The 72,089-nt window shown below is 43.9% G+C and overlaps 1 protein-coding gene across 2 annotated transcripts; it reads right to left on the bottom strand.

Moving 5' to 3' along the window:
- Positions 1-12,136: 12,136 nt before the first annotated feature.
- On the bottom strand, positions 12,137-28,114 carry nat9 (N-acetyltransferase 9 (GCN5-related, putative)). Of its 2 annotated transcripts, none has more exons than XM_060844620.1 (6): positions 27,932-28,114; positions 17,926-18,035; positions 16,695-16,835; positions 15,721-15,780; positions 14,117-14,211; positions 12,137-12,943 (listed from the first exon to the last, which is right to left on the bottom strand). In XM_060844620.1, the coding sequence occupies exons 1-6, from the start codon at positions 28,006-28,008 to the stop codon at positions 12,830-12,832; spliced, it is 597 nt and encodes a 198-aa protein (XP_060700603.1). In that variant the 5' UTR covers positions 28,009-28,114; the 3' UTR covers positions 12,137-12,829. The 2 variants fall into 2 exon arrangements, with proteins under 2 accessions (XP_060700603.1, XP_060700604.1); XM_060844621.1 differs by lacking the exon at positions 27,932-28,114 and adding an exon at positions 27,440-27,486.
- Between the last annotated feature and the right edge of the window lie 43,975 nt (positions 28,115-72,089).

The following is a 72,089-nucleotide window of genomic DNA, read 5'->3' as shown; positions in this document are numbered from 1 at the left end:
GGGTCAGAAGTAACAGCTGTCAGAATTAAGGGATTGTATTAGGAAAAGAAATAAAACATTATGTCGAGAATTGTATTATCTGTGGCCAGGGTAACTCAGACTACCATGCCAATCACAGAGGGCTACAATATACTAGGCCAGTAGCAGGACCTTGTACTGACCTACATCCACCCCTACTGCCCTGTAAGGGGGGATGAGTATATCCTGGTCATTGTGGACATTATTAACAAACGGCTAGAGGCATTCCTCACCCTAATGAATGCTGCTAAATTTGCAGCTGATATCTTAAATCACTCGCCTTCAGCCCAGGTAATGTACACAGTGGTTAATATAGTTGGCGTCAGCCAAAAGTTCCACATCACCCACCATCCTCACTCCAGTGGGATTGTAGAGAGGATGAATCACACCCTCAAAAGGAGGCTGTGAAAGGTCATCCAGCAAAACAACTTGATATGGAATGCAGCTTCACCCTTAGTCCTCATGTTCATAAGGAACTCACCCTCCAGTTCAACTGGATTCATCCACTGACTGGAAACACCATAAGAGATATTGAACCCTTAATAATATGGACTTGACGCAGCCCAAGGTCGAAGTTTTGGGCGGCATGGTGGCACGGTGGTTAGCACTGCTGCCTCACAGCGCCAGGGACCTGGGTTCAATTCCCGCCTCAGGCGACTGACTGTGTGGAGTTTGCACATTCTCCCCGTGTCTGCGTGGGTTTCCTCCGGGTGCTCCGGTTTCCTCCCACAGTCCAAAGATGTGCGGGTCAGGTGAATTGGCCATGCTAAATTGCCCGTAGTGTTAGGTAAGGGGTATATGTAGGGGTATCGGTGGGTTGCGCTTCGGCGGGTCGGTGTGGACTTGTTGGGCCGAAGGGCCTGTTTCCACACTGTAAGTAATCTAATCTAATCTTCTGCCATTATAAAGTATATGGGATGTACACTAAGCAGCAGCCTTCAGAATGGCACAAAGGACAAAGCAGACCTACTGTGGTGGGAAGGTGGTCCTGCAAGAGAGTGAAGTAGGGCAGCAGTCAATGTTACACATTTTCTAGCCAGGAACATCCTGTTCCCCGGATATTCAGGTCCCCACTCAGTGGCAGACAAGGCCAACTCGTCTGTGTACAGAATTTTACTGAATACAGGGAAAGCAAGATGATACCATAAGAATCAGTCAAAGACCTAGAGAGTGCAAGACAACAGCCACCAAGTGAAGATTACCTTATATTACAAAAAAATGTCAATTGGGTGAATGGGCTGAGGAGTGGCAGATGAAGTTTAATTTAGATAAATGCAAGGTATTGAATTTTGGTAAAACAAACAAGGGCAGGGCTAACGCAATTAATGCTAGGGCCATGGGAAGTGTGTTAGACAGAGAGACCGAAGGGTTAAGGTACATAATTCTTTGAAATTTGTGTTCCAGGTAGACAGAGTGGTTAAGAAGGTTCTAATCACACTTAACTTCATTGCTCAGACCATTGAATATAAGTGCTGGGATATCATGCTGAGGTTATACAGGATGTTGGTGAGGCCTCTTTCGGAGTACTGCGTACAGTTCTGGTTGCCTTGTTATTGGAAGGATATTATTAAACTGAAGAGGATTTAGAAAAAAATTACCAGGATATTGCCAGGAATGGAGGGTTTGAGTGATAAGGAGAGGCTGGAACTGTTTTCACTAGAGGTTAAGGAATGACGTTATGGGGGTTTATAAAATCGTGAGGGGCATGGATAGGGTAAATAGCAAAGGCTTTTACCTGAGGTAGAGGAGTTCAAAACTAGGGGGCATATTTTTAAGGTGAGAGGAGAAGAATTAAAAAGGAAATGAGGGGCAACTTTTTCACACATCGAGTGCTTTGTATGTGGAATGAATTGCCAGGTGAAGTGGTAGATGCAGGTGCAGTTACAACGTTTAAAAGACATTTGGACAGCTACATGAATAGAAAAGTTTGGATGGATATGAGTCAAATGCAGGCAAGTGGGACTAGTTTAGTTTGAGAACACAATCGGTGTGGACTAGTTGGACCAAAGGGTCTGTCTCCATGCTGGATGACTCGATAACTCCACATGCTTCGAGGGAATTTAGGGAAGCAAAGCGTAACCTGAATCTTGATCCAGACCCAATCTGAATTCCGGATCTGAATCCAGGCCTGGATTCTGGACCAGCCGTGGGCACTGTCCCTCCTGAGGCCAGAGGAGGAAGACCTTGGCACGCAGCAGTCCTGAAGTGAAGGAGATGCTCAGAAACATTCCACCCAAGAAAATATCCTAGGTAGTGCTATAGCTCAAAGAGAAAGAGAGAACCCCTTTATGAAGGCGCTTATTCCAACACTGATACTGAGATGTGATTGAGGAGCAAGTCCCAGCAGCCAGAACCATCCCAGCACACACACACTTCAATGACACCCAGCCCTGGTGTTCTACAAATCAATCCTGGTCAGAGAAGATCGTCATAGACCTGTGCTCCCATTGTAGCCCAAGTAAGCCAGCCCATCCTGGTCATACAGGGCTACAGCACTATACAGAATGATAGATAGCCACCATCAACAGTTCATCTTTTGGGCCATTGTCATATTTTGGCCATTTCTCGTAATCGCATCGTTGTTTTATACACACACACACACTTCAATAAAGGCATATTTTGTTAAGAGTTTAGCTGAGCGCATGCCGAGACCAAACAGAGTTAGAAAAAAGTTCTCCCCAAGTGGAGATGGATGGGGAGATATCTAAACTTATATGAGGAACAACCGACAAGTTGCGTATAGGGAGACAATTGGAGCTTAGATTGTTACAACCTGAGCATAGACACCCGAGTAAGAAATGGGATGTTTGGCTTCCGGTCCGAGAAAGGGCTAGAATTGGGCAACAATGAGAAGGTCATGGGGTGGTGCTGGTGGTGGGGGGGGGGGGGGGTGGGCGGGGGGGGGGGGGGGGGGGGGGGGGGGGGGGGGGGGTGGGGGAGGTGATGTACTGTAGAAAATTACAAATGGGCTTAAACCAGCCAGAAGTGCACCCATACACATTTATCCAGGGCCACAAAATATGGTGGTTTTAAAACACACGGACAATACCACAGATTGTCACCGGTGCTGTTAGATATCTCTGTAACAATGCTGCCAGAGTGGTGCCCTTCCCAACTTCAGCAATTATACTTTGCATTTGACCCAGCAGCTATTAGAGGGATTGACACGGGAAGCCAGATCCAGGCCAGCAGGGCATAGTAAAAGAGATACATTGCATAAGTTGGTAATAGATTATGGAGGAGGAGAGTCCACAGTCAATCCCCTTGATTTAGCTAATTCAGATATTTAGCTCAGCAAGTGAAACAGACCTTTGATAAACTTAATCTGGAGAGTTGGCAAGATGCTGAGGGGGGTATAAAGAAAATCAGACAGAGCAATACCTGGTAACAGTGCTAGAAGGACAAGCCAAGACCTGCAGATCACCTGCAGAAAAACAGATGATGACAGGAGGCACCAGAATAAGAGCCTGTGCAGCATCTCTGGCCTGTGGATGATCGAACAGTTTAGGAAGAACTTCAAGCAGGCTAAGCCAGGCCAATTCCTGTCTTGGATCAGTGCCGAGCAGATAGAGCACTTGTTCCATTGGAAGAGACACCCCAATATTTCAAACAGTCAATTATGGAAACAGACCAAGGTCTGGTTTAACAACGCAATGGCTGTGGGGATGGTATTGTTATTCCGATCATAGTGCCAAATCAAAATGGGTTATAAGTCTTCAAAAATTGATAATGTCACATTATCCAAGAGGGAAGTGATTTGAATATGACAATACCCTTCCATACACTGTTGAGAAAGAGGAAAGACTCATAGGTAGCACACCTTGATCAGATGGACCAATGGGCTGGGAAGTGGCAGATGGAGTTTAATTCCGATAAATATGAGGTGCTGCATTTTGGGAAAGCAATTCTTAGCAGGACTTATACATTTAATGGCAAGGTCTGAGGGAGTGTTGCTGAACAAAGAGACCTTGGAGTGCAGGTTCATAGCTCCTTGAAAGTGAGTCGCAGGTTGATAGGACAGTGAAGGCGGTGTTTGATATGCTTTCCTTTATTGGTCAGAGTATTGAGTACAGGAGTTGGGAGGTCATATTGCAGATGTACAGGACATTGGTTAGGCCGCTGTTGGAATATTGTGTGCAATTCTGGTCTCCTTCTTATCGGAAAGATGTTGTGAAACTTGAAAGGGTTCAGAAAAGATTTACAAGGATGTTTCCAGGGTTGGAGGATCTGAGCTACAGGGAGAGGCTGAGCAGGCTGGGGCTATTTTCCCTGAAGCGTCGGAGGCTGAGGGATGACCTTATAGAGGTTTACAAAATTATGAGGAGCATGGCTGGATAAATAGACAAAGTCTTTTCCCTGGGGTTGGGGAGTCCAGAACTAGAGGGTGATATAAAAGAGACCTAAGAGGGAACTTTTTCACACAGAGGGTGGATTGTGTATGGAATGCGCTGCCAGAGGAAGTGGTGAAGGCTGGTACAATTGCAGCATTTAAAAGGCATCTGGATGGGTACATGAATAGGAAGGGCTTGGAGGGTTATGGGCCGGGTGCTGGCAGGTGGGACTAGATTGGGTTGTAATATCTGGTCAGCATGGGTTGGACCGAAGGGTCTGTTTCCGTGCTGTAGATCTCTATGACTCTATGTCGCAGACAAAACAAATAATTTCTTGCCTCTACCCAAATGAATGTGTTCGGAAAAACACCATTCTAAATTGTACTGTAGAGGTCTGGATCCTGAATTCAGATATCACCAGGATAGAGTTTGGGGGAAGGGAGAACACTGCATCACAACTTCCCTAAAACACCACCAGTACAGAACCTCCAGAACACCACCTCTTGTACTCGGTCACACAATCCAGCCAGGGTCAGCCTAATCAAGCTCAAAGACATCCACAGGAGGAATGTCAGTGACAAACTCTGACAATCTTTAAGGTATATTGGGAGAATTGCAACACTGGCAATGAACGCCTACCAGAAAGATGACAGCATATTGACTGGAATCAGTCAACAAATGTACAATAAGTTTTTGCTGTTTGCTACTGTCAGCAGACTGAACAAATTTAAAAGGGTATCAGGGAATTGGTGGGATGCTGTCTGGGACTAAGGCTCAAACATGCAGATATACCCTTGGGTACATCTCCTATCACACCTGGCTGTGCTGTTCATCCTGTTTACTTTGATCCACCTCACTGTCCTCATTGTTAAAGTCATCCACTGGAAGAAGGAATCTATCCAGAAACTAACTATGGACTCTATGCTCCTTCAGCGGAAGCCAAGAAAGCAGTGATCCTGGACTGTATAGAATCCCTACAGTGTAGATCAGCCCATTGAGTCTGCACCAACCCTCTGAACAGTATCCACCCAAACCCATTCCCCACCCTATCCAAATTTCCCATGGCTAATCCACCTAACATACATCCCCCTGGTCACTAGGAGAAAATTTAGCATGGCCAGTCCACCTGATCTGCACATCTTTCGACTGTGGGAGGAAACCAGAGCACCAGAAACACACGGGGATAATATTCAAACTCCACACGATCCCCCGAAGGTGGAATTGAATCCAGGTGCCTGGTGCTGCTAACCACTGAGCCACCATGCTACCTCAGGCTACCACCACGGGCTTGAGGGCAAGCCAATGTGTGTGTGGCTAATTCTCAAATGTGCGTAATTAATTATTTATAAGGTTGTTGTTGTCCCAGGAGTCAATAATAACAGCTCCATATATTAAGGCCTATTCGCCTAACCTATCCATGATCATTTGTTAATTTATTTCTTTATTGCAACTTACTATCCCACTTATTTTAGTGACATCTGTAAATTTAGCTCGTGCACCTTCTAGCTCTGCATCCAAGTCATTAACAGAGTTTGTAAATAAGTGGGAGCTGAGCACCAAGCGCTGTGGCACCCAACTGGTTACATCTTGCCAGCCAGAAAAAGGTCTGTTTTATTCCACCTCTTTGCAGTCTGTTGGTTAGCCAATCCTCTATCCAAGCGAATAAATTAGCCAAGCCCATGTGATTGTTCCTTGTCTATTAACCTTTCGTCTGTCACCACATCAAATGCCTTCTGGAAATCTACACGTATTACGCCTACATGATCCCTATTATCCTCTGAAATGTCCACCTTTCTCAACCAAGGATTCTGTAGCACCGTGATTGATAGGGCCCTCAGCTGGGTCTGACCCATCTCCCACAATTCGGTCCTCCTCCCTTCTCTTCCCTCCAACAACGGTAACAGGGTCTACCTGGCTCTCACTTACCACCTGACCAGCATCCTCATCTAAAAGATCATTAGCCACCATTATCTCCACGTACAGGAGGATGCCACCATCAGATGCATATTCCCCTCCTCTTCCATCCCCCTTTACTCCCAAGACCTCCTCACACCTCTATGGTACCTTCCTATGCAATTGTAGAAGGTGTAGCATGGGCCTGTTTATTTCCTCCCTCCAAGGCCCCAGCTGCATCTTCCAGGTGAAGCAACAATATATCTGCCCTTCACTCAATCTAGTCTACTGTATTCACTGCTCACAACGTGATCTGCTGTACACTGGGCAGACTGAGTGACCACTTTGCAGAACACCCATGTTCTCTCCGCAAAAATGAGCCTGAGTTCCTTGTTAACTGCCACTTCAACACACCACCCCATTCCCTAGACAACACCTTTGTCTCAATTTTTCCGCAGTGCTCCAGTGAAGCTCAGTGCAAGCTGAAAGAACAGCATTTCATTTTCCACTTGGGAACCATGCAACCTTTGGGACTCAAGATAAAGTTTAATAATTTTCGGGCCCCGTGTACCTTTTCTCATACCCTTACCTCATTCTGCATGCACCAGATCCCATTAGCAGCTACTCTTTCTCCCAGGCTGACCTTCACCTCATTCCTTTGTCTGCCAAACTGTTGTTCTTGCTCCTGGATCCATCATCACCTAACATTTACTTCTCCTCCCTCTCCCCACCCAATCCTCAGCATTTTCCTAACCTGTTCCTACCTACCATCAGTTCTGAAGTAGGGTCACTGGACCCGAAATGGTAACTCTGCTTTTTCTGCATGGATGCTACCAGAGCTGCTGAATTTTTCCGGCAATTTCTGCTTGTGTTTCTGTTTTCAAGCATCTGCAGTTCTTCATTTTTCCCATCATCCACTTTGCTTGTTCCATCTTCAAAGGGATCTCACAAATTAGTCAACACGTCTTCCCCTTCCTAAAGCCATGCTGATTCTGATTTGACTTTCCAAATGTCCTGTTAGTACTTCCTTAACAAAAGATTCTTACAATTTCCCAAAGACAGATGGTAAACTAACTGGTCTAGTTTTCTACTTTTTTGTCTCCTCCCTTTTTGAATAAAGGCATACAAACATTTTCTCAATCCGGTGGAACCTTCCCATATCCAGGGTATTTTGGAATGTGATAACCAGTGATTCCACTATCTCTGCTATCATTTCTTTTAAGAGCCTAGGCTGTAGGCTATCAGATCCTGGGAACTTGATGCCTTCAATCCCAATAGGAGAAAGTGAAGACTGAAGATGCTGGAGATCAGAGCTGAAAATGTGTTGCTGGAAAAGCCCATCCAAGAAGAAGGGATCATGCCTGAAACGTTGATTCTCCTGCTCCTTGGATGCTGCCTGATCTGCTGCGCTTTTTCAGCAACACATTTTCAGCTTCAATCCCAATAGTTTGCTCCATTTTCCTTGTGATGAATGAGTGTTCCATGATCCTCTGTTTCTCTAACCTCTACATTGCCTGTTACAATGGGATGGTGCTAGTGTTGTTCACTATGAACACTGAAGAAAAATATTAACTTACTGTCTCCACCAAATCTGTATTCCCACTATTAACGCCCCAGTATCATCCACTTTAGCTACTCCCTTCCCTTTTATATACTTCTAGAAGCTTTTGCTATCCACCTTTGTATATTATGATAGTTTCCTTTCATAATTTACCTTGCTCTTTTTATTTTCTAAAATTTAATCTATTTTTAGTGCTCAGAGATGTTATTATACACCTCTGGAGCAGGTGGGACTTGAACGCGAGCCTCCCAGTCCAGGGGACCACTGCACCACAAGAGGGCCCATTAAAGAAACAACACTGCAATGTCATTTTGAGAGGAGACATTTTCTAATCAATCTGTTCAGTTATGTTATTACAGATCTTTGGGGCAAGTGGGACTTGAAACTTTGCCTTCTGGCTCAAAGGTAGGGACACTACTACTGGACCAAAACAGTTCCAAAAGCCTCCTTCACTTACTATTCCCAGGTGCCTTCTACCCAATTACTAACCAGGCCCAAGTCTGCTTAGATTTGGAGATCAGACTAGATCGGTACGGTCAGGGGCTTTATTGCTGTTTTTAGCAAACTCCTTGTTGATTTTTAAGTTTTCCATCTTCCATGGTGCCACTGGCTTTTGCAATATTGTATCCTTTGTTTTGTCTTTATGTTATCTTTAACTTCCTTGCTAAGCCACACCTCCCCCCCACCCTATAATCATTCTTCCTCTGTGAAATATATTTTCATTGGGAAGAATTGAATATCTGCCACTACTCATCAACTGTCCTAACTTTCAGTCATCTTCTCCAGTCCATTAGGATCTATACTCATGCTGATGTAATTTTGTTTAAATCCAGAATGCTAGTGGGAGACTCCAGCTTCTCACCCTCCAACTGAATTTGAAATTCTAGCATGTTATAATCACACTTGCCTTTACAATAAGATTATAAGATCATTAACTCTTACAATACCAAATCCAAAATCGCCTGCTCCCTGGTTGGCTCACAACATATTGCTCAAAGAAAACAATATCAAATACTTTCAATGAACTCTCCCCCAAAGTTATAATCCAATCTACATCCATTTAAAATCATACCTTATTGCCGTACCTTACTTACAAGCCCATGATTTTGCCTGCCTCATTGCAGAACTGTTATTTGGGGATCGATAGATTACTCCCACCAGGGATTTCTTTCTCTTGGTATTTACATAGAACATAGAAAAACATAGAAAAATACAGCGCAGTACAGGCCCTTCGGCCCTCGATGTTGCGCCGACCAAAGTCTACCTAACCTACACTAGCCCAATAACCTCCATATGCTTATCCAATGCTATTTCTTACTTCTAACCATATTTCTAATATATTCCAGTGAGGAAGGGGAGAAACCAATTGTGATTAACCAGGATTGTATCAAATTAAAATTAAAAAGAAACATACAATTTGGGAAAGATCAATGATAAATCGGAGGCTAGAGAAAGGTTTAAAAGCCACCCATAGATGACCAAAAAAAAATTAAAGAGGGGTAAAATAAGCTGTCAGGGCTAGCAGGTAACATAAAATTGACAGTAACAACTTCTTTAAATATATAAAAAAACAGAGAAACTAAAGTGAACACAGGTCCCTTGGAGATAGAGGCAATGGAAAATATAACTTAGAACCAGAAAATAGCAAAAAAGTCAAATACTTTCTGTGCATCAGCCTTCACAGTGGAGGTCATTAGTAGTTTCCAAAATATGCTAAATAATCAAGGGACTAAATTGGTGGTGGAAATAAACACAATAACTATCATTCGAGACAAAGTACAAGGAAAACTTAAAGAAGCAAAAGAATGTTAAGCCCCCTGAATCAAATGGGATGCATCTGAGGATACTAAAAGTAGTAGCTATAGAAATAGTAGGTACATTATTAGCAATCTTCGAAGAATCCTTAAATTCTAGAAATGTCTCAGAGGATTGAAAAACTGCCAATATAAAGACTTAGCTTATCAGCTGTCATTGTGAAAATGCGAGCATTATAAACAAAGTAATAATAGAATATTTAGGAACACATAATCAAGGAGAGTCAGTATGGCTTCATGGGGTGGAGATCATGCCTGACAAATGGAGTAGTTCTTTGAGAGGGTAACAAGCAGGATATATCAAGGAGAAGCAGTAGACATAATATATTTGGATTTCGAAAAGGAATTTGATAGAGTACATATAACTACTTAGTATTAGCATGGATGCATGATTGGCTAATTAAACAAAGTCAGAGCTAGGATTTTCAGGATGGCAAACTGTAACTGGTGCTGAGGCCACAATTATTTACAATATATATCAATGATTCAGATGGCCAAAGTTAATATATCGCCAAGTTTACGGATGTCACAAAAATAGACAGAAAGGCAAGTTGTGAGGATGACAAAGTGTCGACAGAGAGATAGATGAATGGGCAAAAACCTGGCAGATTAATATAATGTTGGTAAATATTCTTCTTTCATCGGAAGAATAGAATATTAGATAACAGAGGGATTTGTCAGCCTTGTGCACAATTCACGAAACCCCTTAGCAGGTGATAGGAAGGCAAGTAGAATGTTCATCTTTATTTCAAAGTGAATGGTGTGTAAAAATACTGAAAACTTGCTAAAACTACACAAAACATTAATCTGACCACAGCTGGAATACTGTGAACAGTTTTGATCCTCTTATTAAAAGAAAGGTATACTGACATTACAAGCAGTGTACTGATGTTAACCAGGTTGATTGTGGGCACGGAGAGATTTTCTTAACAGAATGAGGTGATCTTACTGAAACATACAATATTTTTCAGGAGATTAACAGAGTAGATTGAGAGAGATTGTTTTCCCTCGTGGGTGTCTAGGACTGGAGGGCAAAAATCTCAAAAGGTGTCACACATTTAAGGCAGAGGTGAGGAATTTCTTCTCTCAGAGGGTAACAAATCTGTGGAATTACTTTGCACAGAGAGCTGTGTACACTAGGTGATTAAGTATATTCAAGCTAAGATACACAGAATTTTAAATCAGTGAGCAAATCAAGGGATATGGGGAAAAGACAGGAAAGTGGGGTTGAGGATTATTAGATCAACCACAGTCTCACTGAATGGTAAGGCAGAGTCAATTGGCTAAATGATCTCCTTGTCCTATGTTTTATGGTGATGATTATTTAGTTGTGAGGTATGTGTCTGGGAATAAATAAGGTCACAATCAGAAGCATGAATGTGACAAAAAATGAATTCTAGTGTTCACATGTAGCAAGAGCCTTGAAATTGTGCTCATCATGAATTTCAATTGCTGTCTCATTTACCCGCGCTTTTTTAACTTTGTGCATACAAAGTTATAAAATTCTCTACTTTCGAACGATTTTCAAACTCTGCACATGCATCGCATCTGTTTTCATTTGGATAACTAAGACATCCTGTACATGGGCAGCTATAATAGCATAGCGGCACAATGTGTTTTGGTGACATCTGTGTCATCATCAATCTCCGATATACGTACATTTCTCATAAGGTAATCACACCACGATGAATGACATCACTGCTTTACTGGTAGTCTTACTGCATTTGTGCATTTCGTGCAGACGCGATGAGATTGTGGTGATGTCATCACACCATGATGGAACAACATCATGCACGTTTTGGGCAGGTAAACAGCTTGCGAATTCAAATGACCTGAGCCCTAGCCACTGTCTTGTGCTGGCTGGCTGAAAGCAGTTTGAACCGGATCAGCTCAGAGGAAAACAAGGAAAGTGACATAAGGTACAAATCCTTATTTTGTGGAAGATATTTAGGAAATGCTACTGGTGTCCTTGGGCCAGAGCCAATAACAAAAAGACACAGGCTCGCTAAATGAGCCAGAACCAATGAGGAAAAGACACCACAGTTCTGAACGGTAAGAAGAAAGGAAAAAAAATGAAGGATTTCAGGCGTGCCAGCAGCGAAAACTCCAGAGTTTAACCTTTGGCGAAGCTGAGGACTCCATTCATGAAAGCATGGAGATTACACCAGAGAACCGATGGATCACGCCTGGTCAGCGTGAACTCCTATTCTCGGGTTTTTGCCTTTATTTTTGTTCACTGTTCAGAGAAAGTCTGAGAAACCTAGTGGTTGTGATCATAGATTTTAGTTTTGTATGAATTGCATGCATGCTTTTAACCTTTTCGTAACCAAAATATGTGAATTGTATGTCTGTTTTAACCAAACTAATAAAGTTAGTTTTTTTCAGTTGCTACAGATTTGACTCTTTTTCTCTTTGTGCCAAGTCAAAAGCTATTGTTGAGGGCAGTAACCGGGCAATAAATGGAAACCTTTCAGTGTGTCAGCACAGACAACCTAATAGATGAATATATCATTACAAAATCAGGTTTAAAAGTGATGGATTTATTGTGATTAAACTTGAACTGGCTGCTGAAAAAAAACTGCCCTCTGCTTCAAACTCTCCCACATTGTACTTCAGTTCTCACAGAAACAGATTTACTGGGCAGTGTTCTCCCAGCTATCTGTGTAAATAAAATGGGTGGAACATCTTGTCATATAGCTGTGGCTCTTAGTATAGAAATAAAAACACTGTACTTTCCTGCACTCACCACCATATAGATGAATACACGTTTACAGCGTCAGATGCCAAGGGCTTTCCAGAACCATGGTAACAGGCCATTCATCTTTTCAATTGAGCTGTGTACATTGTAATACAGTTCCAATGGAGAGTGAACCTGAGGGTGAACATTGGTTCAATGTAACACCCTACATTGCTCCTGATCAAAGCTCCAATCTCCCTGATCTGTGTAGCATAATGTGGCTAACCATTATTCACAAAACCAAGGCAGGGGAACTGCACAAAAGTCCTTTTTGTATTCCATTTAACATGGAGAGTACCTGTGATTCAGCAGTGAATAACAGGTTTTATTGATTTTATGATGCTGGAACAATTGCATTTATCCCAGCCACGTTTCAACATTATATGCTTTGAACAGCAAGAATAGACTTTTTTAGATAGTCATTCCACGCTCTCAGTCAGTGGGCTGCTGAATCTCCCAATGGCTCCTCCAGTTGCTAACTGTACTGCTTTTCCTCGACGTGACTCATTTGTTCAAGGAGCCACTTTCTCCTGCAGTTGTCCACAGTTAGACCGAGTGTTACTTCTTGAAAGACATCACTGACAGAAACCTCAAAATATCAGAAAACAAAACACTGTTAGGATATTTAAGGTGAAAGCCAGCACAATGTGAATGATGCAGTGTGGGGAGCACAGTTGTTGAGGTGGGGGAGTGCTCCGTTAATCCAGCTTCCTTTGTCCTGATAACAAATCCCAATCTAAAGGTCTTGGACAAGCATCAGAATAAATTTTATGCTTTTAATCTTTGTGTTGTTTATATAATAAAGATCATTACTGAAAAGAGAGCAGTTTCCATTTCTGATCTCTGAGCATGTGCTATCTACAGCAAGCAAAACTGCTTTTACACTCACTGAGCGCATCCAGGGTAGATGATGTACTGCTTGGATACAGAGTGGAACTCCTGGCACTGGTATAGCACAGGTCTGCTGTTACCCAGGGTGTGTGAAATGGGCAGTGCACCCATGGTCTTACTGAGATACCTGATCTCTAGCTTGAGCTGGAGCGCTACACTCAGCCCATGGCTTGTCAGCAGGCTGCAGAAAGGTATCCAATTGCAGTTTCTACTCTCAGTCACCGCTCCACTGGAAAACAATGTGTGGATGGGTCTAGAAAGGTTTAGCTTCTGCCCTGAACCTAACAACAGTCCCAATAACCTGCCAGATTCTATGTCCACATTCTATTCATTAAAACAAACACACTGGAAAGCTGGATAAATCCACGTACAGATATTGGGCAAAGGCCAGCACCTTTGGGAGAGATGACTGCAGATAACTGGAAAGCAAAATTCAACCTAAATCGATGTTATTCCAATTCTAGTCACTTAGCAGAAACAAGGCTATGCTGTTTGATTGCACAATAGGGACTGTAGAATCAGATATTTCAGTCGTGAAAACAGAAAATATTTTACACACAAAGGATGGTCAAAGTCAATTAATTGTAGATTTTAAAATTGAGGTGGGTAAATTTTCATTAACCAAAGGTAATAAAGATGGGCAAGGACAGGTAGGTGAAAGGTGGTTCACAGGGAAGCTGACATCTGAGTGAATAGTGGGGCAGGTTTAAGGGCTAAAAATGGTGACTCCTATTTCTATAAACTGAGTTTAACAGCATGGCATCTGACAACTGGTGTATTCATATAGATCTGACAGTTGGGTATAGCAGGAATAACCTGTCAAATTGTGATATTATTGGTGCTGGAAAGTTACAGGAATAAGGTGTCTTACCTCTTCAAAGTGAAAGTTTTGAAACATGGTAATGCTGATTTTATTTTCCAGGTTGATTTTAGCTTGGAATTTTTTTATCCCCAGTTTAGTGACTCCTGGGGAAAAAAAACATGAACAAATGTCAACCAGACAATCAGACAGAAGAGCACTCCGACTTCTTTTTTATCAAGATAGAGTTCATACACCTAGCTGACTCTGTTGTTTCCCTCAGGCCTGCCATCCCGTATGGTTCTCTCCCAGGTGCAGATTTAAGTCTAAATTTGTTAATTTCTTTTCTGTCATCAATGGTGCTCCCTTCATGCTCAACGTGCCCATGAATCCCATCTCCTTCTCCCAGTAACACCAAACTGCTGACCATCCAACATCCTTTCCTGGATCCGACATTAAATGATGCTGTTCATGCTTTTTTCTGCTAAGGTTCTGCCCCCTGTCCTTCAACTCCACTGTCAACCCTCCCTCTTTAAACAAACACCTCTTGACCTTTCTATTCTTACCTCATTCTATACTTTAAGACAGCTGTTAAAAAAATATGACCGCATGACATTACTTCGAATAAAATTGGGAAAGGTATCCCCCGTGTTTAGCTAATATCTATCCTTCAGTCAACATCACAAAAACAGATTATCTGTTTATCATCACAATACTGTTTGTGTGCTCTTGCTGCCTGCACACCGACACATTTCAACTGTCACAACACTTCAAAAAATACTTTATTGTCCACAAGCTCTTTGAGATATCCAGAGATAGTGAAAAGTGTTATGCAAATGCAACTTGAATTATCACTCAATCTCCAATCTCTCTTTCTTCGCCAATGTCTTTGTAAGCATTCTGTTACTGGCCAAATCAACCCATTTGCCTGTTGAATTGAGTGTAGATGGCAGATATGTTTGTGCAGTGCTGCTGATGGTTTAGCTGAAGGGTAATAAAGATAATAAGGAGCAAAGAATGTAACTGTAGGTCACAGGGGTGGTGACTAAGTTGGGAAGTAAAGAAGTCATTAGTAATGTACATTAGAGTCAAATATATTAGGAGTAGGGAAACATGTACAATGAGAGATGGATGGGTGATCAGAATCTTGGTAATTGAAGCTTTGTGCATGGTCGGGAAACAGCAAGATCACAGCAAGACTGCGGCTTTAACAGGACAGTTTACATGGAGAGTGCCTTTGAGAAAGACAATCTGGACAAAATTGCCAAAGATAAAGATGCCAACAATAAAGAAAAGTTTTCTGCTGAATACATCTCCCAAATAAGGAGTAATTATTCAGAAAAAGGTAATGTGCTCTGAAAGTTCAGATATATTGCTGTGAATGTCTTCACTATGTCAATTGTCTTTTTATACTGGTCCTTAAATAATTAGCCAAATAAAAAAGGGCTTATGCCCGAAACGTCGAATTTCCTATTCCTTGGATGCTGCCTAACCTGCTGTGCTTTAACCAGCAACACATTTTCAACTAATTAACCAAATAGTCAATTTTCAGAACCCAACAGTCTCAGTTGCTTTATAGAGCAACAGTAAGTTCTTTAATTTTAAAGAGGGACTAATAGCATTAAAGAAAACAACCACCACCCAGGATGCGATAACATTAACATGCATGTTCTCACCATAATACATCATCATCATCGTTGCTTCCTTGCCAAACCCCTTTCCTCTATAACTGGGCTCTACAGAAGGAGAACACACAATATTTGATATTATTAGAGAAGACAATGCATCACTAACATTACCATGAGGAACACACACAATACATGAGGAGAACTATCACATGTTAATATTTGCAAATGTACCCCCGGGAGTACATGAATTTCGGTAGAAGAGTTTGTAAGGGCACATCTTTATTTTCAGACTCAGAAGTGATGTAAGGAATCAGTTTTAGACCACTTCAGGTTCATTTACTTTAAGAAGCACATTTAAGTCTAAATTCTCTTAAACGTGTGCTAATTGTTCTTTACTGCCACTGAAACTCATGTAGTTAACTAACAAGGAGGATTCGTTAAAATTTTAATTGGACTTTTAAAATGAAAATCTTGCTTTTAATTTTTATCTTTTCTATATCTCTCCACCTTGGTTCAATTGTCCTTTTCCCCACTTTATTTCTCTTTCTGTGCCTGATTTGTTTCTGAATTCACTCATTCTAACCTAAACTTTCTTCAGTGTCATTGGATCAAAATCCTGGACTCCCTCTCTAATGGCATTGTGAGTGTACCTACAGTGGGTCAAGAAGGCAGCTCAGCACCATCTTCTCCAGAACAACTAGAGATGAACAATACCCACATCCCATAAATGATCTTAAAAAACATTCTTCTCAGTCTTTGGTCTGTGAGTTTCACAATCATTCAATCTAACCAGTTAAGGAAATGACAGTTTCTTGCCATTTTTATTTATGTCCCAGTTGTGTGGTCCCTCAGTTTTCAGTCTGCACTTCAAACAACTTGGAGTGAAAAGCATCACTAATGCTAAATGGACAAAGCCAAGTCTTACAAGTAGCAGGTGCCATTACTTATTACAACAGCACATTATGGCCGAGTATGAATACTGAATTACTGGAATCTTAGTGACAGTGTAACTTGTAGCTTACCTGCAATCATGATTTCAATCTCAGCGGTTGTGGGGTCTTCAGGATCTGTGAGAAACAGATTCACATCTCCCACCATGCAGTCCTCTTCTGTGCACAAACCACCCACCCATTTCAGCTTATCCAATACTATGAAGGTACACTCTGCCAAAATACAAGAACAGTATCACTATTCAGAATTTTAAATACAGACTGCACCACAAATTTTGGGATGGGGTGGCACACTCGTGCACACAATTGGCCTGTGGTTCAGTGTAAATTCTCAGACCATAATACATCACAATAATAGCACGTAGTTGTTAACAGTGTGAACAGCAATTTGAATAGCAGAATTTCACTGAAATCAGCAAGGCTTTCAAATTGATAAGTGTTGAACTGTACCAGCTGGCGCAATTTGGTGAAGACATCAACTTTGTATTTACTCCTATCACTTGCCTGATAAAGATTGACTGGTGGGGCCTTTATTCGAGAAATCACTATTTAGTGGTACATTTTGTTAAGTGTAGACTTGCCAGTTGTGGTTCAATGAAAAAGTCCACATTAATGATACAAATTATAACTTGGCATCAATGTTAATGCATTTATCATTACAGGTACTAATTAAATGCAACTTATTGTTGTTGATATGAATGATGTGTGTAGTGGGTTACAGAGTAGCCTTTTTACTCTGGAACCAGGTTCAAATTAGGCCAGGACTGATGGGATTCTAAGGGGTTCTAAGCATTCCAAACTAGTTCATATTAGATACAACACCACAATGGAAAAAATGACTCCAAAAACTGGACAGTGTGGGAGATTAAAAATTTTGCCTACTAAGATTCTAAACCCCCCTGGTTTAGGGGTGAGTGAGGACTGCAGATGCTGGAGATCAGAGTTCAGATTGTGGTGCTGGAAAAGCACAGCAAGCCAGGCAGCATCTGAGTAGCAAGGGAATCGATCTTTTGGGCATAAGCGCTTCGTCAGGAATGAGGCTGAGGGGTGTCACATTCCAACAACAGGATGATCCCTGATCTGTGCTGACATGCCTGATGCTGACCTTATGGGGGACTGAAATGGACAGATTTACGTCCTCTTGCATGAATATTCATCAGCTTGATGAACACATTTAAAGCACAGCCTGTACAAAACGTGTCTTGGGAATTGTACTGTCTCAATGAATGGAGATACAACTCTGTGTTGCTGACTTGCTCCCTGTCAGCTTGAGATGGCTTCAGTATCAGTAACGAGTCCTTACTGTCAGCATCGTCCTGCCAGTTTCTCTGCATCTGGTATTCCTGCTCCAAGGTAAGTGGCTCAGAGGCTGTCAGCTTCTGTAACTCCTCTGATTTCATCCATTGGTGGTACCTGTAAACAATTAAACATAACTCATCAACCAAATATAGTTTCTACAGTTATAACTGATAGGAGACAAGTAGTTGATAGGATTTTCTTCATAAAAATGCAAGAAGTGACATTTTTGTGATAATGGTCTTGGAGAAGCAATTCAGAATCTCAGGTCAATGTTCTGGGGTCATAGGTTTAAATCATGACAGCTGGTGAAATTTGAATTCAATAAAACCCTGAAATAAAGAGTTAGCCTAATGGCAACTATGTCGATGAGTGTAAAAGCCCACCTGGTTCACTAATATCCCTTAGGGGAGGAAATAAGTTCTTGTCTAGTCTATCCCGTGTGTGCCTTCAGACTCACATGAAGATTGTTGAATCTTAATTACTCTTTGGGTATGAGGGATAGGCAATACATACTGGCTGAGCCAGTAACACTAACAAGAATGAACTAAAAATAATAATATTCTCAAAAAGCATAACCTTGTTTTCAAAAAGCATTCATCTTAGGTCATTGAACATCTTAACTTTACTGTATTGCAAATACAGGGAGAGGGAGGCTGAGTTGCTTTAACTGCCTGTCTCATTTTTGTAACATTAATGCATGTATGCATCAGAACAGCTGTAAATTTGGACTCTCACATAACTGATTATAACTGCTCCATATCAGCAGCTTTGCCTTCAGAACTGCTTGGCCTTTCTACCTTTTTCCTATTTTATAACTTTCCTTAAAGCCTCCTCCCTCTTTCAGCAAACATTTAATCACGTCCTAATATGTAGATTGATGTGAAACTTTGTTTCAGAAGGTCCCGTGACGCACCTGGAGTCATTTCCAAATTGCTGATTCTTCACTGGGAGTACGCTTAAACATTTTAAATGGGACAGAAAATGCTGAAAAGACTCAACGGGTCTGCAGTGCATGTAGACAAGTTTTTGCAGCACTCTGTTTTATGGCAAGACAATAGACAATAGGTGCAGGAGTAGGCCATTCTGCCCTTCGAGCCTGCACCACCATTCAATATGATCATGGCTGATCATCCTTAATCAGTATCCTGTTCCTGCCTTATCCTCATAACCCTTGATTCCACTATCCTTGAGAGCTCTATCCAACTCTTTCAAAAATGAATCCAGAGACTGGAGCAGAGCATTCCACACAGCCACCACTCTCTGGGTGAAGACGTTTCTCCTCATCTCTGTCCTAAATGGTCTACTGAAGTTAGTTTCTACACTAAGATTGTCAGGAAGGGTAGTGAACATTTCTCCCTCTGCACAAGCTGCTGGGGTTCTCCAGCGCACTCTGTTCAGGAGGAACCTGCAGCTGGACTGATCTGGGACCAATGGCCTCGTAGCAAGACTAAACAGGGTGGTCACAAGGAGTTTAAACAACTAAATTTGAAGTGGAGGGAGCTACATCAGGTATGTCAAGGTAATGGCAAAACTATAAGAAGTGTATTGAATAAACCAGAAGAGAGAAATAATAAACGGGTAAATAAAGTGTCATTGCCAAGGGGCCAGTGACAGTGTATAGCCTATATCTGAATGCACACAATGTAAGGAATAAAGTTAATGTGCTACTGGCACAAATTCAAATTGAAGATTATGATATTGTAGCCATGACTGAGACATGGCTGCAAGATGATCAGGATTGGGAAGTAAACATACCAAGATACAAGGTTTACTGGCTGGAGTTTGGTCTGCTTTCCTTTATTGGTCAGAGTATTGAGTACAGGAGTTGGAAGGTCATGTTGCAGGTGTACAGGGCATTGGTTAGGCCACTGTTGGAATATTATGTGCAATTCTGGTCTCCTTCCTAGCGGAAAGATGTTGTGAAACTTGAAAGGGTTCAGAAAAGATTTACAAGGATATTACCAGGGATGGAGGATTTGAGCTACAGGAAGAGGCTGAACAGGCTGGGGCTGTTTTCCCTGGAGCGTCGGAGGCAGAGGGGTGACCTTATAGAGGTTTACAAAATTATGAGGGGCATGGATAGGATAAATAGGCAAAGTCTTTTCCCTAGGGTCGGGGAGTCTAGAACTAGAGGGCATAGGTTTAGGGTGAGAGGGGAAAGATATAAAAAGAGACCTAAGGGGCAACTTTTTCACACAGAGGGTGGATTGTGTATGGAATGAGCTGCCAGAGGATGTGGTGGAGGCTGGTACAATTGCAACATTTAAGAGGCATTTGGATGGGTATATGAATAGGAAGGGTTTGGAGGGAGATGGACTGGGTGCAAGCAGGTGGGACTAGGTTGGGTTGGGATATCTGGTCTGCATGGACGGGTTGGACAGTAGGGTCTGTTTCCATGCTGTACATCTCTATGACTCTATGACAGGGAGATGGTACAACCTTACTGATCAGAAACAAAATTACTTCAATGTTGTGAGAGGATATAATGAGGATAAAGTGGTGACTGTATGGGTGGAACTGAGGGACAGTAAGGGATCTAAAACTGTAATAGGTATTGTGTACAGACTCACGGGTAGTAACACTAGACTGTATAAATGCAGACTTTAGCTGAGTATGGGTAGTATTAATAGGGGATACTAATTCTAGCACAGATTGAGAGAAGCAGATGAGCACCTGTCAGAAAAGTAGTGAAGTTCTGGAGTGTGTCCAGGTTAGTTTCCAACGCAATATGTCCTGGATGCAATAAAGGGACAAGCAATATTGGATTTAGTAATGGGCTGGAATTAATTAATAATTAACTGTACATGAACATTTATTAAATAATAATAAGATAATTGAGTTAAATGTAACATTTGAAAGTGTAAAGCATGAATTAGCTCCCAGAGTTTTAGGTTTAGGGAATACTGTTTTTAATGAAATGAGACAGAGACTACCCACAATAAACAGGGAAAATCTGCTAATAGGTAAAGCAACTGAAGAACAATGTGTAGAACACAAGACAAAACCAGTTTATACCCCTGAAAGGGAAAAGCTTCACTCACTGGAAAAATAGCCAAGGACAATAAAGAGACAAAAGACAGCATGAAAGTAAGAAAGCTTACAAAAATGCAAAAATCAGCACAGATCTTGCTGAATGAGAAAGTTACAAAGACCAACAAAGAGCTACAAAGTAGCTGCTAAAAGGGATTAGGAAAGGAACATTGATGTGAGTAAGAAGAAATTTTATAGTTAAATAAATAGAAAGCAGGTGGTGAGGAGCAATGCTGGCTAACTAAAGACTGAAAGTGGGGTATTGTCAATAACTATACATTGCCTCAGTATTTATAGTAGGAAAGGAGGATAGCTTGCCAGATGCATTGAGGATATTAGTAGTGCATCGAGAACACGGACTGAATAGAATTAATGCAAGTAAAACATTGATAATAAGAATTTAAAGAGTGGCGAATCCTCAGCAGCTGCTGGTTTCTACCCGATGGCATTAAAGCAAGTCGGGGAGCCCACTGAAGATGCTGAATTACAATCTTTCAGGATTAAGGAGTCACCCCCCTGGATTAGACATTTGCACATGTCACTCTGCTTTTTAAGAAGGGCAACAGAGGAAAACCATAGGATTATAAATCAGTTAGCTGAATACTGTGGTTGGAAAATTGTTGGGAGTCTATAGTGAAAGACGGGGGTAAGTGAACACTTTGAAAATGTTCAGCTAATCAGGGCGAGCCACAATTTATTCATGACAGGTAAGTCATGACTGAGAAACCTCACAGAACTTTTTGAAGCGGTGACTATGGTAGTAGGTAGGACTACATGGACTTCCAAAAGGTATTTGATCAAGTTGTACATAAGAAAGAATCTATTAACATAGGTAGAGGCTGACAGAATGGAGGGCAAATTACAGGCATAGCTGGGAGACTGGTTGAGGGGCAAGGATCTGTGTTAGGGCCTCAGTTATTTACATTATTTATTAATGACTTGGATAATGACATAGAAAGTTTATATCCAAATTTGCTAATGACACAAAGTTAGGTGGCATTGTAGATAATGTAAATGACAGCATAAAAGGGATATTAACAAACTAACTGAACAGTCAAAACTGTGGCAAATGGAGTTTAATGTAAGTGTCAGCTTGTCCATTTTGAACTGAGAAAGAAACCAAAAATTGCTGGGAAAACTCAGGAGATCTGGCAGCATCCATGGAGAGAAAGTAGAGTTAATGTTTCAAGTCCAATGACCCTTCTTCAGATTGAAGTAGATCACGATACTTTCTTGATGGTATGAAGTTAAATACAATGGATGTCCAAAGAGACTTGAGGTTCAGGTAAATGATTCTTTAAAATGTCATAAACAGTGCAGAAAAGAAGTCAATAAATTTAATGGAATGCTGACCTTTATATCTAGAGTACTGGAGTACATGCAGAAGTTACGCTGCAGGTATACAAAACTTTGGTGAGACGCCACTTGGTGTACTATGAGCAGATCTGAGCACCATCCCTGAGGAAGGATATACTGGCCTTGGAGGGAGTACAACGTATATTTAAAAGAATGATACCTGGATTTCAAGGATTAAGTTATCAGGAGAGGTTACAAGAATTAGGCCTGTTTTCTCTAGAATTTAGAAGTTTTAGGGGTGATCTGATGGATTTTCAGATATTAAAACAGGTAAAGACAAGAGTAGATAAAGATAACTATTTCCACTGGTTAGGGATTCTAGAACTTCAGGCATTATCTGAGAAATAGGGTCAGACTGTTCAGCAGAAATGTTAGGAAGCACTTTGTGCTGAACTTCAGGAGATGGAAGAGATATTACATGGATATTTCACATCAGTCTTTACTGTGGAGAAAGAAAGAGAGTCTAGGAAATAAATATTGATGTTTTGAAAACAGATCACATTACAGAAGAGGAAGTGTTGGTGATCTTAGAAAACATTAAGGGAACAGCCAGGGAATTTAAACTGTGGGACCTGACCAAATGTATCCCAGGATGTTGTGGGAAGTTAGGAAGGAGATTGCAGGGCCCCTAACAGAAATATTTGTATTATTTATAACCACTGGTGAAGAGCTAGAAGATTGAAGGATGGCTAATGTTATGCTTTTATTTAAGAAAGACTGTGAGGAGAAGCCCTGGAACTAAAGACCTGAGTCCGACATCGGTGGTGGATAAGTTGTTGGAGGAGATTCTGAAAGATAGGATTTAAATGTAATTGGAGAGGCAAGGAATGATTAAGGAGAATTAGCATGGTTTTGTGTGAGTGAATACATATCTCTCAAACTTGATTTGAGTTTTTTGAGGAAGTAATCCAAAAGATTGATGAGGGCAGAGTGGTAGACATTATTTACTTGGAGTTTAGGAAAGTCATTGCCAAGGTTCCTCACGGCAGATGAAATAGTAAAGTTAGATCACATGGGATTTAGAGTTTTTGTTGCAAACGTTTCGTCCCCTTTCTAGGTGACATCTTCAGTGCTTGGGAGCCTCCTGTGAAGCGCTTCTGTGCGGATTCCTCCGGCATTTGTACTGGTTTGAATCTGCCGCTTCCGGTTGTCAGTTGCTGTCCGCTGCAGTGGCCGGTATATAGGGTCTAGGTCGATGTGTCTGTTGATAGAATTTGTGGATGAGTGCCATGCCTCTAGGAATTCCCTGGCTGTTCTCTGTTTGGCCTGCCCTATAATAGTGGTGTTGTCCCAATCGAATTCGTGTTGTTTGTCATCTGAGTGTATGGCTACTAGGGATAGCTGGTCGTGTCATTTCGTGGCCAGTTGGTGTTCATGGATGCGGGTTGTTAGCTGTCTTCCTGTTTGTCCTATGTAGTGTTTTGTGCAGTCCTTGCTTGAAGAAACTGAAACACCTGATCAGCGGATCCAGACACTCTATACAGTCAACACAAGAATTCCTGGACATCATCAGAAATATACACATAGACAAGGAAGAAACCATGGTCTCATTCGATGTAACGGCACTGTTCACTTCTTTTGACAAAACCCTAGCCTGAGAAACAATATCCAACCTGCTGGACATACACAACAGACAACAGGATGCTGAACCTACTAACAAAGACGGCACACTTAAACTACTGGACCTATGCCTCACAACACACTTCACATTCAACAACCAGATATACGAACAAATCAATGGAACACCCATGGGCTCACCGATCTCCGGACTCATAGCAGAAGCAGTAATGCAAAGGTTAGAAAAAAAACAGTTCTAACGCAATTACAACCCAAACTCTGGGTCAGATACGTGGACGACACCTTTGTAATCATTAAAAACACAAAAATAGAGAACACACACCGGATCATCAACGCCACAAAGGAATCCAATTCACGAGAGAGGAAGAAAAGGACAACCAGCTCCCATTCCTAGACGTGATGGTACAGAGAACACCGAACGGAGAATTCACAACGAAGGTATACAGGAAAGCCACACACACAGACCAAGTCCTGAACTATGAAAGCAACACACACAAACGAAGTTGCATCAGGACATTATTCAAAAGGGTCACAACACACTGCAGCACACCAGAACTACAAAAAGAGGAAGAAGAGCACCTATACAAGGTATTCACCAAGAACGGATAGCTGCGCAATTTAATCAACAGATGCCTTGGGGAAAGACAACGAAATGAGGACATGCCACAACCCAAAGGACTGGCCACACTCCCATACATCAGGAGCATCTCTGAACTGACAGCCAGGCTGCTGCGACCACTAGGACTCATAACAGCACACAAACCAACAGCCACTCTCAGACAACAACTCACCAGAATGAAGAACCCGATACCCAGCATGAGCAAAACCAATGTAGTGTACAAAATCCCATGCAAGGACTGCACAAAACACTACATAGGACAAATAGGAAGACAGCTAACAACCCGCATCCATGAACACCAACTAGCCACGAAACAACACGTCCAGCTATCCCTAGTAGCCATATACTCAGATGACAAACAACACGAATTTGATTGGGACAACACCACTATTATAGGGCAGGCCAAACAGAGAACAGCCAGGGAATTCCTAGAGGCATGGCACTCATCCACAGATTCTATCAACAGACACATCGACCTAGACCCTATATACCGGCCACTGCAGTGGACAGCAACTGGCAACCGGAAGCGGCAGATTCAAACCAGTATAAATGCCGGAGGAATCAGCACAGAAGCGCTTCACAGGAGGCTCCCAAGCACTGAGTATGTCACCTAGAAAGGGGACGAAACGTTTGCAACAAAAACTCCCAGCTTGGCGAACAGAACCACAACAACATAGGAAGGATATTATTAAACTGGAGAGGGGTCAGAAAAGATTTACCACGATGTTACTGGGAATGAAGGTATAAGAAATGACTGGGTCTTTTTTCACTGGATCATAGGAGATCAAGGGATAAACTTATAAAAGGTTTATAAATAATGAGGGGCATACATAGGGAAGATACCTTTGCTATACACCTTAAGGTATGGGATTTCAAAACTAGGGGGCATATTTTTCAGAGAGGAGAAAAATTTAAAAAGGACATGAGTGGAAACTTTTTTTTACACACAGTGTGGTTAGTGTGTGGGATGAACTGCCAGAGGAAGCGGTGGATGCAGGTACAGTTACATCTAAAAGACATCTGGATATGTACATGAATAGGAAATGATTGGAAGAATACGGGCCAAATGCAGACAGGTGGGACTAGTGTAGTTTGGGAACACAGTCGGCATGGACTAGTTGGACCAAAGGGTCTGTTTCCATGCTGTGTGACTCTTTGATGTACAAACAATGGGAGATGTTTGGAACTCTCTTCCACAAACACCAGTGGACAAATGATTAATTGTTAATTTAAATCAGAGATAGACTTTTTTTGTGAAGCAAAGATATTATGGGGTATGGGCCAAAGGCAGCTATACGAAGAGGCAACACATCAGCCATAATTTCATAAGGACATGGAACAATACAGTGTAGGAACAGGCCCTTCAGCCTACTATGTCTGCGCTGGCCATGATGCTATTCTAAACTAACCCTATCTACCTGCACATCATCTACATCCCTCTAATCCCTGCCTGTTCATGTTTCAATCTAAAAGCCTCTTATACATTGCTATTGTGTCCTTCTAGACATCTACCTGTTTTTAAAAAATTGCTTCGCACATCTCCTTTAAACTTTCCCCCATTACCTTAAACTTTTGCCACTTTCAGGGAGCTTTGCACTCCAAGATCTCACTGTATATCAATGCTCCTAAGGATCCTGCCATTTACTGTACAGGTTGTTCTGCTATAACGCCACAGTTGTGTTCCTCTGTAACCTCGCTCAATAGAAAATTGCTATTCTCGTTTAGTACCAAGTTCATGCTATCCAAACCATGTCCACAATTTGTCAATTGCATTATAGCCAATTTGCATTGACAAAATGTGTGTTATACTGGAACGACTGTAAACTTTGCTCTTGCGTTTGAACTCCCAAAATGCATCACCTCTCACTTGTCTGGATTAAACTTCACCTGCCACTTCTCCTTCCAACTTTCCAACAGATCTATTTCCTGTTTTATCCTTTAACAACTCACCTCACTAACCGTAACTCCACCATTTTCATGTCATCTGTAAATTTAGTAATCAGACTATCCACATTTTCATCTAAATCATATATCCCAGCACTGATCATTGTGGAATACCCTCTGTTTCAAATTACCAACTGACCATGCATCCCACATGACTTTATCTTCTGGACCAGCTTACCATTAGGGATCTTGTCAAATGATAAGCGATGTCCATGGAGACAACATTCATTGCCCTATCCTCAATCATCTTTTGTCATTTCCTCAAAAAACTTAATCAAATTTGTGAGACAACACCTCTGCCCGCAGAAACCATACTGACGAGCCTTAGTAAGTCCATATTTTTCCAAATGCAAGTAAATCCTATCACTGGCGCATCATTTCCCAATTATACCTGTTACCCTTCTTAAACAAAGGAATAACATTGGTTATTCTCCAGCCTCACCTGTGGCAAAGACCTGTGTCAAGGTCCCAGCAATCTCCTCCCTTGCTTCCCTCAGTATCCTGAGATAGATCCCATCAGTCCCTGAGGGCTTATCTACCATAATACTTTCAAAACACCCATCATCCCCTCCTTCTTAATATCAACACCCTCCAGAATATTAACATACCCCTCTCTCATCTAATCATCACCCCTGTTATTCTCTTTAGTGAATACCCATGTGAAATACTCATTAAGAACCTCAGCCTCCTGCTCCACACTTGGGTAAACATGGGAATCTAAGAGTGGACCTACACTTTCTAAGCTACCTCCTTGGATTGTAGCACAGGTTGGAGGGGATGGATGACCTACCCCCGTTCCTATTATTGCTCCTCAGGGAGGGGAGGTCACCAGGGGAACCAATGGTCCATGGTAAAAACAATGACTGCAGATGCTGGAAACCAGATTCTGGAGTAGAGTGGTGCTGGAAGAGCACAGCAGCTCAGGCAGCATCCGAGGAGCAGGAAAAAGCCCTGATGGTCCATGGTGCTTGGGGTGGAAGGAATTATTTACCACGGTCTGTATCACAAAAGCACCCGCCAGCGGGATCGCGCATCGTGCCCTGCCCAACAGAGAGCGCGCTCTCAACCAACGCCATTGACCGGGGGCGCGCTCTCAGCCAACGTCATCTACCCAGGGTCGCGCTCTCAGCAAACACCATCGACCGGGGGCGCGCTCACAGCCTACGTCATTGATCAAGGGTCGCGATCTCAGTCAATGCCATTGATCGGGAGCGCGCTCGCATCTAACGCCATTGACCGGGATCGCGCTCGCGTATCACGTCATTGACCGGGATCGCGCAAGCGTATCACGTCATTGACCGGAATCGCGCTCGCGTCTGAGGTCATCGATCCAGGGACGCGCTCACAGCCAACGCCATTGACCGGGAGCGCGCTCGCAGATAACGTCATCGATCCAGGGTCGCGCTCGCAGCCTACGCCATTTTTCCGGGGGCGCGCACGCGACCAACGCCTCAGGCCGCGCCGACTCAACGGGATTGCCGACCTGAGGACGTGCCGTGCAGTGTACGGGACCAGCGCCACCAGTCGGCCCTGCAGCACCACCGCCTGATTCAGCCGCATCGCGCCCCGGTGGCCGGTCACTGCGCAGGCCCGGTACGGCCGGGCGGCCCCGCTTGCGCAGGCGTAGTGCCGGAGGAGGACGAGCGGAGCGTCCGTCTGGTCACGTGGCGATTGGGGCGCATGCTCGGACGGAGCGCGCGGAAGGAGGTTGTCATGTGGAATGATGTGGATCTCCTCAGGGACTCCCTCACCCTTCACAGAGACAGTCAGCTGTATCATCCAGACACACCAGACTGAGCTGGATTCTCACCATGTGGAGAGAGAGCTGAGCTCAAAGCCTTCATGAGTAACAGAGCTCAGCCTGGCTGACCCTGCCCATATTCATCTTTACTGAAGTCTGGGTCAGTAGTGCTGGAAGCATCCAACAAGCAGCGAAATCGACGTTTCGGGCAAAAGCCCTTCACCAGGAATAAAGGCAGTGAGCCTGAAGCTGGAGAGATAAGCTAGAGGAGGGTGGGGGTGGGGAGAAAGTAGCATAGAGTACAATGGGTGAGTGGGGGAGGGGATGAAGGTTATAGGTCAGGGAGGAGAGGGTGGAGTGGATAGGTGGAAAAGGAGCTAGGCAGGTAGGACAAGTCCGGACAGGTCATGGGGACAGTGCTGAGCTGGAAGTTTGGAACTAGGGTGAGGTGGGGGAAGGGGAAATGAGGAAACTGTTGAATTCCACATTGATGCCCTGAGGTTGAAGTGTTCCGAGGCAGAAGATGAGGCGTTCTTCCTCCAGGCGTCTGGTGGTGAGGGAGCAGCGGTGAAGGAGGCCCAGGACCTCTATGTCTTCGGCAGAGTGGGAGGGGCATTTGAAATGTTGGGCCACGGGGCGGTGTGGTTGATTGGTGCGGATGTCTCGGAGATGTTCCCTAAAGCGCTCTGCTAGGAGGCGTCCAATCTCCCCAAGGTAGAGGAGACTGTATCGGAAGCAACAGATACAATAAATGATGTTAGTGGATGTGCAGGTAAAACTTTGGATGTGGAAGGCTCCTTTAGGGCCTTGGATAGAGGTGAGGGAGGAGGTATGGGCACAGGTTTTACAGTTCCTGCGGTGGCAGGGGAAAGTGCCAGGATGGGACGGTGGGTTGTAGGGGGGCGTGGACCTGACTAGGTAGTCACGGAGGGAACGGTCTTTGTGGAAAAGGGTGGGGAGGGAAATATATCCCTGGTGGTAGGGTCCGTTTGGAGGTGGCGGAAATGTCGGCGGATGATTTGGTTTATGCAAAGGTTGGTAGGGTGTAAGATGAGCACCAGGGGCGTTCTGTCCTTGTTACAGCCGGAGGGGTGGGGTCTGAGGGCGGAGGTGCGGGATGTGGACGAGATGCGTTGGAGGGCATCTTTAACCACGTGGGAAAGGAAATTGCAGTCTCTAAAGAAGGAGGCCATCTGGTATGTTCTGTGGTGGAACTGGTCCTCCTGGGAGCAGATATGGCGTAGACTGAGGAATTGGGAATACAGGATGGCATTTTCGCAGGAGGTAGGGTGGGAAGAGGTGTAATCCAGGTAGCTGTGAGAGTCGGTGGGTTTGTAAAAAATGTCGGTGTCATTAATGGGGATAGAGAGGGCCAGGAAGGAGAGGGAGGTGTCAGAGATGGTCCAGGTAATTGCCTAACCTCCTGAAACTACCCTGTCAGAAAGTTTTTAGGGAGTTAAAAATCTGCATTTATAGGCCCAAAGTGACAACATAATGATCGGAAATGGGAGACTAGGATGTATGCACTTTAAATGGGGAGTTGGCAGGATGATAACTTGGTGGAGAGGTTTTACATGTGTGTGTGTTGAACAGACTCTGGCAGCATTCAGGTCGGCTATAATGTGATAAAAGTGGATGTATGTGCACAAGACCAATTTGATGCCAATGCTGCCATTTGCAACAGCACTCCAGCCAAAACCATGTTATAAATCATGACAGTGAACAGGTGTAAAACATTAGAAGGTATTCCCTCTCACCAGCATGTCTTGAGTGGGTCTGACGCTATTTACAGATTAGCTGCTGAATAATCCCTTACAACTGCTCGTTCAGTTACATTTAACAAGTTTCTTTACGCTTTACAAAGGTGAGAATGTTCTTTAAGTGTGGTCTCTCTGCCAATGAAGCATCTGTTTACTTAAAAACAGTGTACCAAGTTTTTACTGGATGTGAGTGATCCAGTAGGTCTTCCTCTAGGAATCTGTAATGATTGGAAGAATGAAGAGAGGAGTTACACAGGGTGGTACAGGCTATTAGAAGAGAGGGGAGGAAGAAGAAAATACAGGCTCTTAGTAGGAAGCAAGATCTGCCACAGTAAATTTTCTAATCTCAACTTTAGTGAGGACTAACTAATAAATTGTCTTTATTTTATATTCACTCAAGGGACATTTGTCACTGGCTGGCCAGAATTTATTGCCTGTCCCTAGTTGCCCTTCAGAAGGTGATGGTGAGCTGACTTCCAAAACTGCTGTAATCCATGTGCTGTAGGTAGAATCACAATGCCTTTATGGAGGGGCTTCCAGGAGTTTAACCCAATGACAGAAATATATTTCTAAGTCAGGATGGTGAGTGAGTTGGAGGGGAACTTGCAGGTGATTGTGTTCCATGTATCTGCTGTCTTTGTCTTTCTAGGTGGAAATGGTCATGGGTTTGAAAGGTGCTGCTGGTGAATTTTTGCAGTGCAGCTTGTGGATAATACACACAACTATTGTTGACTGTTGGTAGAGGGAATGGATGTTTGTAGCTGTGGTACCATTCAAGCAGGCTGCATTGTCCTGGCTAGTGTTGAGGTTTTGAGTATTGTTGGAACTGCACCCATCCAGGAGAATTCTATTACATTCTTGACTTCTACCATTGTAGATGACAGGCTTTGGGGAGTCAGGGAGTGAGTTAATCTCTGCAGTTTTCCTACTCTCTGACCTGCTCTTATAACCATATGTGATTATATGGTGGGTCCAGTTGAGTTTCTAGTCAATGGTAACCTCCAGGATATTGATAGTGGGGGAATTCACTGGTGGTAACACCATTGAATGTCAAGAGGTGGTGGTTAGATTGTCTCTTATTGGAGATGGCCACTGCTGGCTTTTATGTGGCGCATATGTTATTTATCCCTTGTCACCCCAAGCCTGGATATTATCCAGATCTTGTTGCATTTGAGTATGAACTGCTTCAGTATCTGAGAAGTCGTAAATAGAGACATACAGCATGGAAACAGACTCTTCGGTCCAACCCGTCCATGCCTACCAGATATCCCAACCCAATCTAGTCCCACCTGCCAGCATCCGGCCCATATCCCTCCAAACCCTTCCTATTCATATATCCATCCAAATGCCTCTTAAATGTTGCAATTGTACCAGCCTTCACCACATCCTCTGGCAGCTCATTCCATACATGTATCACCCTCTGCATGAAAAAGTTGCCCCTTAGGTCTCTTTTATATCTTTCCCCTCTCACCCTAAACTTATGCCCTCTAGTTCTCGACTCCCCAACCCCAGGGAAAAGACTTTGTCTATTTGTGCTATCCATGGCCCTCATAATTTTGTAAACCCCCTTATCCTCCGATGCTCCAGAGAAAACAGCCCCAGCCTGTTCGGCCTCTCCCCTAGCTCAGATCCTCCAACCCTGGCAACATCCTTGTAAATCTTTTCTGAACCCTTTCAAGTTTCACAACATCTTTCTGATAGGAAGGAGACCAGAATTGCACGCAATATTCAAATAGTGGCCTAACCAATGTCCTGTACAGCCGCAACATGACCTCCCAACTCGTGTGCTCAATACTCTGACCAATAAAGGAAAGCATACCAAATGCCTTCTTCACTATCCTATCTACCTGCGACTCCACTTTCAAGGAGCTATGAACCTACACTCTAGGGCTCTTTGTTCAGCAACACTCCCTAGGACCTTACCATTAAGTGTATAAGTCCTGCTAAGATTTACTTTCCCAAAGTGCAGCAGCTCACATTTATCTGAATTAAATTCCATTTGCCACTTCTCAGCGCATTGGCTCATTTGGTCCAGATCCTGTTGTAATCTGAGGTAACTGTCTTTGCTGTCCATTACACCTCCAATGATGCTGAACATTGTACTATCATTAGCAAACAACCTCCCTTCTGACTTTATGATGGAGGGGAAAGTTATTGATGAAGCAGCTCAAGATGATGGTTGATAAACTTCCGCAGAGATATCCTGGAGCAGAGATGATTGATCCCCAACAAACAAGACCATTTTCCTACGTGCCAGTTATGACTTCAACTACTTGAGAGTTTGCCCCCTGATACCCCTATATTCTTGTTTTGCTCAGGCACCTTGATGCCACACTTGCTAAAATGCAGCTTTGATGTCAAGGGCTGACACACTCACTTCACCTCTGGAATTCAGCTCTTTTGTGCACTTTTGAGCCAAGGCTGTAAGATCAGGTGCTGTGTGCCCTGGAGGAACCCAAACTGGGTGTTGCTGAGCAGGTACTGCTTGATAGCACCTTTGACACCTCCCATCACTTTATTAATGATTGAGAATAGATTGCTGGTGTGATAATTAGCCGGGTTGAGTTTATCCTGGCTTTTATGTACAGTTCACTACTGGGTAATTTTTCACATTGTTGGGTGGATCCCAGTGCTGTAACATACTTGGCTGGGGAGGCAGCAAGTTCTGGAGCACAAGTCTTCGGTACTATTGTTGGAATGTGTCAGAGTCCATAGCCTTGCAGTATCCAGTGCCTCCAACCATTTCTTGATATCATATAGAATGAACCAAATTGGATAAAGACTGGCATCTATAATGCTGGGAACCACTGGAGGAGGCCAAGATGGTTCATCTACTTGGCATTTTTGGCTGAAGATTGCTATGAATCTTCGGCCTTATCTTTGTATTGATATATCGAGCTCTTCCATTATTGATGTTGGAAATATTTGTGGCGCCGCCTCCTCCAGTGAGTTATTTAATTGTCCACCACCATTCACCACCGTGGATGTGGCACGACTGGAGAGCTTACATTTGATCATGGTGCATGATCATTTGGCTCGGCCTATCACTCGCTGCTTATGTTAATTGACATGGAAGTCGACCTGTTTGGTAGGCTCACCTCATTGTTTAGATATGTCCAGGGTTGCTCCTGGCAAGTTCTTTTGCATTTTCCACTGAACCAGGATTGATACCCTGGCTTAATGGTAATGGTTAAGGTGGGGGATATGCTGGGCTCTGAAGTTGCAGATTATGCTGGAGTGTAATTCTGCTGCTTTTGATTGTTCACAATGTCTCTTGATTCCTAGTCTTGAGTTGCTAGATCTGTTTGAAGTTCGTCCCATTTAACATGGTGATGGCACTATACAACAGGATGGAAAGTCTTCTCAATGTGAAGGTGGAAGTTTGTCTCCACAAGGATTGTGCCTTGGTTACTCTTAGCGATACTGTCATGGCCAGCAGATTGGTAAGGATGAGGACAAGCATATGTTTGTCTCTTGGCCCTCTCACCATCTGCTGGAGACCCAGTCTAGCAGCTATGTCCTTTAGGATCCGAACATCTTGGTCAGTAGTGCTGCAGCCAAGTGAACGTTGAATACACCCACTCAGCATGTTTTTGAACTCTTGCCACCCTCAGTTATTCCTCCAAGCGTTGTTCAACATGGATGCGTTCTGATTCACAGAATGGATTGTAACTAAAATCTACCAACTGCTGCAGCTACAATGCAACCTTAAAGCAGAGCAGGGTGGGCATTGCATGTGGCTGTCCAGATGACCATGGCTCCTATACACTGGACTTTTTCCAGGTACAAAAAGGTAAAAACAATGACTGCAGATACTGGAAACCAGATTCTGGATTGTGTGGTGCTGGAAGAGCACAGCAGTTCAGGCAGCATCCAACGAGCAGCGAAATCGATGTTTTGGGCCAAAGCCCTTCCTCAGGAATAAAGGCAGAGAGCCTGAAGCGTGGAGAGATAAGCTAGAGGAGGGTGGGGATGGGGAGAAAGTAGCATAGAGTACAATGGGTGAGTGGGGGAGGGGATGAAGGTGATAGGTCGGGGAGGAGAGGGTGGAGTGGATAGGTGGAAAAGGAGATAGGCAGGTAGGGCAAGTCCGGACAAGTCACGGGGACAGTGCTGAGCTGGAAGTTTGGAACTAGGGTGAGGTGGGGGAAGGGGAAATGAGGAAACTGTTGAAGTCCACATTGATGCCCTGGGGTTGAAGTGTTCCGAGGCGGAAGATGAGGCGTTCTTCCTCCAGGCGTCTGGTGGTGAGGGAGCGACGGTGAAGGAGGCCCAGGACCTCCATGTTCTCGGTAGAGTGGGAGGGGGAGTTGAAATGTTGGGCCATGGGGCGGTGTGGTTGATTGGTGCGGGTGTCCCGGAGATGTTCCCTAAAGCGCCCTGCTAGGAGGCGACCAGTCTCCCCAATGTAGAGGAGACCGCATTGGGAGCAGCAGATACAATAAATGGAACTGTAAAACCTGTGCCCAGACCTCCTCCCTCACCTCCATCCAAGGCCCTAAAAGAGCCTTCCACGTCCATCGAAGTTTTACCTGCACATCCACTAATATCATTTATTGTAGCTGTTGCTCCTGATGCGGTCCCTCCATTGGGGAGACCGGACTCCTCCTAGCAGAGCGCTTTAGGTCCTGGGCCTCCTTCACCGTCGCTCCCTCACCACCAGACGCCTGGAGGAAGAACGCCTCATCTTCCGCTTCGGAACACTTCAACCCCAGGGCATCAATGTGGAATTCAACAGTTTCCTCATTTCCCCTTCTCCCACCTCACCCTAGTTCCAAACTTCCAGCTCAGAACTGTCCCCATGACTTGTCCGGACTTGTCCTACCTACCTATCTCCTTTTCCACCTATCCACTCCACCTTCTCTCCACCCCCACCCTCCTCTAGCTTGTCTTTCCACGCTTCAGGCTCACTGCCTTTATTCCTGAGGAAGGGCTTTTGCCCGAAACATCGATTTCGCTGCTCCTTGGATGCTGCCTGAACTGCTGTGCTCTTCCAGCACCACACAATCCAGAATCTGGTTTCCAGCATCTGCAGTCAGTCATTGTTTTTACCTCGTTGATTTTAACCCTACTGCGAATCCTCTTGCAAGGATGCCTGCCTTGAAGAAGTTTTCCTCCTCTCTCGACAAGAATCTCAGGAGTCCCTCTCCCACTGCAACTCCCAGGTCATTTCCTCTGCCCTGAAGGTCTTCAACCAGATTTAAAAACACCAGCAACAGTTCTCCTTCAAGATCCTCTGCTCCACGCTCACAGCAATACGCCAGCACCTAACCTCTCTACAGTCAGCCCTGCCTCAGCTGAGGGCCACACTCTCTCAGAATTGCAAAGGACCCACTCTGTACTACATCCTCAGGATGATATGGGTAATGTAATTTCTGCAGTTTCACACACACTCTCTCTCTCTCTCTCTCTCTCTCACACACAGGAGTCACACATTCTCACACACACACTTACACACACACCACACACACTCACATCTCACACACACACACACACACTCTCTCTCTCTCTCTCTCTCTCACACACACACACTCTCTCTCACACTCACACACACACACTCTCTCACACACTCACACCACACACATTCTTTTGGTATGGGTAAGGTAATTTCTGTATTAAAACTGAGGTTTAATAAGTAAAGGCTAATTATGAGCAACTAGGCCATATGAGAACATGAACCAGAAGTCACCTCTGTTATGTCGGGAACATGGTAACCTTGGGCAAGATACCAAGGAATGCTTTAGCTAGACACAGAGGGCAAAATACAATAGAAGCCCTTTATGACATGCAGATAAATGCTTTAACCAGCAGAATTGTTAAAAACGATATATCATTTAATTCAGCAGAATTGTTAAAATAATATAACATTTAATTAAAGAATTGGCAGAGAAAAGCATGAAATGTTTTAACCAATGGAATTGTACTAATGTTTTCGAATGTAAGAATAATGTATAAATATTACTGCTGTAAACCTTTCGTTGCGGTCTCTTCCTATCCCGTGGAAGACGCCCGAACTTGCAAGTTTGAATAAACATCAATTGCTCATTTGTGTGTCTCGCAGCATTTCGATTTGCCACGGGAAAAGCGGTAGCCGGAGGGGATGAGGGCTGGTGCTGACAGCTTGGAGTTCGCCTCCTAGGACGGGACCTTGTGGACAGTCTCCCTTCAAGTCAAGGGTTAAAGGACAGTCCGCGGTCGGCAGAGTGTGGAGGCAGAACCCGGTTGATCTGAACCATAGCCCTAGTGTAGAATAGTTAGCCGAGTGTCAGGGATTATTCTCCGGAGATTTAGAATACCTAGACAGAATTCACTTATAACAAGGAGAATTCATACTCTCAACAAACAGTATTTCAATTCCATCTCAAACATCAAAAACTGTAAGTACAACAAACTTTTATCTACCCACCTCCATAACCAGCACTCCTCAAACATTCCAGAAGATTCCCCTCGCCTTGGAACCTACTCAAACGCCATTAGCCAAATGGCTGATGCATCTGCCACCCCCATGCTGATTGATTGATGTCACTTCCGCCCCATCATGGCCACTCCCACAACCACTTCCGCCCCTCACAATTCCTCATGCATTACACGTGACATCACTTCCGCCCCTCACATCATTGCTGATGCCACAAGCTCTGTGACTTCCACCACCCCTACTGCCGTGGTCACCACCACTTCTGCTCCCGCCAACGCCACTCACCTGCATTCTGTGACACGCCCCCCACAGACCCCACTGTCACTATCCCCAAGGGGAACACTACCCCTGCTCATGACTCCACCCCCATGTCCCCCCACCACCACACCCACACCACATCCCAGCTCCCAGCCCTGCTGAGTTTTCACCATCCCTCCAGTCCTCTCCCTCACTGAGGACGAACGATCAGTCCTCAGCAAAGGACTCACCTTCATCACCCTCCGTCCACGCATCAATGAATTTAATACACGCCGTGACGTCGAACAATTCTTCCGTCGCCTTCACCTCCGAGCTTACTTTCACAATCCAGATTCCGCCCACCTTCCGAGGATCCCTTCATCCACCTCCAACACACTGCATCCACCTGGACACCCCAAGCTCGTCTGTTACCTGCCCTCGACCTCTTCATTTCCAACTGCCGCTGGGACATTAACTGCCTCAATCTGTCTACCCCCCTCCCCCACTCCAACCTCTCACCCTCACAACGTGCAGCTCTCCAATCCCTCTGCTCCAATCCCAACCTCACCACCAAGCCAGCGGATAAAGGGGGCGCAGTGGTAGTCTGGCGCACTGACCTCTACACCACTGAAGATAAGCGCCAACTCGAGGACACCTCTTCCTACTGCCCCCTCGACCATGACCCCAACCCCCATCACCAAATCATCATCTCCCAGACCATACAAAACCTCATCACCTCAGGAGATCTCCCACCCACAGCTTCCAACCTCATAATCCGGGAACCCCGCACTGCCCGGTTCTACCTCCTTCCCAACATCCACAAGCCTGACCACCCTGGCCGACCCATGTCTCAGCATGCTCCTGCCCCACTGAACTCATCTCTACCTACCTCGACACTGTCCTATCCCCCTAGTCCAGGAACTCCCCACATACGTTCGGAACACCACCCACGCCCTCCACCCCCTCCAAGACTTCCGTTTCCCCGGCCCCCAACACCTCATCTTCACCATGGATATCTAATCCCTCTACACCTCCATCTGCCATGACCAGGGCCTCCAAACCCTCCGTTTTTTTCCTCTCCAGATGTCCCCAACAGTACCCTTCCACCGACACTCTCATTCATCTGGCTGAACTGGTCCTCACCCTTAACAATTTCTCCTTTGAATCCACCCACTTCCTCCAGACCAAAGGGGTAGCCATGGGCACACGTAAGGGCCCCAGCTATGCCTGTCTCTTTGTTGGCTACGTAGAACAGTTGATCTTCCGTAGTTACACCGGCACCACTCCCCACCTCTTCCTCCGCTACATTGATGACTGCATTGGTGCCACCTCATGCTCCCGCGAGGAGGTTGAGCAATTCATCAACTTCACCAACACATTCCACCCTGTCCTTAAATTTACCTGGACCACCTCTGACACCTCCCTCTCCTTCCTGGACCTCTCCATCTCCATTAATGACGACCGACATGACACTGACATTTTTTTACAAACCCACTGACTCCCACAGCTACCTGGATTACACCTCTTCCCACTTTACCTCCTGCAAAAATGCCATCCCGTATTCCCAATTCCTCCGCCTCTGCCGTATCTGCTCCCAGGAGGACCAGTACCACCACAGAACACACCAGATGGCCTCCTTCTTTAGAGACCGCAATTTCCCTTCTCACTTGGTTAAAGATGCTCTCCAACGCATCTCGTCCACATCCCGCACCTCCGCCCTCAGACCCCACCCCTCCAACCTTAACAAGGACAGAATGCCCCGGTGCACACCTTCCATCCTACAAACCTTTGCATAAACCAAATCATCCGCCGACATTTCCGCCATCTGCAAAAAGACCCCACCACCCTTTTCCGCCTTCCGCAAAAGCCGTTCCCTCCTAGACTACCTGGTCAGGTCCATGCCCCCCTACGACCCACCCTCCCATCCTGGCACTTTCCCCTGCCACCACAGGAACTGTAAAACCTGCGCCCAGACTTCCTCCCTCACCTCTATCCAAGGCCCTAAAGGAGCCTTCCACATCCATCAAAGTTTTACCTGCACATCCACTAATATCATTTATTGTATCCGTTGCTCCCGATGTGGTCTCCTTTACATTGGGCGCCTCCTAGCAGAGCGCTTTAGGGAACATCTCCGAGATACCCGCACCAATCAACCACACTGCCCCGTGGCCCAACATTTCAACTTCCCCTCCCACTCTGCCAAGGACATGGAGATCCTGGGCCTCCTTCACCACCACTCCCTCACCACCAGAGGCCTGGAGGAAGAATGCCTCATCTTCCACCTCGGGACACTTTAACCCCAGGGCATCAATGTGGACTTCAACAGTTTCCTCATTTCCCCTTCCCCCACCTCACCCTAGTTCCAAACTTCCAGCTCAGCACTGTCCCCATGACCTGTCCGGACTTGTCCTACCTGCCTATCTCCTTTTCCACCTATCCACTCCACCCTCTTCTCCCTGACCTATCACCTTCATCTCCTCCCCCACTCACCCATTGTACTCTATGCTACTTTCTCCCCACCCCCACCCTCCTCTAGCTTATCTCTCCACGCTTCAGGCTCACTGCCTTTATTCCTGATGAAGGGCTTTGCCCGAAACGTCGATTTCGCTGCTCGTTGGATGCTGCCTGAACTGCTGTGCTCTTCCAGCACCACTAATCCAGAATTTTTCCAGGTACAGCTCGAGATAGAAACAGCACCTCATGATTCAAACGCTTTTCTACACAAGCAATGTTACACATGCTCTCTATATACCAAGAGACAGTTTGTTTTATCTTGCCAGATGTAAGCAGACATGAAAAAGAAATTCAATACCACTTTCTCAAGGGGAACTACAGATGGGCAATAAATGCTGGCAAGCCAACAGTGCTCACATTCCATGAGTGAATAAAAAAGATCTAAGAATTGGAGGCCTCCCCCATAGTATGTGATTTTGAGGTGGGAGTCATTGATTACATCCTCATTGCTTTTTGTTTACCTCGTGAACAGTTATTTTCACAAAATGAATTGGATTCCAGTCCTTCAGTCTACATGTGTGCATGACCAGGTCATGTAGAGAGATGCCTATTATCCTGGTAACTGCCACAATTCTTTCTTCCCGTGGTAGTCCTCTGTTCCATCAACAATTATTCGGCCATGGTAGGGTTGAGAGTTCAGGAGGGTGAAGACAAGAGTTATCCACTTGACACGGCTCAACATTCCTGTCCAAAGCTAATACACTAGGACTGTGGACCTCGTGCTGGAAGGTAAGGCTGGTGTGGTTTTGGTGGTACAGACTTTATGGGTTGAAGGGACTCTTCTGTACTGTGTGATTCTAAATTTAAACTGAAAACCTTTTTACCACAGTAATACCTGGAAATAATGGATTGCCTTATGAGAAAAGGCTTGACACGCTAGGTCTGTATCCTCAATAAAAACTGAAAACACTGCAGAAGCTGTAAATCGGCAACAGAAACAGGAGTTAACAGAAGTTGCTGGAAAAGCTCAGGAGATCTGGCAGCATCTGTGAAGCGAAATAAGAGTTAACGTTACAGGTCTGGTAACCTTCTGATAGTAGGAAAATGTCGGTTTATATGCCGACATCAGAAGTTAGGATGGGGAGAGGGGGTATGGAGTAAACAATAGGTAGGAATAGAGCCCAAAAAGAGAATAACAGTTGGGCAGACAAAGGAGTGGATTGTGATCTGACTAGGAGAGTGAATAGCTGTTAATGGAGACTGTTAGTGGCTAATGGCAGACTATATGATAAGGCCTACTGTGTGGGGGTAGGGGGCTAAGACATGGAAGGATTCAGGCCATAAAAGTATTGAACTCGATTTGGAGTTTGGAGGGCTGCAGGGTTCTCGAGTGGAAAAATGAAGTGCTGTTCTTCCAGCTTGCACTGAGCTTCGCTGGAGCACTGCAGCAAGTCTGAATTGAAATGTTCATCAGGGATCAAGGTGGTGTGTTAAAGTGCAAGGCAACTGGAAGCTCAGGGTCTTTTCTGCACACAGTCACCCAGTCTGTTCTTCATTTCCCCAATTTAGAGGCAACAACATTGTGAGCAGTGAATGCAGGAGACAGAATTATGTGAGGCGCAATTAAGGTGCTGTTTTACCTGGAAGGTATGTTTGGGCCCTTAATATTAACTCTTGTTTCTCTTCACAGATGCTGCCAGACCTGCTGAGCTTCTCCTGCAACTTATGTTTTAGGTCAGTATCCTCTGGAGTTTAGCAGAGTCAGAGGTGATTTAATTGAAACATACAAGATCCTGAGGGGACTTGACCAGGTGGATATCAGTAGGATATTTCTTCTTGCATGATAATATAGATAAGTGTGAGGTCTTGCATTTTGAAAATTCAAATCAAGGTAGGAGTTTCATGGTGAACGGTAGGGCCTTAAGGAGTGTAGTAGAACAGAGTTCTGTGAAAGTGGAGTCACAGGTAGACAGGGCAGTGAAGAGTGTTTTTGGCACCCTGGCTTTCATCAGTCAGGGCATTGAGTATCGAGGTTGCAGTTATACAGGACGTTGATGAGGCCGCACTTGGAATATTGTATTCAGTTTTGGTCACTTTGTCATAGGAAGGATATTATTAAACTGGAAAGAGTGCAGAAAAAATTGACAAGGATGTTGCCTGGAGTTATGATTTGCGTTATGGGGAGAGTTTGGACAAGCTAGGACCTTTTAGAGCATAGGAGACTGAGAGAGGATTTTATAGGAGTGTACAAGATCATGAGATGCATAGATAGGATGAACGCACTCAGTCTTTTTCAGGGTTGGGGAATTGAGGAAGAAAGGGTATCAGTTTAAGGTTAGAGGGGAAAGAATAAAAGGGAACCTGAGGGGCAACTTTGTTACACAGAGGGTGGTATGCACATGAAATGAGCTGCCAATGGGAGTGGTCAAGACAGGTACATTAACAAGATTTAAAAGGCTTTTAGACAAATACATGGATAGGGAAGGTTTAGAAAGATATGGGCCAAGTGCAGGGAAATGGGGTTAGCGTGGACAGTCATTTTGGTCAGCATGGACCAGTTTGGACTAAAGAGCCTGTGGTGATAGTCTAAAACTAAGGTATCACCCATTTAAAACAGAGATGAAGAAACATTTCCCTGAGAGTTGAGTGTCTTAGGAATTCCCTTCCTCAAAAGGCATGGAATCTCAATGTTTAAATATTTTAAAGGCAGAGATAGATTGGCTCTTGATGCTTGATTATCAGGGTTATGCAGGAGGATAGCATTGTGTTTAAATAGGCCAAAGGGCCTGTACTGTGATTCTAAACTCAGATCTGGCGGAGCAGTCTTGAAGATCCCAGTTGCCTCCTCTGATTCCTTGTTTGTATGTTCATGGCTGTTTAATCTAGGAGCAATTAAAGTAATTCAGTTACTATTATTATATTTAGCTTGCAAAAGATTAACTTCACAGAACACACATTGTATTATTTCCAATTAAGTCATCTGTCCAGGATGGTGCATTTTGTGACCCATATCAAGACCATGTGGTTTCTTGACATTTTCCAAAGAGGAAATCAAGGGTTCTGGTGATTCGTGGTAAATGGTGTGGATTCAAGATCTGTCTGTCCCAGAACTAACTCATAATATGTCCAAACAGATTGATTGAAAATACCTTTTATTCCTTTCCATAGAATGAATTGTTGCTTCTGGGATTGGAGACTAGTGTTAAAGATAAATTACATTTTTCTAATATTGCTTGATCACCTTTAGTAATCAAAGAGTTTTTCATCTGGAACCTTCTCTTATGAAATTAAATCTGACAATCAATGCCGGGGAGGATTTTGTTTGAGAAAGAAATGAGTTTGACAAACGGGATAGCCATTAATCTTCTTAATTTCCAGTATCTTTGCAAATATCTCGTGTTTCCAACAATATTCCAGAGCAATGAACAGTGATAAGTGACAAAGAGACATCTCCAATCAAATATCTGCTATGGACTTTGGTGGAGTGCTCGATCCTGCATGAAGTGTTCAATTATCCTGAGTTTGTCTTAGTCAACAGAGGGCGCCTTTGGTAAAAGATTCCTGCGGCTGGGACTAATACACTTTGCTGGTTTTGATGCTTTATATAAAGGAATATGTCTTGTGCAGGGCTTTCTGTACGCAAGTGCTTGAAGTTAAATTGCATTTTTACAAAATAATTTGTCAGTTTGTGAATTTTCACAGATTACAATTTGCACAGATTTTGATCAGCAAAATTAAAGCAATTCATTTGATTTGTAATTTTCTCAATATTATCTGTAGTTCCCTGTCATTGTGAGTGCACTCTATAATTTGCTCATCGAGTGTAACGTCTTTTACCTGTGGGATGTAATGTGATTCAAAGAATGGTTACAATTAAGGAGACCAAGTTAAGTCTATGTTAGCTTTTATCAAGAGCAAATCAATTAGTACTATTGTTCTCCCCTTTCCACGTGAGCCTGCATTGTTTCTATCCAGGTGGCTATCCAATTCCCAGTAGGAAACCATAATTCAATCTGTCTCCACCACACATTCAGTGCAACTTAGTAAAAGCATATTTCATTCACATCACTTTGATTATATTGCTTCAGTTATATGAGCCGTTTCATATTAGTTTATTTGGTTATGCTTCAGTTATGCAGGGCACTGGTGAGATAATATCTGCAGTTTTGTATATTGTATTGGACTCCTTTTTCAATGAAGGATATAAGTGTGTTGGAAGTAGGTCAGAGAAAGTTTATTTGACTAATGCCTAGGATGAGTGGATTGTCTTATGAGAGGTGAACAGGCTAGGTTTGTGTCCACTCTCTTTTCGAACGTTAAGAAACAGCTTGATTTAAATGAACAATGATCCTGAGGAGCCTGGGCAAGGTAGATACGGAGATGATGTTTCCTTTATGGGAGAATATAGAATGAAAATCAAGCACAGTAGCTCAGTGGTTAGCACTGGTGCAAAGGACCTGAGTATGATTCCACCCTCAGGCAAAAGTCTGTGTGGATTTTTCAGATTCTCCCTGTATATGCATGGGTTTCCTCCCACAGCCCAAAGATGTGCAGTTTATGTGGATTGGCCATGCTAAATTGTCCATAGTCAAGATTAGAGTGGTGCTGGAAAAGCATAGCAGGTTAGGCAGCATCCGAGGAGCAGGGAAATCGACGTTTTGGGCAAAAGCCCTTCATCAGGATGTCAATTTTCCTTCTCCTCGATTGCTGCCTAACCTGTTATGCTTTTCCAGCACCATTCTAATCTTGACTGTAGTTTCCAGCATCTGCAGTACCGCACTTCTGCCTAAATTGCCCATAGTGTCCAAGGATATGCAAGCTAAGTGAATTAGTCATGGAGAATGCAGACATACAGCGATAGGGTAGGAGGTGGGTCTGGATGGGATGCTTTTTGAGAGTCAATGTGAACTTGATAGGCCAAATGGGCTGCTTCCACACTTTAGTGATTTTATGCTCTCTGTAAACTGTTTGTATCCCTTTGCATCCTTGTTTATTTTAGCTAGGAATAGAATAAGGAGTAATTCCTAGAGATTGAAATAATTTGAAAAAGCAAAAACAATCTCTTTTCTAACTCACTGTTCACTCAACTCCCAGCACTCTGTTTTGGTGCTACATCGCTCTAAGATGGCTGAATTAAAATTATTTTTAAGTAACATGTTCAGGCATATGATGAGATATTTGTGGGGCAAATGGGACTTGTACCTGGATGGTAGGACACAACCTCTATGTTACGAGACACAAGTTATCTATATTTTCTTAAGTTGAGAAGTTTTATGTGCTGCTAACACAAAATGTCTGTCTGACATAAATACAAAGGGATTGGTTCCAGTAGAATTTTTAATTGACTAAGTCCTATTTAAAGCAAAGAGCTTTGAACATTTCACTGAAATCCACAGATTAAATTCTAGCTGCAAACAAAATCAAAGTTTTACAAATTTCTTTCCGACTATCTATCAACATTTAGTCTTACTTTTCTACCTGTGTGTTATTAACAAATTTAGCTACTGTACATTTAGTTAGAGATTTGAAAGAACTGCAGATGGGGGAGTGTAAAGAAAAATTCAATATGCAATAAAGCTCAAGCTATGCAATTGAAGATCCTTCACAGGGCCCATATGGCACCAGAGAGGTTAGCAAAGTTTAATAAAGGATCTTCTCCGGAATGTCCCAATTGTAAAATCAGCATTAGCACCCTCACACATTGCTTTTCGTCCTGCTACAAGATTTGCAGATATAGGGGTGCCATTGTGAGTGAGCTGGAGAAGATCCTGGGAATTGAAGTTAATCCTTTTGGGATTACCGAATTGGCCCTTTCTGGGTGAATATGGGAAGAGGTTATTTAACATTCTTATACACTGTGTGAAGAAGAACATTCTCATGAACTGGATATCAGAAAAACCTCTAGGTCTTGTGGGGTGGCGCAGACTTGTGATGGAGCTTACCCCTAAGATTATCTGACAAGTATGGTGCACCATGGAACACAGCAATTTTACAAAATATGGCGGCTCTTTCTAAATCACATAGACATGGACCAAACAGCGGGGCCTTTATATAGCCACGAGGGCCATTTATGGTGGTCCGGGGACCCTGGGAGGAGGAGGCTGAGTAATTATGGGTTTAATAACTGTCGCTGCCGTGGACAGGAGCTTCAGTAGAGGTGTGGTGAGTGGAGTAGAGTAGTGTACTGTAATGTAATTTAATTTTATTGCATTGTAATTTAATACTATTTCATCTAACTTGAGTTTATTTTAACTTGGGTAAAGTTAAGTAAGAAAAAGACGATTGTATTCCTAAGAGTAGTTGGTGGTTTATTGTTGACATTACTGTGGGCAGCACGGTGGCACAATGGTTAGCACCGCTGTCTCACAGCGTTAGAGACCCGGGTTCAATTCCCGCCTCAGGCAACTGTCTGCATGGGTTTCCTCCGGGTGCTCCGGTTTCCTCCCACAGTCCAATAATGTGCCAGTGAATTGGCCATGCTAAATTGCCTGTAGTGTTAGATAAATGTAAGGGAATGGGTCTGGGTTGGTTGGTGTGGACTAGTTAATTATTTTAAAAACTGCAGATGCTGGAATCCAAAGTAGACAGCTAGGAGGCTGGAAGAACACAGCAAGCCAGGCAGCATCAGGAGCTGGAGTAGTCAACATTTTTGGTGTAACATCCTTAAACACTTCTGCAACTAGACCCCACCACCAAGAACATCTTCCCCCCTGCAGCCCTCTCTGCCTTCCATAAGGACCATTCTCTTCGCAGTCCTTGATTAGCGCCATTCTCCCCACCAACCCCACCCGAATCCCTAGGTACCTTGCCTTGCAACTGGAAAAGCTGCAAAACCTGCTGGTACACCACCCTTCTCACCTCCATCCAGGGCCCCAAACACTCCTTCCAGGTGAGACAGAGGTGCACCTGCCTCTCCTCCGACCTAGTTTATTGTATCAGGTGCTCCCGATGTGGGCTTCTCTACATCGGGGAGTCCGAACATTATCTTAAGGAACGGTTCACTGAGCATCTCAATCAGGCCCGCAGTGGCAGACTGGATCTCCCAATCACTGCCAAGTTTAATTCCCCTAACCACTCCTTTCCGACATCACCATCCTTGGCCTCCTCCAAAGCCACAATGAAGCACATCGCAAATTGGAGGGACAACACCTCATCTTCTGCCTGGGCAGCCTACAGCCCAGAGGACTCAACATTGAGTTCTCCAATTTCAAATAACCTCCCTCCTCATCCCCCAACTCCATTCCCAGCCCCTCCCCTCCCTTCCACTCCTTCCTGTCACCAACCAGATTCATCCCTCCCATTGACCAACCAGGTTGTACCCTCTACCTGTCTTCACCTATCCCCACTTCACCACCCTGCCCCTGGCACCCCCTTAAGCTGCAGCTGCCCCCGCACCCACCCGCAGTCCTGAAGAAGGGTTACAACTGAAATGTTGACTTCTCCACCTCCTGATGATGCCTGGCTTGCTGTGTTCTTCCAGCCTTCTGTCAATCCACCATACATATGATAGCTTCATCCAAGTTAATAATGTAGATTGTTAATGGTTGCGACACTCCACTAGTGTCAGCCTGCTGACCTGAAGGTGATCAATTTATCCCTATTTCTTTAAGTTGATGAATAAATCTTTTATGCATAATATGTGACCCTCTACACCATAAGCATTCGCCTTTGATGTGGCACCACATAAGTAGCCAACTGGAGATCTAACTCTACCATATCCACAACTTCCCCTTTACCCATGATGCTTGTTACTTCCTCAAAGAGTGCTCACAAGTTAGTCAAACATGATTTTCTTTTAACAAATCTGTGTTAACTTGCCTGATTGCATAATGATTTTGACTGCCACGTTTCATAAGTTATGACATGCAATGTAACTTCAAAACCTACATCATGAACACAGGACATCCTGTGGCTATAGGCACTACATAAAAGCAGGTCTTACTTTGGCCACACTGTCAGATGGTTGTGCTGCCACACGACCTTCCTCTGCAATTTGTGAGTGCTGCAGATGATTACTACGTATGGCTTTTGCTGATAACCCATTCCCTTGCCATTGCTCACCCAGTTCATTAGGAGGAATCAAAGGGTCTTCTGTAGCAATCAACCATTTATTTTCTTGCTCTTCCCTGTGAGGGAAAGGTCATTTTATATCCAGACTGTAGTATTGAAGCCTTATGCTCTAGAACTAATTGTATTCTCCAGCTACAACTACAACACTGGTATTGACTCAACAATGTATCGAGCTGTCCAGATACATCCTTCCCACAGAATCATATCAAAATTGGTGGTGGACAAAATTATTAAAATCAATTTGAGAGACAGGATACAATGTCAGAGTTGAGAGTGTGGTGCTGGAAAAAGCAGGTCAGGCAGCATCCGAGGAGCAGGAGAATCGATGTTTCGGGTATAAGCCCTTCTTCAGGAATGAGGCTTGTGAGCCAAGGGGTAGAGAGATAAAATGTCACTTAGGCTTATGAATGAGGGATGATTAGTATGGTTATGTTAAGGGAAAGTGTGCCTTATTCACTTAATTTTTTTAAGCATGTAATAAGGAGGTTTGGTAACAGGCATCCAATGTTGTCTACATGGATTTTCATAAGGTGTTTGACAAGGCCCCAGAGGATAGACTGGTGAGAAAAGTAAAAGCTGTCGGAGTACAAGAGAATGTGGCGAGTTGAGTCCAAACTTCCCTCATTTCATTGGAAACAAAGGATAATGATGAATATTTTTCCAGGTTAAGGACGGATTCCAGTGGTGTACCTCAGAACTGCAAGTCCCTTCCTGTTTGTGGTATATGTTAATAATTGGTGTCTAAATATGGGGGGCATTGTTGAGAAATTTCTAGACCGCAGAAAAATTGGCCAAATAACTGATAGTGAAGAGGAGGGTTGTTGACTACAGAAATCATTGGTTTGGTTGAGTGGGTAGAAAAGTGGCAAATGGAGTTCAGTCCTTGGCAAGCATGAGGTAATGTATCTGAGAAGGGCAAATAAAGCAGAGTCATACACAATACTTGGGGTTATATTGAGAGGAGTAGAGGAAGTAAGAGACCTTGGAATGTAAGCTCACAAGTCCTTGAAAGTGACAGAGCAGGTAGATAAGATGATAAAGAAAAATATGCTTTCATTATTGGACAAGGAATAAATAGAAAAGCAATCATATAGAGTTGGAACTATATAAAACATTTTCACTGCTGGAATGTTGTGACAGTGCTGGTCAATACTTCACAGAAGGACATGACGACTCGAAAAAGAGTATAGAGGAGATTTACAAGAATGGTGTGAGGATTTGTAAATTGTAGGTATAAGTAAGATTGGATAGACTAGGATTGTTTTTCTCAACACAGGATACAGCGGGGTGGTTTAATTGAGATGAGGGCAGAGATGGAATAGACTGGAAATGCCTATTTCCTTTAGCAGAGAAGTCAATTACAGTGGGCACAGATTTCGGGTGATTGGTAGAAAAATTAAAAGGGAAATAAGGAAAAACCTTTTCACTCAAAGGGTAGTGGGTGTCTGAAATTCAGTGCCCCATTCAGTGATGGAGGCAGAAGTTCTCAACTCATTTACTAAGTGCCTGGATCTGCACTGAAGTACTCCAAATGCAAGGTTATGGAGCAGGTGCTGGAAAATGGGACTAGAATGGTTTTCTTTTGTCAGGCAGTGTAGATATGGGTTCAGAGGCCCCTTTCATGCTGCTTTCTATGGTTTTAAATCCAATCTGGCTGATTAAAACCTCATCAATCTCTTAATCATCAGGTAAGTGTTGGAAGGAGTTGTTGGTAGTGCCTGTCAAATTGCAGAGGAGGGTTGTGTGGGCAGCACAACCACCTGACAGTGTGGCCAAAGTAAGACCTGCTTTTATGTAGTGCCTATAGCCACAGGATGTCCTGTGTTCATGATGCAGGTTTTGAAGGGTACCAGTTTTACAGCATCCAACTAACCCATGTACAGTTTGGATCCCAACAAGGCAGCTTCATGTTACTGAAACATAGACGAAAGAGTTGAATTCCAGACAGTAACTGCTCTTGACATCAATGCCTTTGTAAAGTTAAAGTCATTGGGAATCAGGGGAGAACTCACCATCAGTTAGGGCCAGACCATAATACAAATGTTTGTGATTGTTGGAGGCCAATAAGTCCAGTCCCAACACATTGCTGTAGAAATTCTTCAGGTCAGTGCCCAACCATCTGATAGTTCACTTTCCTGTCAATATAAGGTCAGAGGTGGGGATGTTTGCTGATGGTTGCATAGTGTTCAGTACCACTTGCTACTCCTCAGATATCACAACAGCCCATATCCACATTTAGCAAGCCTTGGACAACATTCAGTTTTGAGCTGGTAAATGGTAAGTAACGTTCACACCATACAAGTACCAGCAATGACCATCTCCAGTAATAAAGCTAAGAACCTAATCATCTATCCTTAACATTCAACAGCATTACTGTTGCTGAAATCCTCTCCATCAATATTAGATTAGATTACTTACAGTGTGGAAACAGGCCCTTCGGCCCTACAAGTCCACACCGACCCACCAAAGCGCAACCCACCCAAACCTCTACTTTTACCCCTTACCTAACACTATGGCAATTTAGCATGGCCAATTCACCTGACCCGCACATCTTTGGACTGTGGGAGGAAACTGGAGCAACTGGAGGAAACCCACGCAGACATGGGGAGCACGTGCAAACTCCACACAGTCAGTCGCCTGAGGTGGGAATTGAACCCAGGTCTCTGGCACTGTGAGGCAGCAGTGCTAACCACTGTGCCACCCACAATATCTTGGGGTGTTACCATTAACCTGGACAAGCCATACCAATACTTTGGTCACAAGAGTAGATCAAATGTTAGGAATTAACTTCCTGACTCCCCAAAACATTTATGAGGCACAAGTCAGGATTGTGATGGAATACACCTCACTTGTCTTTCCAATAGCACTTAGCGATCTTGACACCATCGAGAACAAAGCAGCCTGCTAGATTGGCATACTATCTCCCACCGGAAACAATGGCAGCAATGTGTACCACCTACACAATATAATGTAGCAGCTTGCCAACCCTCCTTCAATAATATTTTCAACTACTGGGACCTCTTGAAGCTAGAAGAACAATGAGATGCATGGGAACATCACCACCCATAGGTTCCCTCCACTTGTCACAGAATTCTGATTTGGAAATATTTTGTTATTTCTTTCACTTGTCAGGTGAAAAGTCCTGAAGCCCCCATTCCAGTAACACTGCGTGTCTACCTATTCAACATGGACTGCTGTGATTCCAGAAAGCTGCCCACCATTATCTTCTTAAGGCAACAAATGAGGCCATGAGATATAGGAGCTGAACTAGATTGCTTGTCCCATTGAGTCTGATCCACCATTCAATGAAATCATAGTTGCTATGGTAATCTTTAAAGCCACTTTTCTGCTTTCTCCCCATGGCCTTTGATTTCCTTACTAATTAAAAATCTGTCTATCTTAGCTGTGAATATACTTAAAAACCCAGCTTTAACAGCCCTCTACGAAAAAGAATTCAACAGATTCACCGTTCTCTGAGAGAAGAAAATCCTCCTTATCTCTCTTATAAATGGGTGGCCCTTAATTCTGAGATTAAATCTTCTGGTTCTAGGTTCCTACATAAGTAGAAACAACCTTTCCCCATCTATCTTGTCAAATTCTCTATGAATCTCATATATTTTAATGAGATCTCCACTGATTCTTTCAATTCCCACTGAGTACAAGTCCAACCTACTCAACCTCTCGTAAGAAAATTCCTCCACACTCAGTCAAACTGGTGAACTGCCTCCAGTGCCAGTCTACCTTTCCTTAGATCAGGGGATCCAAACTCTTCACAGATTCTGCCAATGATGCTCACGTACCAACAATGAATATTAAAGAGAAAAGCAGTTTGATTAACTTGGCAGTTTTGTATTGGTGATGAAAATGTGTGGCTGGAAAAGCGCAGCAGGTCAGGCAGCATCCAAGGAACAGGAGATTCGATGTTTCGGGCATAAGCCCTTTTTGCATTGGTGATGAGTTAAGAAATTCATCTTAGGGTGAATTAAAGAATGAGGTAAATTTTACAGATTTGTACAGCTAGTATTTATGCAGTTTATGGCATTTACCATGTGCTTTTGAATTTTTGGGTGGAAATAAAAAGGCACTGAAAGATTTTTCATCCACCCAAGTTAGCTAAGGTCAAATTTACCTTTCAGTTGGGATAACAAGTGAATATCACAATGATTGCTGTTTTCCCTTTGGCGGATAAAATGGACAATATAGTTTAATGTGAACTGCAGTGTTGTCAGGTTATCTTGTATAGTTAGTGTTAGAATACCAAGCCTCTGACATGAGAATTTCATACTACATTATTCATTCAATTGATGTTAGACATCATCTAGATTTTTTAAAAAACTGGTCTGTTTGTGACCATTCCCTGATTCTTTACAAATTCATTTCAAATATGGCCATTTTGACCAGCAGGAGAAGTTTGATTAGGAGTTGGCCAGAGTCAGAACCAGGTCAGTTGTTAACTTCATTGCATATCCCATTCCCAATCTTTATGAATTAATCAACATATAACTAAGTAATTGTGATGTTCAATCATGTTTTGTTCCCTGCTCCTGAATGTATGATGTCAGTTACTGATATCAAAAATGAACTTTTTCAAAAAGCAGTTCAACTTGAAATTTTGCTGTTATAGTGAGTTGGAAACCTCACCTTGGGGTAAATTTTATTCTGTACTCCTCTGGTGGTAGTCTAGTCTCAGAGTTGGGGAGCTAGGAGAGTTGTGTTAAACTGTCTGGTCCTGATTCACACTGATAGAGGAATTTCAAAACTCTGTCCATGTTTGTGGTATTGCATTCAATAAAAATACCAGAAGCTAGTCCACCTTTAAAGCATGCTTTGGCATTTAGTGACTAGTATCAAGTCCAAGTACTTTACAATGGCTCTGTGACTGTGGTACCAAAGCTTTTTGCACAGCTTTATAATCAGATCACCGAAAGAACTCATCCTTAAAATTACATATTTTCTGTAGTCACAATTTCTTGTTCCCTTTTTACTCTGACGATAGCTCTAGAAAATAATATAATTTTGACTCTCCATTAATTCCCATCATACACAGGTAATAAAGTCGTGCTGTCCCCTTAGAGACTGCAAATAATAGAATGACAGTCATCACTGGATTGACAAGTTGATTGTCTCACTGCAATGAAAAGGAAAGAAAATAAGAGCTGAGTGCTCTCTGCTAGGCAGATGTTGGAGGCTGGTTTTATTTTTCTGTAATTTGATTATTTCAAGATAAAGATGGTTACTTGACATTTCAGAGCAGCAGAGAGATACAGCGTGTTCCGTATTCTACCTGAACTGAATATCCGGCATATTATCATTGTCTCTCTAATCTTGGTTCTCTCTGTCCCCAGTGTAGAAACCTGAAATTATGCTCCCTACTTCTGTCAGTAGAGAAGATGAATCAGAATCCTGCTTGTGACTTTTGTTGGACTTTTGCTGTTACATGGGGGCCATTTCCAAATACATGAGAGAAGTATGTAGGAGTCCACAGAAATTAAGTAAGAAATTAAGTTGTGCTGTTGGCATAGTGTGAACCTACTTTCCCAAAAAGAACCTGACTCAGAGGGCTTAGCTACCAACAGAGCAGCCTCACAGCACTGCTGCCTCACAGCGCCAGGGACCCGGGTTCGATTCCTGCCTCGGGCAACTGACTGTGTGGAGTTTGCACGTTCTCCCCGTGTCTGCGTGTGTTTCCTCCGGGTGCTCCGGTTTCCTCCCACAGTCCAATGATGTGCAGGTTAGGTGAATTGACCATGCTAAATTGCCCATAGTGTTAGGTGCAGGCGTAAATGTAGGGGAATGGGTCTGGGTGAGTTGCTCTTCGGAGGGTTGGTGTGGACTTGTTGGGCAGAAGGACCCATTTCCACACTGTAGGTAATCTCATCTAATCTAATAGATAGCTTATATGTGAACTTGTTGGAAGAAATTAGTCTTTGTTATGTCTGTTTTCCTAGCAGAAAACTGTTACTTATTCAGTAGTTTGCTGTGTATCTTCTTTATCCGATTTACCTTGTCACTAGTTCTAAACCTATAACAGGTTTATTTACATCACTTACAAATATCGCAGCAATCACAGGATTTCTAGAGACATGTGATCTCTCCCAGAACCCTCAAATCTGTTCCCATTTGCATGAACTTGGAAGGTATTCAAACTTGGAGTTATACGATGAAGGTGACCTGACTATCTGTAGTTGAATAGAGGTTGATGATCTGAGACTGATGCACTAATTGATTGATGCAAAGAGTAAATTTTCTATCGGGGAATGCAGGCTGGTACTTCCTGCTCTGAAACTGCTCCAGTGGCAGTTCCCAGTGCACCTATTGTGACATGTTTCTGCATGTGAATTGAAATGCTCTAGAACTGGCAGTGGTCCTATCAGCAATACCAACATATCGGACACTGTTTGTTGTGTGACTCTCCATTGTGCATCTTTGTGTCATAATTTCTGAAGAGACTCCATAGAATCATGGAGATATACAGCATGGAAACACCTTCGATCCAACTCGTCCATGCCGACCAAACATCCTAAATTAATCTAGTCCCATTTGCCAACACTTGGGTCATATCCCTCTAAATTCTTCCTATTCATATACCCATCCAGATGCCTTTTAAATTGAATTGAATTTCTTGTCAAGTGTACCGAGGTGCAGTGAAAAGCTTTGTCTTGTGAGCAATACAGGCAGATCACAGAGTTAAGTAGCATAGCTAAGTAAATAATAGGTAAATAGCAGCAAAAACAAAAACACAGGTATAGGTGAATGTTAAGAGGTTGTGAGTCCATTCTAACAACAGTAGGGTAGAAACTGTTACAAAACCGGCTGGTGGGTGTGTTCAGACTTCTGTACCTTCTCCCCGATGGTAGAGGTTGTAGAAAAACATTGCCAGGGTGGGATGGATCTTTGAGAATGCTGGCGGCCTTTCCCTGACAGTGGGACTGGTAGATGGAATCTATAGATGGGAGATTGGCCTTTGTGATTGTCCGGGCTGAGTTCACCACTCTCTGATCTTGAATGGTACAGCTGCCATACCAGGTAGTGATACATCCAGATAGAATGTTCTCAATGGCGCGCCTTTAAAAGTTGGCAAGGGTATTCACCGTCATGTCAAATTTCCTCAGCTGCCTGAGGAAGAAGAGATGTTGTTGGGCCTTTGTAACCAGTGCGTCCACATGAAGGGTCCAAGAAAGCTTGTTGTGGATGACAACTCCCAGGAGTTTGACGCTCTCCACTCGTTCCACCTCTGTGCTGTTAATGTGTAGGGGGGCATGAGTAACATCCCGCTGAAAAGGTTGTAATTGTACTATCCTCCACCACTTCCTCTGGCAGCTCATTCTATACACACACCACCCTCTGCATGAAAACGTTGCCCCTCAGGTCCCTTTTAAATCTTTACCCTCTCACCCTAAATCTATGTTGTCTCGTTCTGGACGGTAATCTAAGACAGAGAATGGGAAAAACATTGTGGCTGTAAGAACTGCTTTTTTGAGGTATTTGCAGTCTTGGAGCTGATTTCCTCAAATTCCAGGAGCTGTTTTATAAGCTGTTAGATTGTTGTGGAACTTTGGGAAAAGAAAATCAAAATAATGGCACTTCAATAAGGAGGAAGAGACATAAAGGCAGTGATCACATGGTCAGTGAATCAAACAAGAAAGAAACCTACACTGTTGTCTGACACAGCAATGAATCTGCACAGATACTGCCTTTGCTGTTTGAGTTAGAGGGTTTATGGACATTGGAGTGTCCCTAAGAAAAATTAACAAACAGCTGATCCGAGAGGAACCTGTGTGGGTGCGATCAAAGCTAAGTGCACAGTTTTTATGCATAATGCAGGTTTTTTTTGTAAGTTTACAATATAGACCAGTAAGCCTTACTTCGGTTGTGGGTAAAGTTTTGGAAAAGGTTGCAAATGTGTTGCTGGTCAAAGCACAGCAGGTTAGGCAGCATCTCAGGAATAGAGAATTCGACGTTTCGAGCATAAGCCCTTCATCAGGAATAAGAGAGAGAGAGCCAAGCAGGCTGAGATAAAAGGTAGGGAGGAGGGACTAGGGGGAGGGGCGATGGAGGTGGGATAGGTGGAAGGAGGTCAAGGTGAGGGTGATAGGCCGGAGTGGGGTGGGGGCGGAGAGGTCAGGAAGAGGATTGCAGGTTAGGAGGGCGGTGCTGAGTTGAGGGAACCGACTGAGACAAGGTGGGGGGAGGGGAAATGAGGAAGCTGGAGAAATCTGAATTCATACCTTGTGGTTGGAGGGTTCCCAGGCGGAAGATGAGGCGCTCCTCCTCCAGCCGTCGTGTAGTTGTGTTCTGCCGGTGGAGGAGTCCAAGGACCTGCATGTCCTCGGTGGAGTGGGAGGGGGAGTTAAAGTGTTGAGCCACGGGGTGATTGGGTTGGTTGGTCGTGGCTCAACAACCCAATCACCCCGTGGCTCAACACTTTAACTCCCCCTCCCACTCCACCGAGGACATGCAGGTCCTTGGACTCCTCCACCGGCAGAACACAACTACACGACGGCTGGAGGAGGAGCGCCTCATCTTCCGCCTGGGAACCCTCCAACCACAAGGTATGAATTCAGATTTCTCCAGCTTCCTCATTTCCCCTCCCCCCACCTTGTCTCAGTCGGTTAGGGTTAGGGTTAGGATGTCAGACAGGCTTTCAGGGAGCTAGGTTGGAAGCTCCAAGTTAGAACAAACAGAGTTGTAGTCTCTGGTTTGTTACCCGTGCCACGTGATAGAGAGTCGAGGAATAGGGAGAGAGAGCAGTTAAATGCGTGGCTACAGGGATGGTGCAGGAGGGAGGGATTCCGGTTTCTGGACAACTGGGGTCCTTTCTGGGGAAGGTGGGACCTCTATAAAAAGGATGGGCTACACCTGAACCTGAGGGGCACCAGTATCCTTGGGGGGAGGTTTGCTAGTGCTCTTTGGGAGGGTTTAAACTAACTCCGCGGGGGCATGGGAACCAGGACTGTAGCTTTAGGGTACAGGACCTTGAGTGTAGGGAGGTTAGGAATAATGCAGCGATCTCTAAGGAGGGTGCCTGTAACCAGAAAGGTGGATTGAAGTGTGTATACTTCAATGCCAGAAGTATAAGGAATAAGGTAGGTGAACTTGCAGCGTGGGTTGGTACCTGGGACTTCGATGTTGTGGCCATTACAGAGACGTGGGTAGAACAGGGACAAGAATGGCTGTTGCACGTTCCAGGGTTCAAATGTTTTAGTAGGATCAGACATGGGGGTAAAAAAGGGGGAGGCGTGGCATTACTTGTCAAAGACAGTATCACAGCAGTGGAATGGACGATTAGATTAGATTAGATTAGACTTACAGTGTGGAAACAGGCCCTTCGGCCCAACAAGTCCACACCGACCCGCCGAAGCGCAACCCACCCATACCTTTACATTTATCCCTTACCTAACACTACGGGCAATTTAGCTTGACCAATTCACCTGACCCGCACATCTTTGGGAGGCAACATACCAAACGTGAGTCACTGTCGCCCCCACAAAACCGTCTGTCTGTACCCCTCACTATCGAGTCCCCAAGAACTATCGCTCTACCTTTCTCCACCCTTCCCTTCTGAGCAACGGGGCCAGGCTCCGTGCCAGAGGCCTGAACCTCGTTGCTTGCCCCTGGTAAGTCATCCCCCCCACAAGTATCCAAAACGGTATACTTGTTCTTGAGGGGAATGACCGCAGGGGGTCCCTGCACTGGCTTCCTCCTCCCACTCCCCCTCACTGTCACCCATCTATCTTGAACTTTCGGAGTAACTACTTGCCTAAAGCTCCGATCTATGACCTCCTCTGCCTCCCGAATGATCCGCAGTTCATCCAACTCCAGCTCCAGTTCCCTAACACGGGTTTGGAGGGTGTAGAAGGATGGGTTCGTAAATTTGCGGATGACATTCAGATCAATACAGTTGTGGATAATGCTGAAGGATGTTGTAGGTTACAGAGGGACATAGATAAGCTGCAGAGCTGGGCTGAGAGGTGGCAAATTGGACTTAATGTGGAAAAGTGTGAGGTGATTCACTTTGGAAGGAGTAACAGGAATGCAGAGTACTGGGCGAATGATAAGATTCTTAGTAGTGTAGATGAGCAGAGAGACCTCAGTGTCCATGTACATAGATCCCTCAAAGTTGTCACCCAGATTGATAGGGCTGTTAAGAAGGTGTATGGTGTGTTAGCTTTTATTAGTAAACAGATCAAGTTTAGGAACATTGAGGTCATACTGCAGCTGTACAAAGCTGTGGTGTGGCCGCACTTGGAGTATTGCGTGCAGTTCTGGTCACCGCATTATAGGAAGGATGTGGAAGCTTTGAAGCGTTCAAAGGAGATTTGCCTGGTTATGGAGGGAAGGGTTGAGGAACTTGAGGCTGTTTCCGTTAGAAAGAAGAAAGTTGAGAGATGACTTGATTGAGACATCTAAGATAATCAGAGGCTTAGATAGGGTGGACAGTGAGAGCCTTTTTCCTCAGATGGTGATGGCTAGCATGAGGGGCCATAGCTTCAGATTGAGGGTTGATAGATTTAGGACAGATGTCAGAGGTAGTTTCTTTAGTAAGGGTGAGGAACACACTGCCTGCAACAGTTTAGACTCACCAACTTTACGGGGCATTTGAATGGTCATTGGATAGGAATATGGACGAGAATGGAATAGTGTAGGTTAGATGGGCTTCAGATTGGTTTTATAGGACAGTGCAACATTGAGGACTGATGGCTCAGTGCTGTGCTGTAACATTCTATGTTCAATGTAATAGTGAGTAGAGTGGGTTCTTTTTCAATTATATGTTTTATTGAGATCTGTTTTATTGATTCCATGATCTCTGTGTAATTAAGAACTCATTTATGATAAATACTGTCTCTTTTACATTAGATGAGATTGGAAGCACGTCTTTGATGTAGTCACGTGTAGGTTTTAGTCCAGCTGCTGCCACTCTGGTCGGGTGTCAAATTATGTGATGTTAGTGGAAAAACAGTCTTCTGGAAGGCACTGGGTGCTGAATGTATTCCTTAAGGCATTCTTCAGTACTGAAACAACCTTCATGAGTAATAAAAACCTCTCTGCCTTTAAGAGAGGTGTTCTGTCCTGTTTCTCTTGCAAAGAGGTGTTGGAAATATCTCCTTCAGACAGGCAGTTGGTGAGTGGGCAGGGTCAGGCTCACACACAGAGCCGAGAAGATCTTGGTTGTGCTTTCAGTTCGTTGTTGGAGTTTGCTGCCTTCTGGGGTTGAGCACTTGAGTTTTCTGCTGCTAGAGTAAGGGCTCAGACAGAGAGGCTTCTGCTTTAAAAATCAAAAAGAGCACATTGTTTCTTTGGGTGATTCTTTCAACTGGACTGGAGAGAAACAGCACGAGAGAATACTAGCTGTGTTGCGACATTCTCTTTGTCAAGGGCTGCTGCCTATATTGGACAGTTGATGATTACATTAATACATTTGCTTGTTAAATATTGTAATAGAGTAAAGTTAAGCTAATTTAACTGTTTAGCTGTTTTAGCGGCATTTTAACTGTTATAGAGTCATAGGATCATAGAGCTGTCCAGCAAGAAAACAGATCCTTCAGTCCAACTCATGCATGCTGACCAGATATCCTAAATTCATCAACTTCCATTTTCCAGCATTTGGCACACATCCCTCGAAACCCTTCCTGTTTATATACCCATTCAGATCCCTTTTAAATGTTGTAATTGTACCAACCTCCACCACTTCCTCTGGCAGCTCATTCCATACACGCACCACCTCTGCGTAAAAAGGTTCATAGAATCTTAGAATCCCTATAGTGTGGAAACAGACCATTCGGCCCAGCAAGTCCACACCGACCCTCTGAAGAGTAACCCACCCAGTCCCATTCCCCTATATTTGCCCTTGACTAATGCACATAACCTACGCATCCCTAAACACTATGGGCAATTTAGCATGGCCAATTCACCTAACCAGCACATCTTTGGATTGTGGGAGGAAACCGGAGTACCTGGTGGAAATCCACACAGACATGGGGAAGAATATGCAAAATCCACACAGTCATAAAATCATAGAGATGTACAGCATCAAAACAGACCCTTCGGTCCAACATGTCCATGCCGACCAGATATCCCAACCCAATCTAGTCCCACCTGCATGCATCCGGCCCATATCCCTCCAAACCCTTCCTATTCATATACCCATCCAGATGCCTCTTAAATGGTGCAATTGTACCAGCCTCCACCACATCCTCTGGCAGCTCATTCCATACACGTACCACCCTCTGCCTAAAAAAGTTGCCCCTTAGGTCCCTTTTATATCTTTCCCCTCTCACCCTAAACCTATGCTCTCTAGTTCTGGACTCCCCGAACCCAGGGAAAAGACTTTGTCTATTTATCCTATCCATGCCCCTCATAATTTTGTAAACCTCTATTAGGCCACCCCTCAGCCTCCGACACTCCAGGGAAAACAGCCCCAGCCTGCTCAGCCTCTCCCTGTAGCTCAGATCCTCCAACCATGACAATATCCCTATAAATCTTTTCTGAACCCTTTCAAGTTTCACAACATCTTTCCGATAGGAAGGAGACCAGAATTGCAAGTAATATTCCAATAGTGGCCTAACCAATGTCCTGTACAGCCGCAACATGACCTCTCATCTCCTATACTCAATAATCTGACCAATAAAGGAAAGCATACCAAACGCCGCCTTCACTATCTTATCTACCTGGCGACTCCACTTTCAAGGAGCTATGAATCTACACTCCAAGGTCTCTTTGTTGAGCAACACTCCCGAGGACCTTACCATTAAGCGTATAAGTCCTGCTAAGGTTTGTTTTCCCAAAATGCAGCACCTCGCATTTATCGGAATTAAACTCCATCTGCCACTTCTCAGCTCATTGACCCATCTGGTCCAGATCCTGTTGTAATCTGAGGTAACCCTCTTCGCTGTCCACTACACCTCTAATTTTGGTGTCATCTGCAAACTTACTAACTATACCTCTTATGCTTGCATCCAAATCATTTACGTAAATGACAAAAAGTAGAGGACCCAGCACCGATCCTTGTGGCAGTCCACTGGTCACAGGCCTCCAATCTGAAAAACAACACTCCACCACCCTCTGTCTTCTACCTTTGAGCCAGTTCTGTATCCAAATGGCTAATTCTCCCTGTATTCCATGAGTTCTAACCTTGCTGATCAATCTCCCGTGGAAAACCTCATCGAACGCCTTACTGAAACCCTCATCAACCTTCTTTGTTGCTTTTTTAAAACGTCAATCAAGTTTGTGAGACATGATTTCCCATGCACAAAGCCATGTTAACTATCTCGAGTCAGTCCTTGCCTTTAAATACATGTACGTCCTGTCCCTCAAGATTCCCTCCAACAACTTGCCCACCGGTCAGGCCTCATTGGTCTATAGTTCCCTGGCATTTCTTTACTGCCCTTCTTAAACTGTGGCACCACGTTTGCCAACCTCCAGTCTTCCGGCACCTCATCTGTGACTATCGATGATAGAAATATCTCAGCAAGAGGCCCAGCAATCACTTCTCTAGCTTCCCAGATGTATGAGGAGTGACTGGATCGGTCAGGATTATGTCCATTGGCGTTTAGAAGAATGAGGTTTATTGAAACCTATAAATGTCTTAAGAGAAGGGGAGAGAGAGTAAATGAACGAAGGATCCTCTTGGTGACAAGAGAGTCTCGAAGCAGAGGGTCATGGTTTACGAATGTGGGATAGGACATCTAGGACTGTGATGAGTGATGAGTCTGTAACATTCTGTGCCATAGAAAGCAGTTGAGTCCAAAATATTAAATATTTTAAAGAAATAATCTTCAGGGGCTAGTTGGGCTTTGCAGAAGTGAATTACATGGCAAAGACCTTGACTGTGTGTGGTTGGGGGAGATCAGTTGACAGGTATGCCTGATCCTGATAACTCCAGGTGAAGAATGTAGATTGTGAAAACACCACAGGCTGTGTGTGACATTCAGATCACTGTATTTTCCTGTGTCAAGTGTCCAACTTTCCAAAATGCACTTCAATATTAAGACCTTCTGCAACTATAACATGCTCCCCATAATCAGATTACACCCCTTCTAGCCTGATCACAAGGGGAGAAAAGCAATCCAAGTCCATAACCATGAAAAGTGCCCATTACGAAGAGCCCCACATAAGGACAGTGAATCAGTGCTGTAATCATATTGAGAGAGTACTGGCTGAAATCCTGAAGTGTGCTACTCAGTTAAATTGTGGAAGATAAGTGGTGAAATATTTTACTAATGGCTCCAGGAGACTTCATTTGTAGATAATTCAACAGTACTGTGTTATGGTAAATCACACTCAGTACTTTCAGTCCATTAGTGCATTCAATGCCAAGAGCTTCAGTCAGGGAAATAAGTGCTAAGAATATGAAACAAAATAAAATATCAATTTACATGAGCATGCAAGTAGAGAGCCATATTCCTACAGATTTTAATTATTATTGGAAATTTAAAAACACTTAATTTTTTTGCTTTCTGATACTTTTATCTCTCTGAATTCCATCTTTTACTCCCACTCATTCACTGTCTGGACATAATTTGCCTTCAAATTAAACATTCTAGATTACACGTCCTGGTTCAGATCCTGTGTCCCTTATTAGCAACTCCTCAATCTGATTGGCTAATGAGATGCTCAACCTGTCTTGTGCATGCGGGTCCTAGCTGGCATGTAAAGGGTGCTGTGTAGACAAGCCCCATAATGACTACAGCAAAAAGTCACTGGAAAGTCTCTGAGCAAATGCAAGTGCAGGTGTTATGAAGAGAGTCGAGAGTGTGGTGCTGGAGAAGCACAGCAGGTCAGGCAGCATCCAGGGAACAGGAGAGTCGATGTTTCGGACATAAGCCCTTCGTCAGGAATATGTCCAAAACGTCAATTTTCCTGCCTGACCTGCTGCGCTTTTCCAGCACCATACTCTTGACTCTGATCTCCAGCTTCTGCAGTCCTCACTGTTTCCCACGTGTCATGAACAGCCAGTATTGTTTATTTGTGGAGTGTAAAATCTGGTCCACTGTGCTGTTGATTATGATGCATTTGGGACTGCTGGCCAGTCAGAATACTATTTTAGTCTTTCCTCTTCTTCCCTTGTGTTTTCCTCGCTCCTCCTTTCCTAAATGTTTGGCAACTCAGTATATCTGGAAGAGCTTTTACTTGAAGAGTTTCCCCAGACTCTATCCTAACCCAGGTGTGTCAAAGTGTTGCAGCACCTATTTTTAATTTCAGCAAGTCCCATTTGTGTTTGCTGATCTACACGTCTGGGCAATTAAGTAACATTGCAGTTTTAAGATTGTCCTTGCTTTCAACTCTCTATGGTTTTGCCCCTGCCTGTTTTAGTACTATCCTCCAGCTCCACGGCTGTGAAATATCTATGCTCACCTAATTCATCTAAGGGTCTCAGCGCCAGATGAGTGAAGACAGAGACAGAACAGGCAATGATGTTAAGGCAGTAGGAGGCAGTCTGGGGATTGGAGTGACGATTTAGTCAAAAGCTTGACTCAGTGACAAATAACAGTAAGGAAGGGAATATAAAAACAGAAGTTGCTGGAAAAGCTCAGCAGGTCTGACAGCATCTGTGAAGAGAAATCAGACGGAAACATTAACTCTGATTTCTCTTCACAGGTGCTGCCAGACATGCTGAGCTTTTCCAGCAACTTCTGTTTTTGTTTCTGATTTACAGAAACCACAGTTCTTTCGGTGTTTTAGTCGGGAAGTGGGGAATGTTTTGGTTTAGCCTCAAATAGTCAAACAGATCGTATCAGTGGCTGAGAAGCAACATTTGAGTTGGTGGCCAATGAATGAAGAGTAACTGCACGAGCTGTAGAGGAGATGTAATATGGGTGGGTCTTAAATAACAAATAATATTGGGTGCTGGGTAAGTGAAGAGTAAAATTGAATAGGATATAAAAGCAATATTCTACCCAAAGGACTTTCCCATCTGATCACTTGGCTTCAAATCAGTCCATGGATTAAAATCTAAAATATTTCTTGTTGGCAACTGGTAGAATGATGAAAAGCAACCGAATGGCCAAATGCTGGCAAATGAGACTAGATTAATTTAGGATATCTGGTCAGCATGGATGAGTTGGACCTAGGGGTCTGTTCCCATGCTGTACATCTCTATGATTCAATGACTCAACCAGGAAAAGAAAGGGTGAGAGTATGGGTGGGGTGTGGAAAAATAAAGAAGATAAATGAAGTCAAGAACCGCAAATTAAGGATAATTCAGAAAGTCCTGAGCCATTTTAGGGTGAGAAGTAAGTGATATGACTTGTATATTCTGAGGATGGGTCTACACTCTCCAACACTCTGTTTTCTTGGTGATATTACAGAGAAGCTATCAAGATTAGTCAAGAAGACTGCATGTTTCAGAAAATTAAGTTTAGCAATGAGAGTAATCTAAATACGTTATATTAAAATTTTAGAATGAGGCATGTGTATTAAAAAAATGTCAGAAGCCACACAGAACCAAGTTACAGTACAGCAGGTTTATTTGAAATCACAAGCTTATGGAGCACAGCTCCTCCACTTGATGAAGGAGCAGCGTTGGCTTCAAATAAACCTCTTGGATTATAACCTGGTGTCATGTGACTTCTGACTTTGTCCACCCCAGTCTAACGCCAGCACCTCCACATCATAAGAAAACAAAGACCAAAGTGTAATACAGACCCTCCTGAAACTCAACGTGCATATGTAGGGTGCAGGGACTAAGCTGTTTATTCATGGTGACCCATTGATTTTATTTGCTTTGAATCCAGGCTAATTTCTTTGCATGCATAATTGAAGATTTATAAAACACATTTGCTTTAAAAACACAAAGCAGTTTATTACTGTTAAAAGCTTCTGTTTGTTAGGCATTCATGACTCAGAGGTATCACATGGCTCTGGAAAATTCACTGGCTGAACCTTTTATTCGTATCCTTTAGAGGCTGAGATGCATTGAAGCTTGTCTCGTGGAGAACAAGATAACATGTATTGGCAATCCCATTGTAAATACACAGAAATTTCAACAATGGCTCATAATTAAATGAAACTGCATCATTCCAGTGTTCGTTGAAACAGAACAAAGCATTTGAGAAAATTGAAGTCTTCCAATTTGCTGTCCCCATTTATCAGCAAGGACTTATAATCAGCAGTATTGTTTCAAACTATACAAATAACGTATTTCTGACTGCCACTTCAAAATGAAGCTTCGTTGTCAGTGTGCAAAGATCTGAGCTTCTCCAACTCTGGTTTCTTGCACATCCATAATTTGGATCACACCTTATAACGACCATATCTGAAATGGGCCCTAAATGGGTAGCATGGTAGCTCAGTGGTTAGCACTGCTGCCTCACAGCACCAGAGACCCAGGTTTGATTCCAGCCTTGGGTGACTGTGTGGAGTTTGCACATTCTCCCCGTGTCTGCGTGGGTTTCCTCCGGGTGCTCGGTTTCCTCCCACAGTCCAATGATGTGCAGGTTAGGGTGAATTGGCCATGCTAAATTGCCTGTAGTGCTAGGTAAAGGGGTAAATGTAGGGGAATAGGTCTGGGTGGGTTGCTGTTCGGAGGGTTGTTGTGGACTTGTTGGGCCGAAGGGCCTGTTTCCACACTGTAAGTAATCTAATCTAAATTGTCTGTGGTGTCCAGGTGCAAGTTTGGTGAGTTAGCCACAGGAACTGCAGGAATGGAGTGGATGTGGGTGGGACACCCTTCGAAGAATTGGTGTGGATTCAATGAGCTGAATGGTCTTCTTCCACAAGGTAGGGATTCTATCTAAACTCTAGAAGTTCCTTCCTAAGCTTCTCCTTTAAGGTGTTCCTTAAGACTAACCTCCCTAATTATTTTTATAGAACATAGAGCAATACAGCACAGGACAGGCCCTTCGGCCCACGGTGTTGTGCCGAACATTTGTCCTAGCTTAAGCACCTATCCATGTACCTATCCAATTGCCGCTTAAAGGTCACCAATGATTCTGACTCTGCCACTCCCACAGGCAGCGCATTCCATGCTCCCACCACTCTCTGGGTTAAGAACCTACCCCTGACATCCCCTCTATACCTTTCACCCTTCACCTTAAATTTATGTCCCCTTGATGCTATTTATGTCCCCTTGATGCTACTCCAAGATGCTATTTGACAGCGACTCTAGAATTTCAGTCTAGTCAAGATAAAATAATGACAATGCCTTGACTAAACAGAGTCAGCCTGTCTGGATTAAAGATCAACGAAATCCTGGCAGTTAGCTGTCAATTAGCATTTATATGTGCATTCCTGACGGCCACACCTATTCTAAACAAGAATCAGTACTTTCCTGCCCTGTAATAAAAATATTGGTTTTCCTTGAATCAGTTTTCTTGTCAACTATCCTGATGAGTGGAAGACAAAAAGCTTTTGACAGGATGTGGCCCTTTTCAGCAATTCTCAAGATGTAGCAACATAGTTACAATTCAGAATGCTGTGTGACTTGGAGGGGAACGTAAGATGATGGAATGCCCATGTACTGACTGCCTTTGATGGTAGAGAGTGCAAGTTTGGATTGGCTTATTGCAGGGTGGAGAATCAAATTCCTAGGAACGATAACCGACAACCTGTTCTGGACCTCCCACATAAAGGTGACCGTCAAGAAGACACAATGGTGCCTCTTCCTCCTCGGGTAGCTCAGAAAATTAGGCATGTCCATAAGGACCCTCACCAACATTTACAGATGCACTATTGAAAGCATACCGTCCAGGTGCATAATGGCCTGGTATGACAACTGCTCTGCCCAGGAGCATAAGAAACTACAAAAGGTTGTGTGCACAGCCCAGACCATCAGAGAAGCCAACCTTCCATCCATGGACTCCATGTACACAGGTGACATGTCAAATATTTGGGTGTTTTTACCAGTTGGAAGTTGGATGACCACCAGATTATATGCTCACCCTAGCTTGGTGACCCGAGAACATAGAACATGACAGCGCAGTACAGACCCTTTGGCCCTATGTTACACCGACCTGTGAAATCTATCTGAAGCCCATCTAACCTACGCTGTTCCATTATCATCCAAATATTTATCCAATGAGCATTTAAATGCCCTTAACATTGGCAAGCCCACTAATGTTGCAGACAGAGCATTCCACACCCTTATTACTCTCTAAGTAAAGAAACTTCCTTTGTTCTGCAAGCACCAGGAAATGGCACTTTTTAACCTAAATGGGTATTTTTCTTGGGTGATTCTAGATAATGAATATTATTAAACCAATATAATACAGGCTAAACAGGTTAACCTTCATTAAACCTATGCCCAGAAGTGAAACCAATGATTCTGTTAATGGATTTGTATGCTATTATCACAGAGCAATATCATCGTAGACTGCTCAGTTCTCATTCTAAGAATTAGGCTATTTAAGAATTTTCATAGTTATATGAGAGAACAGCTTTGTTGAACACTTCAATTCAGTGCACAAAGTGAGTTTCCCTGCTTTTTCTTTGTCACTTCCATTCACTAGTCCACTTGTCTCTCTTTTCTTGACCTGTTCAATGACACTCTAACAAGTCAAAGGAACATCTGAGCTGCACCCTTACGAGCTGTAGGGAAATACTAGCTTTCAGAACACTGTTTCTTCATCAGGTGATTCAGGGAAAGATATAAAAGAGACCTAAGGGGCAACTTTTTCACACAGAGGGTGGTGTGTGTATGCAATGAGCTGTCAGAGGAAGTGGTGGAGGCTGGTACAATTGCAACATTTAAAAATCATCTGGATGGGTATATGAATAGGAAGGGTTTGGAGGGATATGGGCTGGGTGCTGGCAGGTGGGACTAGATTGGATTGGGATATCTGGTCGGCGTGGACAGGTTGGACCAAAGGGTCTGTTTCCATGCTGTACATTTATATGATTATGACTCTATGAGTTGGTAGTGGAATACACAATTGTAAGACACAGAATTTATAGCAAAAATTTACAGTGTGATGTAACTGACAGGTCCACACCGACCCACTGAAGCGCAACCCACCCATACCCAAACATTTACCCCTTATCTCACACTATGGGCAATTTAGCATGGCCAATTCACCTGACCCGCACATCTTTGGACTGTGGGAGGAAACCGGAGCACCCGGAGGAAACCCACGCAGTCACAAAACTAATACGGATTGTTGTAAAATTCATTTAGGGGTTACTAGTGTCCTTTAGCAAAGCAAATCTGCTGTTCTTACCTAGTCTGGTCTAGATATGACTTGAGACCCTTAGCATTGAGTTGACTCTTAATTGTCCACTGAAGTGGCCCGAGCAAGCCCCTGAGTTCAAGGCCAGTTAAGGATGGCCACCAATTGTCAGCAGCATCCATATTCCATGAAAAAAAGTTTGCAAAGTACTGTATTAATGCAACCTAAACACGGGAATCAGGTTTCTGGGAGACTCCAGCTCCACTTGTCTTGCTTTCCATCACTTTGCTAATCTCCCTTGCCTTGTCCTTAAGGTGGTCATGACTGGATGGACATTTCTGTTCTTTATCGGCTGTTCTGTGCTGTCTGTTCCTACATTAGGTATTTGTGTTAGTGTACTGTCCCAGGTTGTGAGGGCCTGATGAAGAGCTTATGCTCGAAATGTTGACTGTCCTGCTCCTCGGATGCTGCCTGACCGGCTGTGATTTTCCAGTACCCCACTTTTGGACTCTGATCATTAGCATCTGCAGTGCTCACTTTCTCCAGGTTGTAAGGGCCTGCAGAGAAGTACTCTTCCTGGTAGACCAGCCTGTAAAAGAACGCAGGCAGGGCTAGAAGTCAGAGAGCAGCTGAAGAGCAGGGTTGTGGCTTTCTGCTCACAGAGGGTGTCGGATTTCTTCAGGGCAACATTGGTGACTGGTTTGATACGCTCAGGTAACAACTCTAATTCTTACGTCCCCAGAATACTCCTGCACAGCTGACTCAGGACAACATGCCTGGCAGCTCCATTCATTCCTGTCTGGCAGCACCTCCCTCTTGAAAATACTTACCGACTGCTTCAGCTTATTACCATTTCACATTCTTCCCTCACAGCTGGTGTCATTCCGTCTTCTCCAAACAGTTCCTCAGAATCATAATTGTCTTCTTTCTTAGGTAAGGTGGAATTTGTTAAATGCGTTCAGGAAGGCTTCCTCAAGCAGTATATACAGGGTCCTACTCTGGAAGGGGTAAACTCGACCTACTCCTGGGAAACAGGGCAGGACAGGTGACTGAGGTGACAGTAGGGAAGGACTTTGGAACCATGACCAGAGTTCTATTAACTTTAAAATAGTTATGGAGAGGGACAAATCTGTACCACAGGTTCAAGTTCCAAATTGGGGCAAGCTGAATTTTGATGGAATATGACAGGGAGAGGTTGATTGGAGTAGTTTGTTAGAGGCAAAGGGACCCCAGGCAAGTGGAAGGCCGTTAAAAGTGAGATAGCTAGAGTTCAAGGTCTATATGTTCCTGTGTGGGTGAACGTTGGCAGAAATAGGGAACCCTAGATCACAAGAGATATTGAGACTTTGAGCAGAAAAAAGGAGGTGGTGTGGCTCAGGTACAGGCAGCTGGAATCAAGGGAATCCCTGGAGGTATGTTGGAGATACAGAAATTTACTGAAGGAGGAAATCAGGAGGGAAAAAAGAGGGCATGAGATAGCCTTGGCTGAGAAGATTAGGGTGAATCCAAAGAGTTACTTTAAGTATATTACTTAGAACATAGATCACAAAGCAGTACAGCACAGTCCAGGTCTTTCGGCCTTTGATGTTGTGCCAACTTTTTATCTTACTCTAAGATCAGACTAACCTATATACCATGAACTGTACTATCATCCATGTGCCTATCCAAGAGTCCCTAATGTATCTGACTCTATTACCACCACTTCTGACAGTGCATCCCATGCACCCACCACTCTCTGTGTAAAGAACCTACCTCTGACATCTTTTCTAAACTTTCCTCCAATCACCTTAAAATTATGCCCCTCGTGATAGCCAGTTCTGCCCTGGGAAAAAGTCTCTGGCTATCCACTGTATCTATGCCTCTCACCATCTTGTCCACCTCTATGAAGTCACCTCTCATTCTTCTTTGTTCCAATGAGAAAAACCCTCGCTCCCTCAACCCCTCTTCATAAGACATGCCCTCCAGTCCAGGCAGCTTCCTGATAAATCTCCTGTGCACCCTCTCTAAAGCGTCCACATCCTTCCTGAACTGAACACAGAACTGAAAACAATATTCCAAGTGAGGTCTAACCAAGACTCTATAGAGCTGCAGCATAACTTCTGTGGCTCTTAAACTTAATCCCCCTGCTAATGAAAGCCAACACACCAAATGCCTTCTTAACAACCCTATCAACTTGGGTGGCAACTTTGAGGGATCAATGGACATATACCCCAAGATCCCTGTGTTCCTCCATACTGCCAAGAATCCTGCATATAACCCTGTATTCTGCATTCAAATTCAACCTTCTAAAATGAATCATTTCACATTTTTTCCAGGTTGAACTCCATCAGCCAGTTATCAGCCCAGCTCTGCATCCTGTCAATGTCCCACTGCAACCTACAACAGCCCTCCACACTATCCACAACTCCACCAACCTTGGTGTCATCAGCAAACTTACCCACCCTTCCACTTTCTCATCCAAGTTATTTATAATAATCGCAAAGAGCTGAGGTCCCACTGGTCACCGAGCTTCAGGCTGAATACTTTCCATCGACTATCACCCTCTGTCTTCTACAGACCAGCCAACTCTGTATCCAGAAAGCCAAATTTCCCTGTATTCCATGCTTCCTTACTTTTTGAATGAGCCTACCATGAGGACCCTTATCCAACACCTTGCTAAAATCCATGTACACCACATCCACTGCTCTACCTTCATCAATGTGTTTTTGTCACATCCTCAAGAATTCAATAAGGTTTGTGAAGCATGACCTAACCCCTCAAAAAGCCATTCTGACGTTCTCTGAACAAACAATGCTCTTCCACTTAATCATAAATCCTGTGTCTCTGACTCCTCTCCAACAATTTGCCCACCACTGATGTAAGACTGACTGGTCTGTAATTCCCAGCATTATCCCTATTCCCTTTCTTGAACAAAGCAATAACATTTGGCACCCTCCAGTCATCTGGTATTACTCAAGTAGACAGTGAGGATGCCAAGATCATTGCCAAAGGCTCAGCAAATTCTTTCCTTGCTTCCAGTAGTAACTTTGGGTATATCCCATCTGGCCCAGGGGACTTATCTATCCTTATGTTTTTCAAAACTTTCAATACATCTTCCTTCTTAACATCAACCAGTTTGAGCATGTCAGCCTGTTTCACACTGTCCTCACAAACGACAAGGTCCCTCTCAGTAGTGAACATGGAAGGAAAGTATTCATTAAGGACCTCCCCTATTTCCTCTGACCCAGGCACAAGTCCCCTCCACTATCCCTGATCAGCCCTACCCTTGCTCTGGCCATCCTCTTGTTCCTCACATAAGTGTAGAATACCTTAGGGTTTTTCTTAATCCTACCCACTAAAGCTTTTCCAGGCTCCCTTCTAGCTCTCCTAAGTTCATTCTTCCTGGCTACCTTGCAGCACTCTAGAGCCCTATCTGATCCTTGCCTCCTCAGTCTTAAGTAAGCTTCTTTCTTCCTCTTGACTCCAAGTTTCTGCATCCCTTGGCACCCAAGGTTCCTTCACCCTACCACCCTTTCCTTGCCTCAGTGGCACAAGCTTCACTATCAGCAAGGGCTCCCTAAACAATCCCCATATTAAGGAAAAAAGAATAACTGGAGAGAGAATAGGTCCCATCAAGGACCAAAGTGGGCATGTATGTGTGGTGCTGCAGGAGATGGGCAAGGTTCTCAATGAATATTTCTCCTCTCCTCATGGAGAAAGACATGAAGGCTTGGGAACTTCGGGAAGTTCCTGATGAAGGGCTCTTGCCTGAAATGTCGATTCTTCCACTCCTTGGATGCTGCCTGACCTGCTGTAGATTATCAGTCAATCCAAGTGCAATTGGGGCTGGGGGCTTAAAGATTGGGAGCTGCCATGTGGTTTTCCTTACACTAGACCAACCAGACCCCAACTAGGAAAAGGTATAGCGACAGCAAATCTACCAGATGTATCTTCTACCAAGATGGGCTGTGGTAAGGATTCATTACTACAGAGATGACCTTAGACAGAGAGTTCCATGTACTGCATACCTCAAGATAGGCACGCATTTATGGTCCCATGGAAGTTAGGGAGATTACTTTGTTGTGGAAGAAACAGTATTATGTCTTTGAATTCATCTTTGTTAAACATTCATGTTAGTGTTGTACTCATCACACTGTGGTAACATGTACAATTGGCCTTCCCTTCTACGCATTGTAAAGGAAATGATCCAAAATTGTTTTCAGCATGGATAATGTTGCAGGTGAATTCAAAGACCTGAAGGGAAGCTGCCAGCTAACTACCTGAGGCAGACCTGCATAGGGACGGTATTGACATCAGCTCTCATTTTCTTACTTTGAGTGACTGTTGCCACCACCTACGCACCCACCCACACACCCACACACCCACCCACCCACACACCCACCCACACACCCACCCACCGACACACCCACCCACACACCCACCCACACACCCACCACGCTCAGGAGGGAGCTGCCTCCCATTTCATTTCTTCATGTCCCTTATCCAACCCTTCACTGTGCCCCTCTGATCCTCCTCCATTCCTCTATACCACCAACTTACTCCAAGTTCCTCCACTGAGTTGCAGTGATGGTCCTGAGATTCTGTGCACGCTGTAATTCTCCTGCTCCCCTCCTTTTGTGATGCAACAAAGGAAAAGCACTGACCTCAGACCCAACAGCACAACTCCTTTAAACAGACATGAACTGGGTATCAGTGGATGCATTGCTGTCTTTATCATGAAAGTAGGACGTAATTGCAAGAATTATTAGTATAATGGCATATAAATATTTTACAAGAAGGAGCCTGCCACAGGACAGCATTTGGCTTGTCTTTCACAAATGTGCTACTGAGATAATCTCCTCATTTGAACCCACTGCCAAGAA

Source organism: Hemiscyllium ocellatum, chromosome 25 (genome assembly GCF_020745735.1).
Source record: "Hemiscyllium ocellatum isolate sHemOce1 chromosome 25, sHemOce1.pat.X.cur, whole genome shotgun sequence".
NCBI lineage: Eukaryota > Metazoa > Chordata > Chondrichthyes > Orectolobiformes > Hemiscylliidae > Hemiscyllium > Hemiscyllium ocellatum.
This window is presented reverse-complemented; position numbering and strand designations above follow the sequence as displayed.

Bases quoted from the DNA above. Each gene is read 5' to 3' on its own strand.
- nat9 (XM_060844620.1), bottom strand. From the start codon at position 28,008: ATGCGGCTGAATCAGGCGGTGGTGCTGCAGGGCCGACTGGTGGCGCTG. The intron at 15,781-16,694 runs GTAAGCTACAAG...CTCCTTCTGTAG, and splicing joins GATTGAAATCATGATTGCAG to AGCCCAGTTATAGAGGAAAG. The intron at 12,944-14,116 runs GTAAGACACCTT...TGATATTTTGAG, and splicing joins AAAACTTTCACTTTGAAGAG to GTTTCTGTCAGTGATGTCTT.